Source organism: Pinus tabuliformis, chromosome 2_1, assembly GCF_031772625.1.
Source record: "Pinus tabuliformis cultivar Carrire ecotype Pingquan chromosome 2_1, CPIR1, whole genome shotgun sequence".
Taxonomy (NCBI): Eukaryota; Viridiplantae; Streptophyta; class Pinopsida; order Pinales; family Pinaceae; genus Pinus; species Pinus tabuliformis.
In genome coordinates this window covers 836,361,575-836,433,663 of record NC_142299.1, presented here as the reverse complement: position 1 = coordinate 836,433,663, position 72,089 = coordinate 836,361,575, and the positions used below count along the sequence as shown (strand labels likewise).

Sequence of the window (72,089 nt, the reverse complement as noted above, 5' to 3'; positions counted from 1 at the left end):
CAGTGCTGTGGTTTGCTGACCTTGTTCCTCTAGGGGTAGGAACAACATGTTTAGGGACTTTGGATCCCTTAGATTATTGACATTTCATGCTTCATGCTGTGAGGCACAAAAATGTCTATAACAACTTCTTGGTTGGTTTATGCTCTTGATCTCCATTCTTGGTTTGAAAGTGTCACGGGTACTTTCTCACACATGTTGAGTCTGCAACAAGTCGATGATCCCATTCTTTTACGCAAGCTTGAAAAAGCATAGCACGGTCCATCAAGACTGTGACTATGTGATTTTCAATCCATGTCGATAGTCAATACACACTGACATCGACAATTTCTCACTTCTAGTTGCGTTTGTACTTCTATTTCGGCAAGTTTTGCAAACTTTCGCTTTCACGCACCTTTGTTTTTGCGAGTGTCATTTTTATGTTTTCGATTGTCACTTTTTATTTCTTCCACTCTAATTAGTGTCATTTTCATGTTATCTTCACTTTGGCATGTGTTTCTTTCACTGTTGTTAGCATATCGCAAGTGTCATTCTCACTTTAGCACTTGTCATCTTCTGGCATGTTAATTGTTGCACAATGTACATAAGCTTGTTTTGGTGGTTTCAAGAGGTTCTCCTTGTGTAAATTATTTTATCTTACCATGTAAACCTCCATCGCACTCATTTACAAAGTTTTAAGCATTTTTTCACAAGTTTCATCACGGTCATCGTAAAGCATATCCTTAGTGTTGCATTTTTCACAAGTTAGCGTAAAGGTTGTCGCAATGAGGGAAGTATGTTGTTAATGTGTTTCAGATGATCTATGTTGTGTCTTTAAGCACTCTAAGTGTGTGATCACAATAAATTCCTATCACTATTCACATCAGTTTCATTGATCCCACACTTAGCCAAATTTCAGAAAATTCCCAGCAACTTAGCCTCATTTGCACTTCCTTAACCGCACATTATCCAATCCTGGCCCTTTACCTCTTGACACTACGCAATGTGTATTTCATGCCTTCCAGGACTGAACACTACATAATTTCAGTGCCCAAGCTCAAGCCTTGGCCTCCAAAATTGCGCAATTCAACCCTCCAACCTAGCCCCAGTTGCACACTGTGTAGTCTCCAAGCTCAAGCCCAAACCCTGAACTCTTGAACTGTATAACTGAACAATCACCAGGTCTTCTCTTTCTCCCAGAATTGCATATTGGACATAAACAGTAAAATCCTGTACCCTGACTCACTGAGCCTCAAAAATGCACATTGCGTAGTCTCAAGGATCAAGCCTCAACCCTGAGCTCTTAAATTGTGCAATCACTTAGGATCCTATATCTTCCTGAACTACACATTGGGAAAAATTAGTGTTCAAACCCTTACCCTGGCTCCTTGAGCTCCCCAACTGCACAATATTTTTTCTTAGTCCAAGCCTGACTTGCACATATGCAGACTCAAGGCTCAAGCCCGACCCTTGAATTCTTGAGCGACACAATTACGCAGTCACTGAACCTCTCCCTCAGCATGCCACTTGGTTCTGTCTCAGTCAGTGAATCATCATGCAACATACTAGACTAGGGTTTTATCAGACTGATCTCATCTTTCCATCAGTGGATTGTAGATGCAGGAACTCTATCATGTTATGGAAATATTATGAAGAAGGAGATGGAGAAGGAGGACATGCTAAAAGACACATACGTATTTGAAGAGATAAAATTATCATTAGGTGAGAAGCCAAAGGAACACTATATTACAATAGAAGATTAAATATTAGGACCACATGAAGACTCCATTTGATTCACAACCCTTTGAAGGGTGGATATGACGAAAAAATCACATCTCTCATGAAAATGAATAATTGCACATATTTTGTTGAAGAGAAAGGAGAAAAAAGAATGCCCCAACATTGCCATGTCATCAAGAAGTCCTTGTTTGAAGTGTCATGCCATGTCATGTGACAAGTCGTCATATGCCACATCATTCTTGTGGTATGTAATTTTTTATTCAAAAATGTATTGTAAAATGGAAGTCCAAAAGACATTTACAGAAGATGAAGGGTCATGTAAAGTTGAAAAGTCATAAAAAGTCAAACAATCATGAGGGTATTCAAAGAGTCACAAGGGAGGTGAAGCATCACCCCATTTATTATATATACATCCTCATTGTATGAGGAAAGGAATTTTCACCTTGGCTCCTCCGACAAGGCATTTGAGAGACAAGATAGTTCTTTTTGGGAGAAAGGAGTGGCTCCAATGCTCCACTATTGGGGCTAGTGGTGTTCGTTGCATACACGTGTCTTATGAATTTTACTTAATACTTGAAGCCTCATGGATGACATGTTTTCATGCATGGATTGTGAATACCTGTAAGATTGTTCTGTGAAAATTTATAATTCATGTTTTCTTTCACCTGTACTAAAGTAGTTGAACTATTTCGATTATTTTAATGCTTATCTAATTGATAATGTGTTGTAACAGTTGCTAAAATTGTCGCATCCTTGTGGACTATTCCGCTGGATGTTAGACAAATATTTCTTGTTTATAATGGTTGTAAGAATCATCGCATCAATGTGGACTATTGCAGTCGATGTTAGACGAATATTTTTTGTGTGTGTGTCTCTAATAGGGTGGTACTATTACCTCTCTCTTGGATTCCCACTTTCCTTTCCCTCCACCATAGAGAATCTTGATGCACATACAACTGAACACTCACCAAGAATATTCACTTGTTGATCTGAGATCACCGGTGCATAACCCTCTTGTGCTAAACTTTGTAGCCAAGGAAAACCTATAAGAATATATCGCAGTCGAGCTGATATCCTAGATGGGGTTACTATCCAAAATGATGTGAGGTCTAATTGGGACTTCACATTGGGAAGACCCCCTTGGTTGATGGATTTCCAACACTGTCAAATAGTATATAGGTGCACAACTACTTCGAGAATCAAGCCAAGAATTTAGACCACAACTAGCGTAAAGAAATGAGGAAACAAAATCCATGATATTCCAAGTGTGAAGATAGGTCACAGAGCCCACAATATTAGTTTTCATGTTAGAAAACTAAAGATATATATCATTGATTAAACCATTCAAATAAAAGTTACAAAAAATAATCTGTATGTTGCAGAGTGAATTCAATTTGATTATGGACATATTTCTCCTGTGTGGAGACTATTGGACTATGATTTTAAACCTAAATGGTTAGTGGGAGGCCCAATGGATTAAAAATCATAGTGGTGCTTGATGAATAGATGATAAACCACTTGGAAAGGGAAATCTAAGCCATTGTGGTGCTTGTTAAATAGTTTTTAAATCACCCAGAGATTGGATTGCAGACCCTCATAGTGCTTGCTATGAAAAGAAAACTGCTAAACCACCAGAAAAATGGATCCAATATATGAGAACTGATCATTATTCCCATCCAGGCCTTAGGTGAAGCTCTGTGATTAAATTTAGAGAGTAAGTGGGTCACTATGGTGTTTGTTGTATAGCTGATAAACCACTTGGACAAGGCAATATGAACCACTGTGGTGCTGGTTGGAGAGTTGTTAAATGACCTGGACAATGGATTATAGACCCATGTAGTGCTTGCTATGAAAACACAATTGTTAAACCACTTGGATAGTGAAATTCATCTACTAGTGTTTGATGAAGCCTTGGAGTGAAATTCGCCTATGCAAGAATCCCATCAGAACTTGGATACAGATCAGGGATGGTCGACTATTGGAAAGAGGGTAGTGTAGATTTCCTATGGTTGGGTGGAGAGTTGAAGTCCCTCTTTCAGTTGCAAACCATTTCCATCTATTCAAATGCGTAATGGATTATGCATATTTGTATTATGGATTATGAAATTCTTTTCCATGTGAATGGAATAGGTGTGGTTTTGTATTACTCATGATAGAATGCATAAAATCACTATCATGTTCGTGGTTGACAAGTTATATTATGTATTTTTGGTGATAATGAATGCTTGAACTATGCGATTACTTCCATCTTCATAAATTTTAGGATATCTTATATGTTTAACACTGATTGTTTGAAGCTTACTCACGACTAACCAACTATTTGTTGAATTTCCATGACCTTGGATCTAGGTTAGAGTCTTCAAATCACTGATTCTACCAAACCAAGAATCTCAACCATAAACTAATTTTCACAACAGAAATATAAAGAAGTAAATCACATATACACAAATATACACAGGTTTTAACAAAATTGTACAATACGTACAATCCCAATCTTTGTTATATTAAACCAAATATGAATATTACAACAATATATCGTATACAAGATACAATGACAAGATTCTTTGCAACTTTGATGTCGTATCTTGTCCAGCCGGTCCTTTACTCTCGTACTTCTCACTTGTAGTTCCTTAGTCCGTCAAGGCCACTACACATCGAGACTCCAAGAGGGTTGCCACCTAAAAATGCTCCAAGTCACTTCTACCGCATGTACACAGGCTCATCAAATTCTCTCTAGGCTAGCCAATACTTGAGCTCCAATTTGCCTTCTAGTATCCTCTTTCATCCATGAAAGAGTTACTCATAAGGCTGCAATACTTCACCCAATCACGCACCAAAAACATCCGTTTTTATTGCTCTAGGGCTACTTTGGGTAGCCAATGCACTGCCCTCCAATCAGGTCTATGGCACTGAATCCAACCACTCTGGAATCTGCACTGATGAAGGCACACGATCACCCAATCTCATCTTTTAATTTGCTCCCACAAGATGCAAGGTCAACTGATCCAAATATGGTCAATACTTGACCCAATACACCTCTCCAAAATGTTGTTGTCCTCTTTTTTCACTTGCTATCATTGTGCCATTGGTTAGGGCACACAACATTTCCCTCCACCCACACATAGTAAAAAACACAAGCCTATTAGGGCTGTGGTCTTCCAAGGAGAGACTCATCCACACCTACGCTACCCCAATCCAAGCTTAACACTTCAACACTACCCTTGGAAACAACACAGTTGTTGGCTATGGCCTACGGCCTAGAACAATAGTTTATGTAGGCCTTCGGCCTCCTCCAAACTCTATCCAAATAGCCCTTAACCATCAACTGATTTTTCCTTACCTCCTCAACCCACACAACCCTATAATCCAGCCCTAAAACGCACTTGAAAAAAGCCTTGTTTTAACCCTAAAACACATCCATTTCATCTACAACAACTCGACCTTCTCCCACATTGTTTCTGTAGCAAATTTACGATGTTGTCCCAAGTCTCCTTGGCCTCCTTAATATCATTGTGACTTCCCTTAGAATTTCAGAGATCCTTTGGAGATGTATTTCCCACATAATGGATGCTCAAGTAATCATATTTCACCCTCTATTTATAACCTCAATGAGAGGCTCCAACGAATCTTGAAGAGACACATCTATTGGGATTTTTTACACCAAGCATACATGACTTGAAAACCAATAATTACCTTGTCAAATTCAAAAATTCATTTCTCTCTAACGACAACTCAGAAACAGATGATTCTCGATGCGCTAGAATCATCTCGTTGAGAACTATCATCCTCATCCATCACATGTCGTTTTTTCATCAATATTTTGACCCAAATCATGATGGGCGCAAAACCCCACATTTGGGTTCCAAGCCCACAAGATGACCTTGTGGTGCTTTGCCCTCAAAACCCTCGACCCTAGGGCTTGGAGTACCTCCCAAGCTACATACATCAACACACTCTTATAAGTTCTCAGTTATATTAATTATCAAAACTAGGAAAATTACTGCCTTACTCATGATTGTGTTAGCAGGTTCTTACCTTGTGAAAGTCCTTACAAACTTTAAATCTCTACAAGTTTCCTTTTTGGTATCATTTGGATCATGACTCTAGTTATTTAGTTATAATTCATTATAATAATGATTGCGTGTTAAATTTCTTAAGAGTGAGTTGCAAACATGTATGAGTGGTTTGTATGTTGGTGTTATCTACTAGAGGTCAAGGATTAGCCTCATTTATCACTTCTTAGGAATTTGGTGTTTGGACTATTTCCCTTGCCTTAAGAAATTCTTCTATTTTCTCTTAATTTCCTTTCCCCTTAGTGTGCCTACAAAATTTGGTGATCTAAGGTCAGGGTCTGGTAAGGAAATGTTCCTTTGTGTGCAAGTTGGACCTCATCTGGGTCAGATATTTCAATCAGATGTCACCCATATTCAGTGATCTGTGGTTCAGAGCTAGAAAGTAGTGGTTATTTCATGAGTGGGCCAGACCTCATTCAAGCCACATATCTACTTTCAAGCACCTTTCACATTGGGGATGTAGGGATCTAGAGTTTGGTAAGGACAACCCCATACACACATGACCATATGAGCCTAAAGGCTAGATTACCTTTTCACAAAGTTTTGGATCTGTAAATCGAGGGTTCCAAGGTGGTAAGGACTGCTTCATGATTGAGACGGCGAGATTCTCATGGGATGGATATAACAAGAAAGATGGTGAATCATTGGACCCCACTTTAAGTCTACATGGTGGTGCCAAGGGCCACCACATGGACACTATGTGGTATATGGTGGGCCTTGCACTGGATTTCCCTCAAGTACATATGGATCTAGAGATCCATCCATCCATGAGTGTAGAGTAGCAGCACAAGGTTGAAGGGATGGATGAAATGCGGGTCATATATAATGATGAAGTGTCACATAACACCATGGCTGAGGATTTGGTGGGCCCCACATCTACATTGTCATGGTAGTGCCACATGGTCCATGTAGGGGCCATGGATGATATGTGGAAGGTAAATGTTGAAATGGCATAATATGATTGGATAGAATTCTAAGGGGCATACTTTTCAATCCAGGAGTTAGATTGAGGTAAAATTTATATCACTGTTAATATCACAACAAACTAAACACAATGTAGGAATTTTCTCTGAGACTTGAAGACTTTACAAAAAAAATATTTTCTAACCCCATCCCTATAACATACCTTGGGATTTAGGTTAAAGCAAACAAGTAACACCTCTCACAGTCCGAGATGGGATAAGGAGGTTGGAGGGAGTGTTAAAAAGTAATATCAAAACTTAGATTCAACACTAGACCTGAAGTGGCTCACAAACTAAATTAATACAACAATTTAACTACTGCACATGCTAATTCTTTTGTATTTGCAACTAATGTGGTTGCTAACCTTGATAGGATGCTTACATGACTTTTTATTTTATGTGACTAACATGGGTGTTTTTATTGTGAAAAACTTCAAATTAACATACTTAACACTGATATACTGAGGAAATAAATTACTATATTCACGCTAGATTTAATTAGAAAATATGTGTGTGTGATAGAACATAAGAATACATAAATTTATAGCATGGAAATAAATGAATGAGAAACAAAATGGGGAAGAACATAATTAGCAGCTATGTGTGTGTGATAGAACATAATTGGGAAGAGGACTGAAGAAAATTCCCCTCACTAGATGGACACCCTCGGGAGCTTAATCGACGAATTGAGAAGTTTTAAGGTAGAAAATGAAAGGATTGTCAAAGATGAAGAAAAAAAGCATAAGTAAATGTGGTGATTTTATAGTCCTGTCAGATCCGCAATGGAAAAGGAAAGATGATTTGGTTCCAACTACCTATGTAGGCACAAGTCAAATTATACTTCATATGAAGTATGGAAACATGGATTGGAGACTAATAGGGAAAAAGGAAGCATGTTAAAGAAAAGAAATCAATAGGAAAGTGAAGAAATAGTGAGAAGAGGAGCTCCACTCATCACTATGGAAATAAGAGTAGATAACCATGAGTAGTTGTCTAGTTTTGCAATTAGGAGACACCAATAGCAATGGAAGAGTGAGAAAAATCAATGTTGGATGATTTTAAGAAAGAAAAGCCCCCTACCTTTGATGGAGAAGTTAGGAAGGTTGAAGAAGAAAAATTTTGTTAGGAATGAAGAAACATTTCAGAGTCCATGACCACTATATAAACATGAATGTCAGAATAGCCGTTTTCAGCTTGAAGAGAAAAGCAGATATATGGTGTGAGGGTTTCAGATATGTCAAGGGAATTAGAGAGAGAGAAATGTCATGGGGAAAGTTTGAGAAATATTTCTAAGAGAAGTACCTATATTAGATGAACAATGACAAAAAATTTATAGAGCTCCACACACATAAGCTAAGGAAACTTACCACATATGATTACACCAACAAATTCTTAGAACTATTGAGATATGTGTTGTACATTACAGTTGAGAAGGTTAATATTCAAAGGTAACTCAGTGGGTTACCAAAAGCTTATTGAGATAGAATTAAGTTTGATGAGTTGAGAACCTTGGAGGACACTATACGAAAGGATAAGTATTGCTATGAGAAGTCCAAGCATAGGGTTGAGTTTTGAACGTATTGGAAGAAAAGAGATAAGACCAACTTCAAGGGAAAGTGGCTAAATTCCCCAGGATATAAGAAAGAAGAGAGAAATTTGAAGTTCACAAAGCATTACTTAATGTGAGATGCATTTTATTTCCATTTTTTTTACTTTCTCAAGTGTGATTTATTTTCTTATGAAGTGTGTTGCATTTGCTTCTCATAATTTCATTTCAATTTGTATACTAATGATACAAATTTTGTTTCTTAGACAAACTAATTCAGGTTAATAATTTGTGTCTTGCACATATAGTGCAAAACATATTACAAGCATTTGGACACTAGGTTGAAAAATGTATGAAATATTTTAACAACTAGGGTAATTAATTAGCCCAACACATGTATATGATTCCAAAAATTTCTTTCTACTTGCATTATTGTATTTGTTCATTCACTTGTATGTCTCTTTGATTGTTGCTATTATCTTGTGGCTTTGTTGGTTGGGTCAAAATCCTTTAGGTCCATAGGATTTTTTCTCTTTCTTCCCATCACTTATTCCCCAAGTACTATTGGGGGACACTCATAGGGGTTAAGGTGACCAAGAGATAATTATTCAAAATGAAGGTGTCACATACCTCATGGTGCTTTGTTCCAATAGTGAGGACCACAACAAAAGATAAAATCCTTTAAAATCCATCACAATTAATGTAATAGAGAAGGCCCTTGATGTCTTAATATTACCTTAGGGACCACCTCCCAGTACCAAGGCCATGGCACTATACCATTTATTCCTAGAATATCCTCCTATGGGACCACCCTTAAAATAAAAAAACTAAATCATATTTTTAGCAATCTCCTCAAGTTCCCCATTCCATTAATGGGGATAACCATTGAAAATCAAGTTAAGGAAAATTACCTTATGGATGCTCTAATAAACTAGTTGGGACCATCCCTTGAGATTGAAGAGATAATACTTGTTTAGTCTCTTTTTTGTAGTATTTTTTTTTGTATAATTTAATGGTTAAATGCCATTATAATCCCTATTTATTGTGGGGTAATCCTTCAAATCCATGGCCTCTTTTTTCTATCTTTCCATTTCAAGTTCCAAGGGTTCCATTCAGGAACACTCATAGGGGTTGTGGTAATTAAGAGAGAAGGAATCAAAAACGAGTTGTTACATACCTTACCTTTAGTGGGGACAATTCCTAGATATTAGAGTCTCTGAAATAAATAATAATGAATAAGACAATGAAGACCCTTGATGCCTTGATCTTACATTGGACACCACCACTAAGTACTATGATTGCGACACTATACCATCTCTGCCTATAGTTTCCTCCAATGAAACCACCATTGAAATAAAGAGACATGTCATATACTCTTGTGATATCCTCTAGTTCCTACGTGCTTCAAAGGGATCCACCCGTATGTTGATTTTTGTAGAATCGAGAGGTATTCCTGCATGCTAAGGAACCTTCAAAATTTTTATGTAGGCTCTAAGAAGCCTAAGTTGGCCCCACTAAGAGAGTTAAACCTTGGTCAAAATGACACCCACTTGACCAATTGAAATACTCAATTTGACTTCCCCAAATGGATCAATTCGAATCTAACAAGACAAGATACCTTCTTCTCATTTAAGTGAAGGAGATAAAACACAAAACTCTAAGTTTATGAAGAAGATGCATCTCTGGGTAGAAATTCGAGTTTTTGAAGTAGGCATAGAAAGTTGAGTTTCTGAAGCAGATGCAAAAAGCCAAGTTTCTGAAGCAGATGTAGAAAGCCGAATTTTCGAAGAAGGCCAAGATTTTGCGCAGATCTTTCTAGGCGTACTAAAATGCAGCTTGTTAACTTGATTTGATTAAGATAAATAGAAGTCAAATACTATCTCTCCTTTGACCACATTTGATTAGTATTTGTGCTTGGAATTTGGCACATATTTATAGACAATAATTTATATTATAAACTTTGTTGAAAATTGAATTCTCCTTAGAAGAAAAGTTGGATGGTTTTTTCCCAAGGTTGGGTTTTCACAAAGGAATCTTGTGTCTCTTATTGTGTTTCTATATCTCTTTGTGATCCTATGGTTATTATTGTATTATAGTTGATATTTTCTATGTATAATTACTTAATGATATAAGTAACATAAAGACAACCTGAGATTACAAATCATTGGAAGTAATTTTCAGATTAGGAAATTCATTTCTATTATAAGAAAAATCAACATGGTATCAAAGCCTAGGTGAAAGAGTAAACATTGAAAGAGATGAACTTTACTTTTGGAAAGAGTTGAAGATCAAAAACCAAATCCAAGGAGAACTTTGTTTTGGAAACTAGACCAAATTTTATAAAGCAAACAAAGGCTTGATCTAAGGCCGCATTTGAAGAATTTCGAATGTTAAGAAGATTGGATTTTTAAAGTCAATACCTAACAATATTGAGGTAGGTTAGAAGTTGAGTTGCAGGACTGAGTTTTGGGCCAAGTTCATTTTAGAAGAAAATTAAGGTTTTAAGTATTTCAAGTATTTCCAAGAGATAATTATCCCCATCATGAAATCTTGACACTACAAGATTTTTTTTTACAAGAAAACCTCGTTGGATATTTGAAAATATGACTCAACATGTAATTATTGTGTCTTTGTTGGAAGGGATGTCCTTCATTTACTGATGGAATAAGGATGGACATAATTCTAAGATGCGAAACATCAATATTAAAATATAATTCAAGTAAGAGGGAGCTAGGCTCCTAAACTCTAAAGAGTGGAATTTTTCTTGAGGTCATTATGGTTGTATGAAACAAGAGATTAGAAGTCTTAAGGTTTGAAAACCCTATAAAACTTGGAAACTACAACTTGTATTAAAATCTTGAATCCTAGGGTTTTGCAGATGAAACCATAATGCAATACATATAATGCTAATATATGATGCATTTCTTTGATAAGCATATAGATGACTTGGAATTGATGATTCAAAAGCAACAAATGATGGTCAAGGATGTGGATAACCAACCACCTCAAAGGAAGTCAAAGGATTCTTTCAATCAAGATATATGTATCTTTTTCTCTATTCAAGTTTCTTGTTCTTTTAAGTATTTTTTATGCATAGGTTTGGTACTTTATTTATAATTATATGGTAAATCCTTCCTCCAAAAGGAAGACCTTTATAAATAATAATGTTATAATGACTTATGACAACATTAGAAAGTACTAAGCTATATAGCAGGAAGAGGTATTTTTCTTACAAAAGGCGAAGGGAAACTTATTGTAAATCCTAGGGTTTGAAGGATAAACCATAATGCAAAATTGGAATACTTAATGCAAGTAGAAGATATAGGGGATGAAGAAACCATAGCTCTTATAAATATTACAAGAAATAAAGTTGTATAATCGATGTTAAGAATAAATATTGCAGGTGGAGTTTTGTAAGAGAGCTAGCATCATGAGGGAGCCAATAATTACAAACTAAAAGATAAGTAATTTTTTTCTTTATATTTTGACTAAATTTGTTTCCATCGTTTGTACTTATATTTGTTTCTTACTTGATATCGTGAATAAGGTTTGCAAGAACGTTATTGATACTAAGAATCAAAATGGATAAACAAAATTATGAATAAAAGTATCTCTCAAGCCAGAGGGAGGAGTAGTAGTACAAAATACTTACCTATGTGACAAAGGGAGCACCAAAACTTGCTTATGGAAGAGTTAATGAAATTATCGTTATTGCAAGAAAAGGAAAAACCAATATAACCACATGAAAGACTTATCTCAAAAGGAAGTAAAAAATGAAGGATGGTACATTGGTACCTATGATGGATATTGGATATATATTAGGAAATAAAGTTATTCTTTGCATACAACAATGATTATATCATTTCATTTGAGACATGATGACGAAAGGAGAAATTGAGCTCCATTGCATATTCATAAATGAATAGATGTGAACAAATTTAATCTTAGTATGATGTGAAGATGTCTCCCTCATTAAAAGGAATGATGAAGTAGCCAAAAGGATTTGGCTAGGTCATAAAGGATCTTGACCAAGTAGAGATTAATACATTCATTTTTGAAGCCAAAAGGACTTGGTGAGGTCAACCAAAAGTGAATGTTCAAGGGAAACTATAAGATTGGATGGATCTTCTCCTCAAAAGCCAGAATGACTTGGTTATGTTGACCAAAGGAGATAGATAAGATCCACCTTTAAAATAACGAAAGGAACACGTTTAAAATACCACCTTATTAAAGTTGAATCTTATGTCGACCAAAGGAGATACATAAGATTCACCTTTAAAATACCAGAAGGACCACCTTTAAAATACCTTTGATGATTTGATTAACTAGTGGGAACCATCGCTCGATACTGAGGCCTTGAAAGTATTATAAAGATGATATGGAAAGTGATGGAACCCATCCACTCTTATAGCATGGTATATCACAAGAGACCAAAGCAAAATTATCCTCAACATATGAATCAAAGGGAGAAGACATGTTTAATTCTCTAGTTCTCTCATAGGGATCACTCTAGTGACCAAAACCTCAAACGATTCATCATGTTATGAAAAGGTGAAGATTAGATCCTTGTCAGCAATCATTTATGTCACCTATGGAATTGTAAAACAATGTATATCACTATGCCATATATAAATTTTTGAGATTATTTGGGCATCTTTTATAAACAAATCACAAAATAAAAAGAAGTTTGAAGTATAGTCTTCTCTCTTTAATTTATTAATAATATGCATATGGCGTTTTGATATTTTAGGGCATAAGGCTTTAGGTTCAAATGCAATTAATCATAAGAATGTTAAAGTAGACTCTTAAGGCCTATTTCACAAGTTTAAGTTTTCATTGAACTACTCCTTAGGTTCAACTCTACCCTCCCATAGACAAATTAAGATGATCCTTTGAGTTTAGAGAAGACATTAACATAATTTTCCATGTTAAAAATAATAAACTACATTGATTCTCTTTAGAAAAATATATGATATCCCATATTCAATTATAGATTTAGAATATAATAAACAAGGAAAATAGATGAGTTCATAAAATACCATATGAATGTGAAGTTATGCTATTGCATTATCCTATTGCCAATATTTTATATCTAATCATAATGCATGAGGGCTTCACTCAATGAACCTCTGACATATCACATGCGTTCATGACATATTAAACAATGCCCTTAAATTGACTACATCTTGGAAAGCACCTCTAAAAATCACATTATTTAACCCCCTACCAATATGAACCCAATACACCTTTCCAATTTAAAAAATCCCTAGTTTCACTAGATATCGTGCATATCCATTTTTTCATTAATATTTTTTATACCCCTTTATATTCTTTTCATTAACTTTGAGCTCCATTTTTAATACCTTCCAATATAAAAGCTCTTTACCCCCCATATATCCCCCAATATATTATGTCATTTTTTCCTCAATATATATCCTTCAATATGAATGCATGTGGTATGGTAATGGTCCCCCAGTAAAGCCCCCTTGTCATAATGGTAGAATGGATTTTCATGCAACCAACTCTTAGGGTTCTCTCCTCTCAAAATCCATCATGTTATGTCAAACAAACTAAAATGGTGCGAGGATTGTTGTTAGACTAATATCATACAATCAATACTTTGCACTACTCTTTTATCACTTGATAGTAAGATAGGGAATGTATTACACTCAGTGAAAACATGCAAATAGAGGATAATTTTAGCACACTTAAAACAATTGATAATACATACACATGACTAGTTCCACACTTCTTATTCTATCAAATTTACACTTTGTAAATTTGGTTTTATATGTTTTAAACTATTGGCAAGCCTTTTGGCATAACCTTAGTTTTAACCTTCATAAAATTTACGAAATAAAAATAGTATAAATTATTCTATTGCAAATAAACATTCTAAGTGCACCACTTTCATGGATGCTTTATTTTCTCACTCATAACTTCCTTTCTTCATCCAAAATTCAATAAATAACAACCCATTGGTAAGGAAATATATAGGAAAGATAAAGAGTGCAAGACCTAAAAAAACAAGTTTAAAAATTGCAATTCAACACATGAATATAATCTTACTTGCATTCTTCTCCCTCTTATTATATAAGAACCCTTCTTACCATGAGAATAAGATACTCATAACCTTCTTAGGCTACATGGCTCTTTATCCCAAAGGTGGGTGGTCAACATCATTCTTAAGAATGGTGCTCTAGTTGGCAAAGTGTTGATTGCAATACCCTCGGTCGAATTGCCAATCAAGATGGGTTGAGGGAGGTCTTGGCCCAAAGTTCTCACTAGAAAGGGTGAGTGAGTGCTAGCTAGTTTAGGTCTCAACGTTTTGGCCTAGGAAGAAGCCATGGGGACCGCTCACTCTGAAGGAGTGAGTATTTATATGATGATGACATTGCCATGGGTTTTGGTACCACCCCGAATATGGCCACTAGTAGATGTTGATAATAGATGATGATGTTGATGATGTTGATTTGATATAACCTTTTCTTTAGAGGAAATTTTCAACTTGAGAACACCTATGACAGTGACTATGAATACCTCCCTAGTTAAGAGGGAGTGTTGAATTTGCAACTATAGCCGGTCTTCATAATGTATATTTGGTCACTTGATGTACTTTTATTTATTATTGTAAAGCATATTTGAAATGCTAGAGTCAAAGAAGATTTTATTTTTAGTCAAAGTCCCATTGCAACTTTTAAAATAAGAAAAATTGAATTTTTGAATTGTAGTTTTTGGCTTCAAAAGTTGTCAATTCGTCTTCCCTCCAAGTCAAATTGGCTCTGGTAGAATACACACCCATTTGGCCAAGACAAATCACTATGTAAAGGCAGTTCGACCTCCTCTACTTGGGAAATTCACATCTCTTTCAAAAGACAATTTATGGACAAGCAAGCAAAGGACAAGAAGGATGAATAAGATGAAGAAGAATATGAATTGGATCTCTTTATCTCTCTCTCATCAACTTTAATGTGTGGACATAACAAATCTCTCTTGAATTTTTAGGAAATCTGTTGCAAGGGGCCAAAATCCTGGGCCATTGCAGGGGCCAAAATTATGGGGTAAGTAGCCACTGTAAGGAGCTTGAAATTTCTAGGTCACATAAGGCAGAGCGAATTTCTAGATTGGGTGAATTGACTTGGAGGGGGAAGACCATGTGTATCATGTTGAACAAAAAAAATTCACTATTGAAAAGGTTGTTAGGTTTTTCCAAGGTAAATCTTGTCTCTACTTTGTGCATTGTGATCTCTATTGTTCTATTGTTCTTTAAGGTTGAATTTTTGAAGTATAATTATTGAATGATATATTGAAATAAAAGTAAAAGAAGATCTCCATCAAAAGTAATTATCAGTTTTTTAGAAATATTGTGCTAGTTGTAAACATTATTGTGCTAGTTTGTAAACATTTTTACATGTTGGCTTAATATGTTGAATTTATACGTAAATTGGTAAACATTTACATGGCAGTTAAAATTAATATAGAGCCCAAGGGAGATGTTGTAGTGTCAGTAAAATGTTAAAAGTAATCAAAATAATAAAATTCAAATTCGTTGCATTATAATTTTGTTTTTATTAATAAAATTACCAATAACTTTTTAGATTAAAAAAAATCATAAGATACACAGCACATTAAAATATATAAGTAGCAACAATAAGTTAAGTTCCATTTTATAATGATTATGTAACCATATTTAAATTTAATTAATAAACACATAAACTTAGAATATAACAATATGTTTAACCATATTCACATCCACTTTTCCATATATATTATTAACTTATAAATAGGATTTATTACAATACCATGGGCCAATACCATGGCTCATCATTTCAACATGCCCAAAATCCATCTCTCATTTCACACCCAAAATATTTTATAAATATTTTATTTGAATCTAATTTTATAACATTTTTTATTAAATTTAAAAGAAAATGTATAATAATTACTTTTGACATATATGTACACCTCTATCACATGAAAATATATAAGATATAAATAGTAGCTAAAAATTAAGATCTATTTCATCATGTAAATTAAAATGACAATTGTGTAACTATATTTAAATTTCATTAATAAACACAAGAAAACTTAATACTTAGAATATAACAAAATTTTTAACCATGGATATTCACCACCATTTTAACATGTATATTATAAACCATACTAGACCACAAGTCAATATGACTCATCAATACAACATGCCCAAAAACTATCCCTCATTTCACCATCAAAATAATACTTACAATTAACAAGACTTTTAACCATGGATACTCAACCGACTTTACTGTGGATATTATTAATCATATCATATCATGGCTCATCAATACCACATGGCCAAAATCCATTCTCATTTCATAATCAAATTTTTTTGATATTTTTTTAATTTTATTTTAGTACATTTTTGGGCAAAGAGACACTCTCGAGTTGTAGTAATGTCGAGTTATATTATGTTATCTAAACATTTTGACCCGGTCATATGAAAAAACAAATTATTAATTAAAACATTTTAACTCAATGAAATTATATAAAAATAAAAATTAAACTAAAAAAAATAATAATATTTAAACGAGCCTAGATCCATTTTAACTCTGGATCTATCAAACTTCTAGAGGAATCAAATTTCTCGAGCTGCAAACCTTTATTCAATTTTTGCACTAAAAAAGGAGGTTTGCACCTCTTAACTCCGGATCTATCAAGCTTCTAGAGGAATCAAATTTCTCAAGGCACAAACCTTTCTTCAAGTTTTGCACTTTTCTCGAGGTGCAAACCTACCTTCAATTTTTGCACTCAGAAATGAGGTTTTCACCTTGAGATATTTGATCCCTCTCGGTGCTTTATAGATCCGGAGTTAAGATGGGTCTAGGTTGGTTTCTATTTTACTTGGAAAATCAACAAGAGGAATAGAGAGAGAGGGAGGGGGGGAGGGGGAAGAGAGGGAGGGGAGAGTGATGGGAGTGAGGAGAGAGGGACGGGGGTAGGAGAGAGATAATGATGGACACAAAGATGAAGTGGAGAGAGAAGGAAGAAGAAATAAATATATAGAGACAACTACATATATTATATAGTATTATATAATATGGAACATTATTAACCATAAAGAAGAAGAAGTAAAAGTTTTTCAAAAGGTAAAAGAAATTGGATTTAGAAAGCCATAAATATTTGGTTTTTCACTAAAATAGATGCATTGATTTTAGTGTAGATGTTGATTCTTGATCCTATTTTTGATTGATTGCACTGGATGCATTGATTTCAATGTAGTTGTCGATTTCTAATGTTATTTGGTTGTTTGCACTAGATGCATTGATTTCAATGTATATGTTGATTTCTAATCCCATTAGATTGCATGCACTAGATGCATTGATTTCAATGTCGATGTTGATTTCTAATTTGATGTATGATGTACATTAATTTTAGAGTAATTAGTTTAATAGTGTGCATTGATTTCAGTGTAAGTAGAAAAAATATATTCATAATGTGCATTGATTTCTGTCTTACAGTAATTCAACCATAAATAAAATACTTGAATTTTCATTCACTTACCTGGAATGTTTGCTTCTTGAAAGTATAAACTATTTGTTATTGACTGCATTCTTATTATTCACATTTTCCATCATTCAAAGTTGTTAGTCACTTTGCATTCAAATGAGGTAAAAGAAAACAACTACCATTGAAACTTAGTTGGGGTTTAACACTCCTTACGTCACAATGATTTACACTAGAGAAAACTATTATTAATATTTGAGAGCATGAGAGACAAGGTATGGTGTTTACTACAATAGCACAAGTTAAGGATTTGAATGGTTTATGATTTCAACGTCCCTATTCATATGATTGATATGAAAAGATGAAAAAACTAACAAGTGTGACAATGACAACAATAGAATAAAATATTTTGAGAATGATCACAATGGAGACTATTTGTAATTGATTACATTCTTATCATTCACATTTTCTATCATTCAACACCATTACATTGTCACTTTGAATTAAAAAATGTATTTTGATCATTTTTCATCATCTAAAAAAATTGAGGTAACTGAGTAAATTTAAAATTAAAATGACCATATTAATCTTAGACATATCTAGCATATTTAAAATTATCAAAATAATTAGATTTTCAACAAATTTTATGTGACTGCGCATGACTGAAATCAACCTAGATCTATCAAGCATTGAGAGGGATAAAATGTCTCGAGGTACAAACATTTCCTCAAGTTTTGCACTCAAAAAATAGGTTTGCACCTAGATATTTTTTATCCATCTTGACACTTCACAGATCTACGGTTAATATGGATTTATGTTGGTGATACGAATCAAAGCAATAAGACAATTACTATTATGTCTATGTCAAAATATAATGTTCACGTTGAAGTTTGGAGAACATAATTGTAGTATTCCCAACATGGCATATGGTGACAAAATTTGATTGTAGCAACTTAGGTATGGACATTTAAATTTCGATAGTTTGAAACTTCCAACATCAAAAATAGTGGTTTATGGTTTGCCTAAGGTTTAAGAACACAAGGATTTGTTGGGCAAATGAAAGTAAACATTCACTGTGTGTTTCACGACATGTACCTAACAACCTCTGAAGGATATGTTAACTTTGATGATGCGTCCATTTACTAACACCTATGAGTTTTGGTGTAATGACAATCATGATTCCAACAAGTGGTATTAGAGACAAAGGTAGCAAGTTTGAAATACACTTGAGTCATGTTGGGAGGTGGGGAGATTTTTGGATGAATGAAAATCAGTGTTCCTTGTGTGTTTCATGACATGTGCCTAACAACCTCCCAAGGATCCATTAAATTTGACGATGCATCTGTTTACTAGCACTTGCGTGTTTTGGTGTAACGACAATCGTGATTCCAAGAGGAGGTTTTTGAAGGATGTGCTAAAGGAGCACATGCGAGAAAGAAATTTTCAAAAGGCAATGCATAGAGGGATCATTATCCACTTCAATTAGTTCACTCATATATTTTTGGTCCTCTACAGACAAAGAGTTTGGGTAATTCACCATATTTCATTACTTTTATTGATGATTACTAAGAAAAGTATTGGGTTTGTTCTTTTAAGACCAAGGATGAAGTCCTTGATATATTTAAAAGGTTTAAAGCCCGTGTGGAAAATGAAAGAAGTTGCAAAATCAAATTCTTAAGGAGGGATTATGGAGGAGAATTTTGTTAAAGAGATTTTCAAAATTAATGTGATATAAATAACATCAAAAGAAAACTCACCATTATTTGTATACCTTAGCAAAGTAGAGTCACTCAAAAGAAATATGAAAAGAAATATGGTACAATAGTGAAAATAACCAAGCAAGGAATATGTTACAAACTAAATGATCATGAATTTTTTTGGAGGTGATGCAGTTGCAGGAACACATTCACAATCAAAGTCCTATGAGTACACTTGATATGATGACTCGTTTAAATTCTTGGTATAAAAAGATCATACTATTAAACATTTCAAAAGCTTCAATGGAATCATTTAAATTCAGAGTATAAAAAAAACCATACTATTAATCATTTCAAAGTTCTCAATTGTTTAATCTATTATATAACTGATTAAAACAAATTAAATCCAAAAAGTAAGAAGTAAGTGATACATTTTGTTGAATATATCTTCACAAGAATTATTATACATCCCTAACAACTACTCCATCGATCAAATATTATACAAAGAATAGAATCTTATATTCCATGTGTTAGATACCTATACCAATAGGTTTCATATTTCATGATTGGCAAAGAAAGGTCCAAATATGCTCTGCTTTGATGATGCAAAGATCCCATATTTCCAAGAGAAGACAAGCTGTGCATATAGCTTGATATAGACTCAATTTTGATGGATGGTCCAACAGCCTAATCTGGATCATGCCATGTTTTAAATTTTCAGTTGTAGAATAGAGAAAGAAGTCTGTCCAAACTGTTTAATCTTGGAAGACAAGTAGCTTAGGTAGAGAAGTAAGGCTCCCAACTGCTTAATCTGGGACCTTGGAAGCAATAAGGGTAGCATTAGATAGAAAATCAAAAGGAAAAAAGCCAGAGAAAAGAAAAGGCAAATAAGGGTCTGCAAGACTAAGTGCACCCTCCAAGAAGAAACAAAAAATGCTAGGAAAATAGATGGGTAGGCAGATGGGGTTGCAGAAGTGTCATTCCTTATAATTGAAGGTGTGCTAACCTATTTCACAAAGCAGAATCAATGGATTGAGAATTCCTTCTTCTCTATCATGGGTGCAGCAAGAAAGAAGCATGTCTAACTTCCCGATTTTCCCCTTTTCCATTCATTACTAACATCCCCTCATCAGTTGAGATTCATGGAAGAATTGGTGGTTTTATGGTGGTTCTTAGTCCTTTAAAAGCCACATTTCTTGTCTAAAACTCTTTTCATTTTGATCTACTCCCTAAGCTAAGTTATTTTCAAATAAACTTAGTAATATCACCCCTCATCCACTCTTTCACCCACATTAATTTCTAACTTCTATTATATAATTCCCCTATGTTACCCCTTCCCCTACTATTATAACACCATGGTGTATAAACCCCCAAGCATTGTATAAATATCCCTCCCCTTGGCATTATAGCCAATAAGTCCTCTGTCAGGGATCAAATGGACAGCTGGTCAGTTTGAGAAACCTAAGCCTAACCCCCTTCCCCCTTCTGAATCCATTTTGACCCATTACACCTCCATTTGCTAAGAAAAACATATGAAAAACCTTTTTTTTACCCATAACCCGCTTCATTTGCAAAAAGCGCCCAAAAACCCACTTTGCCATTTTATCCAAAGTATCGGCGCAGTAATATTTTTTGCTATTTTACATTGAAAAACCATATAAACCCGCTAAAACCCAAAGTCCCGCTGGGCACGCTGTTCAAAAGAAAATACTATTTTATTACCTCCCCGCTGTCGTATCGTTCGCACTGCTCGGCGACCCGTCAACCGTCTGATCGGGCGCCTTTGATCGGACGGCCATTATGCATATCGGGTTGGGCCCGACGTCCGAAGATTAGCGCCCGAGAAACTGTTAGAGGGTGACGTCAGGCCTTCGCCACGCGTCGCCCTCACAATTTCTCGGGTCGCCCTCTGACAAAACCCTGACCGTATCTAAGGCGGTCCGAGAAAAACCATTACCGCTTATCGTTTACCGTCGGTTCTGTTATGCCTGCGTCATCACCACGTCGAACCCACGTCAGTACCACCCCGCCGTCGCGTCAGCACTCTGGTCCACCCCTGCGCTGATATGTCTGCCACCTCATTATCCCGTGGACCAATCACAGCTTGCCACCTCACCCGGTGACGTCACGCTGACGTCATCCGACATTGACCCCACCTGATGACGTCATCCCAAAAATGCGCCAATATGCCAAAAATCCATATTTTAGCCAAAAATACATGTTTTTTCTCACTTTTACCAAAACAACTATTGATTTTCCTGCATGCATTTTACGACCAATTTAGCGCCAACCTGCACAATTCGACTCTGAAACCATGGGCGCCTCCATCGTACCTGCATTCGCAACTGTTATCGACAATTCGCAAGGTATTTCTCAAAATTGTTCCCTGCACCTGGTTTTATCCATGTTTCTATAAGCAAACTGTTTAAGAGAGTATAGAACACCAAAATCACAATCAAGCATCCAGTGACCTGCGCTCATTTCCAACTAGCGAGGCAATAAACCTTCTGCCAAGCCTGCATTTGACCAAATTAACCTGAATTCATTGGTAGTTCGCGCAATCGTGAACTAGAAACCTCCATTACATAAATTCACCATAGAAATACTCTAGTCAGTCCTGCTACTGTTTTAATCAATCCTATAAACGGTATTTCAATTGCTGTTTGCTCAATTCGCCCTCTGCTCCATACAATTCATATTTACATTGTAAAGAAACTCCTCTGCGTTCTTCTGCTACCTCAAAACAGTTTACATTCAATTCAGAAGCCTTGCTAGCCATGGAAACACCAATAGCCTTGAATATCCAGCCTCTGAATGCCCCTCAAAGGGATTTAGAATGGAAAGCCCTGGGAGATGTAGATTATCAGATGATAGACTAGTTCCCAATGGGTTCTAAGTTTAATATCCACATGCTAAATGAATTGAAAGCCCAACACCTTGGTGGAGCTGATATTTTAGGGATTTGGGACTCAAACTTGCCCATTTACAACCTCCCTCAAGTCAATGCCCTTCAAGACTTGATCCACAGATGCCAGGAATGTTATGATCCATGCCAAAGAGCTGTTCTCAGTCCTACAGGCTCAATCCTATTCCATATCACCCCAGAAACCATAAACGAGATGCTGCATTTCCACTCTGCAAGGCCATTGACCCCTCTCTCCATGCTGGACTTAGTAAAAAAGGGGAGTAATTTGTCAAGTGCCCAAATCATCAAAATTAATCAGTTATTCATACAGCCAAGCTCTGAAACTATGAGAACTCCTCCTATTGGATATCACTACCTGAATGACTTGGGCAGAATGCTGGTAGATTTGATCAGCTACGTTCTGGGGTACAGGGGAATTGAGGATGTTGATGACACTATAATGGTAATGCTGTCCATATTTTCTCCTGGAAAGCCTCCAGCTGTGCACTTTGACTATGCCACATATATTGCAGAAAAGATCCATGAACAGCTAATGAAACTACAAAGGGAAAGGGTGTTCAGATACACCTCATACATCTACCACCTATTCTTGTTTTATCAACCAGACAGTTTCTCCATTCCCCTCAAGAAACTTAATGCCCAGGGAAATCCAAGGTCAATTGTGTTTTGGACTTCAGTTTTCCATAATATTTCTCAATCACCATACACATACTATGAATTTATAGACCTGTTCATTCACCTAGCTATGACATTGCTATATGGTGTCCCTCCTCCAAGGTTAACCGATGACATGCAGAGAGTTCTCCATCTCTCCAAATCCTACAGCATTGGTGATTGGTATTTTTACCAACATCACACAGTAATCAGAGTATATGGCTGTGAGTTGGACCCTTATAGGCTGCCAAGGTATGTCCCTATGAGACTTTTTGCCCTAGAATACTTCAGGCAGTTTGGAAATGCAGACTGCTTCCATTTCCAAAGTAGGAATAAGAAGGTGCAGCTGAAGGTAAGGAACCAGCTAGGCCCTTTTTTATATAACAAAAGAGAGGAGGGATGGAAGGAGGCAGATATGATCCTAGAGGGCTTCAAATTGCAAACCAGTTTCAAATGGACACCTTATGACCCTAATCATTTTATCTCCCTCAGAAGGATAAAATACAAATTGGGTAACTATTCACATGTAAGGCTGCCTCATGTTGAAAAGTATGCAAATTCTTTGAGCTGGAAAGAGGGCACTCTAGAAGAGCCAATTACTAGAGAGCAGATGCTAGAAAGAGAGGCTAGGAATATGCAAAAAGAGGCTGACTTGGAAACTTGTGGACAGGTTTCCTTATCATATCAAAGGCAACTTGGAGCAGCTGCCTCTTCTTCAACAACACATCAACAAGTTGCCATGGACACTCAACAGACATCCAGCAACGGCAAAGAAAAGCAGGTGGAACAAGAGCAACCACCTCCCATGACTGAAGACCAAACAGAAAAAGTACAGCAGCAGGTAGAACAACAACAACAACAACAGGAATTACAGCAAGAAGAAGGGCAGCATGACAAAGAGCAGCCCCCACAGCAAGAAGGGGCAGTTGAGGCCCCAATTTTCACTGAACAGCAGGCCCAAAACACGGTGCCTCCTAGGCAAGAAACATCAGCTGAAGCATCAATCCTCCAAACTCCACAAAAGGAGGATATAAGCAGGAAAAGGGACAGAGAGACTCCCTTAACCACATCAATAAGTCATGGTGAGAAAAGACAGAGACTGAATCCTTTCTCTGAGGAGGAAATGCCAATAGGGCAGTCTCTGGGCATGGGCCCACCCAGTAGAGAAGCATCTGCTAGCTCCTTCCAGCAGGGACAAGACAGAACAATAGGAGGAGAAGTCAGCTCCTCAAGCCACCAAAGAGAAGCTGAAGGAGGAATCAAACAGCAGTTCATAGACATAAAGAGGAGGAATGAGCCAATAAAGATACAACTATACAATCATTTGTTGAAAATGGCTCCCACTAACCAGCAAAGACTGATGTCTGCATATGATGTTAGTGAAGGAAAAATGATCATGAGTCATTTTTTGCCAACTGTAGCACAGCCCCAGTCTCCTGCAGATTATATAAGGACCAATCTTGAGGTCCTTGCCAAGGACATCCACCCTATGGACAAAATTGAATTACACAAACAAACGGGTGAGATGGTGTATGCCTCCTTGGCAGACAAAACATTGGATAATTATAGGCTAGAGAATAGCCTTCATAATACAGCTGCCCCACTTGAGTTGGAAAGGGCATCCTCTCAAGCTAAGGACAACAGAATTAGGTCCTTAGAAGATATAATCATAGAAATTGGGCATGATCCCAAGGATATCAAGGTTATATAAGAGATATTGAAGTTGAGGGATGCAGACATGGCAGCTTTGAGGAGAAAGATCAAAATTCCAGCCACAATTCACCCTCAAACAGATGAAATTGTCCAGCAGAGGCATGATCAAGATGCCACAGCTTTGCTGGTGTCTCTATATAAGCAGCTAATCCAGACTCAAGAAAAGCTGGGAGAATCAGAGGCTGCACAGGCAGCATTACAGGCAGCCTTGAAGCAAAAGGAAGAAGGTCAGACCTCCCAGCCTCCTCCTGAAATAATTAACCTCGAGGAAGCTGCTCCAAATACTGTTCCTCCTCCTCAACAAACAGGACAGGCAGCACCATCCACCTCAGCACCACCACCACCAACAACAGAGCAGGCCCCAAGCCTGGACATGCAAAAGCTGAGAAATGAGATCCAGGCCTTGGAAGCACAAATGACAGAACTAAATGAGGCCAGGGAGAAACTAGCCAAGGTCAATGAAAGATATGACAAGTCCAAGCAGACTGTGGCAGAAAAGGGCAGGGAAATAAAAGCCCTCAAAGACAGGATAAAGGAGCTAGAAAAGGAGCTCCAACTGGATAAAGTGGTGGCCGAGATCAAGACAGTGCTATGGGCTAATATTGGCCAGTCTATTACTGACCAATGGCAGTATATTGACACAATCCATGAGCAGTTGGAGCTCATTGCAAAAGCACAGAAGGAGATTCAGAGATCAAGGGCAGCTCTAGGCAATATGCCTGAAGTTGCCACCAGGATGATCAATGTGCTCAATAATAGAACAAGTTCTCAGTTAGCAACTATGGGAATTCCTAACAGGACTGAGACTATTATGTTGATAAAAAGGGTCCTTACACTAAGAAGCTTAGTGCAGACATTAGAGAGAAGGACCCAAGACATGCAGACCGAGGTGAACAGATTTATGGACAAATTTGTGGTATTACAGAACAGAGGTCTCCCTGGCTTACTGAACAGCGCAGGAAAACTGCTTACCCATGAGCAGTATGCCAAGAGAGTCAATACATTTGCCACAAGTCAGATCACTGAAAGGCCCAGCACCTCAGAGGAAACAGGGCCAGCTACAGGACAAAGTCTCTACAACAGAGTAGAGAATTTATTCTTTATAATGAATGAAATAAATCACCTATTTGAAGTGCCTCCTAACTTCTATAAATACACAGAGGCAGATGAGACTATGGATGCAATTCTTAGGCATCAACTACCCACACAGGAATGGTGGACAAAGGCAATACAGATGATCCTATAGACCAGGAAGCCATTCTTCAAGTTTTTTATCAAAAAATACAAATTGGCATGCACAGGAAAACTTAGTAAAATCAGCATGCATGAAAAGATAAAAGCTGAGCCAACTCAGCAGAACTTTCGGCCAGCAAATCAAGATGGACAGCTACAGATGACAGGACCGAAAAGTCACAGCAGAGCAGCCACATCAGCGCATTTTCCAGCATTTAAAGCAGATCATTCCAACCGACTCAGTGGCCTCCAAAGGCCAAAATATCTTCTGACTGATATAAATGAACATTTATGATGTATTAAAGACAGCAATAACTTTTTATCTGCTGTTATGTACAAAGTTGGTGAAATATTTATTTCTCAGATGACTCAACGCCATAGATATTTTGTATTACCATTTGTATATATTTGCCCCTCGCATAAGCTTGCAGGGGTTGTTGTTGATTTCTTTTGGAGAAGTTCCTATGCTGTAATCTTTGCAGAGTTTAATAACAGAAGTAATGGAATTTCTGAAGTTCTGAGTTGTTGAATGCGTTCATGGTGTTTTGTTGAAGTTTGCAGGATCCCTGTGCATCTCATATACAATAAGTTTTCTGTAACTCTCTTCGTTCTGTGTTTCAATCTTTTACAACCCATAAATGTTTCTAAGTTCTTAGTATTTAGCAGCAAAGAAAAAGAATAGCCTTCAGGATTTATTCATGGAATACCCTGGGCTCAATCTATGTTGTTAATGAATGTTTTCCTCAGTTATAATCTTGATAAGTGTAATTCTTAAATGCTACACTTTCAGAATATATCTTTCACAGTGACCTTTGTTTCAGGAATTCAAGTTTGCTCCTGAGCAATATATTTCACTTTCACAGCATTAGATTAATGGAGAATTCTTAATTGCTTTCCATTGGCTAAACATGCATCATCATACATCATCACTTAAGCCTTAAATTTTGTTTGTTGAGATACCCAATAGGCCCTACAGTCTGAACATTCCCACTGAAGCATTTCAAACATTTCACAGCTCTAGACTCCATTGCCCAATGAAATACAACTGTCTAAACATTACATCTTAGGCATTGAAAGACATCCTTCAACCAAAACATAAACAAAAACCTGAGCATAATAGCTAGCCTAAAACACTATCATAACAGAGACAAATCATAAAGAGAGAGCCCTCTCTGATCACAGTTTGGCTAGAAACTGTAATCCAAAGATTGGTTAGTGGTTACCCCGGCCGTATTCCCTTGGGAGTCATAGGGAACAACCTGGGTGTTAACATAATTGGCGACTCCACTGGGGACCAAGCATACTTTTCAAACCGTTGTCTGTCCATAGACAGTGGTTCTAAAAAGGCTTAATCAGTCCCTTAAACAATCCTAAAATATCTTAGAAAATACTCAAAAAGAAGTTCAGAAGCTGGCTCCTAAAAGGGAAAACAGGTACACTAGGTCAAACCCTGACCCAAATCCACCAGCTGTGTTTGAGAATCCTAATATAATCCCTAGAATAATTAGGAAGCAGCAAAGGCAGGAAAATCCTAGTGATTTGACTCCTGAGACAGCCCACCCTGAGCTGGTTCCAACCCCAATCAAAGTTCTATTTAGGTCTACCCCTGTCTCCCCCAGTTCACCATCTACATCTCAAAGCCCTCCTTGCACATCTTCACCCACTGCACATATCCCCTTGAACAATACCCTAGGTGCTGCTACACCTGTTACCCCTGTGGCACACATCGTTCCTTTTATCCCAGTTGCTCCTGTGAATTCCCCAAACCTTGTGAATATGGCTAACAGATATGCACCCTTGCAGATACCAGCTAATGCTGCAGCTCTACCCCAAGACTACCAAACCAAAATCTCATATTTCGACTCCACTGTCCCTTTGACAACTATTCAGTATGCCAAAAGGATGCAAGACCATTTTGAAACTTATGAAATAGATGATGACAGTGTGAGAATGAGGATGTTTGTTCAAAGTCTGACTGGGGATGTAAGAACTTGGTTTAGATCCCTGAATGCAAATTCCATCACAACTCCTGATGAGCTGTATCAAGCCTTTACTAACAGATGGGAGAAAAAGAAAGATCCTCTACACATACTTGGGGAATATGACACTATCAAAAGAGGTCCCCAAGAGACCGTTTTGGAGTATTGTGCAAGATTTAACAATGTATATAACGCAATCCTGCAGAATTTAAGACCTCCCCCTGATTTGGCCTTGTACAAATTTCCTGATGGTTTTGACCCTGATATGGCCTATCAGTTGAAGGAGAGAGACCCTCAAACCCTTGCAGAGGCCCAAAAGGTTGTTGTCACAGTGGAAGCTAACCTGATTGCCAAAAGAAACAGAGCAAGGTTGGAAAAGAGAACCACTTTCAAAGAGGAACCCTCAGCCTTTGATCAAAAACTGGATGCAATACTCACTGGTATGAAGAGATTGGGGGATAGAGTGGAATCGGTTGAGAGAAAATCATCATGGGAAGCACCACAAAACAACCCTCCTAGGAACCCAAATTTTAGGAGAAATCAAAATCCAAACGTTGGCAAGACCAATTCTGACCAAGACATAAGACCCCCTTTCCAAGAAAACTATGCTGAAACTTCCACATCAAGTGAACCCAATGAAGATTCTTAGATTAATTTAATGGGTCTAGATGGTGAAAGTCAAGTCTTTTTGACGCGAGAAGACCATGAGGATGAGGTAATCAAGCTGTTCCCAATCAAATCAGGTGAGTCATTTGACTTCAAACAAGGCTATGACACAGCTGTTTATGAAGTCCATAAGCAATACAAGCTAAGGAGCAGAACTGTAAATGTGACACAGCCTGAAAGGATAAAAGATAATCAGCAGCCCAAAAGAGCCACAGTTACAGAGCCAAATGACCCAACAGATTCACTTGCAAAAGAAGTAGTCATTGAAGAAGTCACTGAACCAGCTTCTTCAAAACAGCAGCCCATGGACACATCATCCTTGCACCCTAACCCAAGTGTCACCCCTCAAGAGATGAGCAAGAAGGGCAAGCCTCAAAATCAGGATAAGAATCAAGAAGAAGAGTTAGAGAACAAGGAAAGAAATGTCATCCACAGCCCAAAGACCCAATCCGAAAAACCCTTTGACCTAGAAACTGAGATCAGTAAAGTGAAGATAGCAATTTCTCTCTCAGAATTGGCCAAACACAGCATCTACAAACAACAAATCAGGAAATCCCTCCAACTTACTAGCAACAAAGATGATGTTAATGTGTTGGATGATACCCCAGAGCTACTTTTTGGCCCTGAGGTGGATGGAAAGACAGCAGGTGTAGGCATTTTACCTTTCTATGTCAGCCTGCATGTTCATGACAAGATATTACACAATGCAATGTTTGACTCGAGTGCCTCTCACAACCTGATGCCCAAATCAGTCATGGAAAGACTGAACCTGGATATTACCAGACCATACAAGGACCTGTTCTCCTTTGATTCCAGCCAAGTCAAGTGCTTAGGCCTAATAAAAGATCTATGTGTATCTCTTGTTCAGTACCCAAACAAAACAATTCTAATGGATGTTGTAGTTGCTGACATCCCACCCAAGTATGGGATGCTGTTATCAAGGTCATGGGGGGCTAAACTTCAAGGTTCCCTGCAGTTAGATATGTCATATGCCACCATCACTGCTTTTGGGCAACCAAAGAGATTATACAGAGAAACATTAATGAAATACATGGTCAGCAGTGAAGAAAAGCCTCAAAACTTTCCCATATATGCTGTCCATTCAGACATAGACTCATACATTCTCTTCAATGATAATACAACTCTCTCAGATAATGAGGTTGAACCCAAGACACTCATACAAGAGGAAGACACCAATGAGAAAACTGCTACCCAGGAAACAATGATTAAGCAAACATTAAACACAGCTGCTGTTCAGGAAAGCGAACAACGGCCATCAAGTGAGCAAACTGCCCTAGAAGACAAACCAGATGGCAAACCACAGCTTCAACTTACAATTCCAGCACACAAGGAGGTCATTAAGTTCTCCCTGGAACCAGAGATCCTATGGTTCCTTGAATTTGATGGGTCAGTCAACAAATTAGGGGCAGGAGCTGGAGTTTGGATACATAATAAACAAGACAGTCATGCAGAAGGCCGAGCCTATAGACTGAATTTCAAGTGTACTAATAATATGGCAGAATATGAAGCTCTTTTACTAGGCCTCAAGCTATTAAAGTTCTTACAATCCACAAAAGTCTCAATTATGGGGGATTCAGATTTAGTCATCCAACAAGTGAAGGGAAATTTTGTCACCAATGACAAGAGACTGAGGTCTTATAGGTCTGCTGTGGCTGAGATACTAAGCTTCTTCTCTGAATTCCAAATCACTAAAATTTCTAGGACCCATAATCTTCATGCTCATAGTTTAGCCACATTTGCAAGTACCTGCAAGCTGCCTTTTGAGCCCCATCATTGCTTTACAGCTGAGGTAAAGCATAGGCCTTCTGTCCCAAACAATGTCAAAGACTGGCAGGTATTTGAAGATGATGCACAAATAAACAACTTCTTGACCTTGCAACAAGAATTTGCAGGTCTAAATATTGACACAGAAAGAGCAAGTCAATCACAAATACCTGAAAGAGCAAGTCAATCACAAATACAGTTTGAACAGACTAACCACCCAATATCACCCAAAATAGCAAAACAAATTCTAAATCCAACTATTTTCAACAAAGAGAACATACAACAAATTCGACAAACCAATCATGAGGAAGTAGCTGTTGTAGAGGCTGAAATCATAGAGCTGAAAGACAACTTTCTCCCAACAGGCCTAACTCCATTAGAAGACATCTTTGACTCAAATGACATCCCTAGAAAACCAAAAATGCAGCCCCTAAATACAGCCATTGAAGAATGCAACATTGGCACTGTTGATAAGCCCAAGATAATAAAGCTATCTGCATCTCTGCCTCCTGATCAAAAACCCAAATACATTGACCTTTTCAAAGAGTTCCAGGATGTCTTTGCATGGGGTTATGAGGATTTAAAATCCTATGACACCTCTGTTATCCAGCATACTATCCCTCTCAAGCCTAATCAAAAGCCATTCAAACAGAAATTGAGAAGGATCAACCCCATGCTTCTCCCTTCAATTGAAAAGGAATTGCAAAAAATGTTTAAAGCAGGCATCATAGCACCAATCAGGTTTTCTGATTGGATTTCAAATTTGGTCCCTACAAGAAAGAAAACTGGTGAAATAAGGCTTTGTGTAGATCTAAGAAATCTGAATCAAGTATCCCTCAAAGATAATTATCCCTTACCCAAGATGGATCACATCCTCCAAAGAGTGGTAGGTGCCTCAAGGATATCACTACTTGATGGATTCTCAGGTTTTAATCAAATCCTGGTACACCCTGATGATCAAGACAAAACTGCATTTACAGCCCCATGGGGAACTTTCAAATATGTAAAAATGCCTTTTGGATTGAAAAATGCAGGGGCAACATTTCAAAGAGCAATGGATATTGCTTTTGCAAAGGAGATTCATGACTTTCTTGTCATTTACTTAGATGACCTTACACCTTTCTCAAAATCAGACCAAGAACATTTGAAACATTTGAGACAGATCTTCCTAACATGTAGGAAATATGGAATCTCCTTGAATCCCAAGAAATCCCTATTTGGTTTAGAGGAAGGTAAGCTATTGGGACATATCATTTCAAAATATGGCATTAGAATTGACCCAGATAGGATACAAGCTATCCTACAAATGCCCCACCCAAGAAATATAAAGGAATTACAAGCCTTTTTGGGTAAAATCAATTTCTTGAGAAGGTTTATCCCAAACCTAGCAGAACTGATCAGATTACTAAATAATATGCTAAAAAAGGATTCAAAAGTGAAATGGACAGTCGAAGCAAACCAAGCCTTTGAAGGTATAAAATTGGCCCTTACCCAAACCCCAGTCCTAACCAATCCTCAATTTGACAGGGAATTTATCATATTTTCTTTTGCTTCCCAACACACAATTGCTGCTGTCTTGTTACAGAAAGATGACCAAGGAAATGAGAAGCCCATTGCTTTCTTTAGTAGAGCTCTTAGAGATGCTCCTCTAAAATACCAAATCATGGAGAAACAAGCTTATGCTTTGGTCAAGGCCATCAAAGACTTTAGGATCTACATCCTCTATTCACATGTTATAGCTTATGTACCAAGTCCTATTGTCAAAGACATTCTCACCCAAGAAAATTTAGAGGGCAGAAGAGGAAAGTGGATTGCCAACATTTTGGAATTTGATATTGAGATAAAACCTACAAAACTAATAAAAGGGCAAGGTTTGGCCAAACTAATGACAGAAGAAAACTTCCAAGCCTTAGACATCAATCAGCTGGACAGTGAACCGGAGCTGGCGACTCCAAAGATCAATGTAGCCTTTGAACAATCCCCTTGGTACTCTGATATATGTTATGTATTGCAAAACTTGTGTGCTCCCCCAGGATTGTCCAGAACTAAGTGTAGGTTCCTAAAAATGAAAGCTTCAAGATTTTGTGTCATGGAAGGAAATTTATTTTGGAAAAACCATGAAGGGATATTGCTAAACTGCTTAATTGAGGATGAGACTAACAATATCATAAAAGAATTTCATGCAGGTGACTGTGGTGGACACTTGTACTGGAAGTCCACTGTGGATAAAATACTGAGGGTTGGTTACTACTGGCCCACCATGTTCTCTGATGTCAAGAAATTCACCACCTCATGCCATAAATGTCAAGTGTTTGAGGGAAAGAGACAGTTACTGCCACTTCCCTTAAGGCCTATTGCAACAGAGAGACCTTTCCAACAATGGGGCTTGGATTTCATTGGGGAAATTCATCTCTCATCTTCAGGCCAACATAGATGGATCATAACAGCCACAGACTACTTCACTAAGTGGATTGAAGCTGTTCCATGCAGACAAGCAAATGATTCGACAATCATTCAGTTTTTGGAGAATAACATATTGGCTAGATTTGATTGTCCTGACAAAATAATAACAGACAATGCTGTTGCTTTTAGATCCAAGAAGATGGTGAATTTCTGCCACAAATTTCACATTACCTTGGGCCATTCTACTGCATACTATCCCCAAGGAAATGGCCTTGCTGAATCATCAAATAAAAGCCTGGTGAACATCATAAAAAACGTGCTGGAAGAGAACAAAAAGAATTGGCATAAGAAGCTTGTGAATGCCCTATGGGCAGATAGAATAACAACCAAGAGATCGATTGGGACCAGCCCATATGAGTTAGTTTATGGATTAGAAGCCAAATTCCCTTCATCACTAGGAGTTCCTGTTATGAAACTTCTTCAAGAAAGCCAAGCTGAACCAAATGATATGTAGAGAAGGATCAATCAAATAATATGCTTGCAGCAAACTAGAGATCAAGTCTACAGCAGAGTTCAAGTTTTACAAGAAAAATTAAAGAAGGCCTTTGACAGAAGGACTAAGGCAGAAGATTTCAACATTGGTGACAAAGTCCTCAAGTGGGATTCAAGAAGGGAAGATAAAGGAAAACATGGAAAATTTGATTCCCTTTGGAGAGGACCATTTGCTGTCCAAGCAGTACAAGGAAACAATACTTATTTCCTTAAAAATTTTAATGAAACTGATTTGGATGAAGGTCCTGTGAATGGCAGGATGCTGAAGCACTATTTTGACTACTACCCATAAGTGCAGTCTGAGTCTCCATTGTACATATTCAAGTGTATATATTACTCTCTGAAGGATGTAAAATTGCAGTGTTTCAAGTTTTATTAACTATCAGTAAAAGCCAAATAGGATCAGAGATCTACACAGATGGGAAGTGCACAATTTTGGCATTTAAAGTAGCATATTTCAAGTATTGGTGAAAGCGGTCAAAGGCCAAGGCATTCTGACCTGCTCTTCTTGGTCTTTTTAATGAAAAACCATCCCCATGTGGAGCCACTGTTAGATACCTATACCAATAGGTTTCATATTTCATGATTGGCAAAGAAAGGTCCAAATATGCTCTGCTTTGATGATGCAAAGATCCCATATTTCCAAGAGAAGACAAGCTGTGCATATAGCTTGATATAGACTCAATTTTGATGGATGGTCCAACAGCCTAATCTGGATCATGCCATGTTTTAAATTTTCAGTTGTAGAATAGAGAAAGAAGTCTGTCCAAACTGTTTAATCTTGGCAGACAAGTAGCTTAGGTAGAGAAGTAAGGCTCCCAACTGCTTAATCTGGGACCTTGGAAGCAATAAGGGTAGCATTAGATAGAAAATCAAAAGGAAAAAAGCCAGAGAAAAGAAAAGGCAAATAAGGGTCTGCAAGACTAAGTGCACCCTCCAAGAAGAAACAAAAAATGCTAGGCAAATAGATGGGTAGGCAGATGGGGTTGCAGAAGTGTCATTCCTTATAATTGAAGGTGTGCTAACCTATTTCACAAAGCAGAATCAATGGATTGAGAAGTCCTTCTTCTCTATCATGGGTGCAGCAAGAAAGAAGCATGTCTAACTTCCCGATTTTCCCCTTTTCCATTCATTACTAACATCCCCTCATCAGTTGAGATTCATGGAAGAATTGGTGGTTTTATGGTGGTTCTTAGTCCTTTAAAAGCCACATTTCTTGCCTAAAACTCTTTTCATTTTGATCTACTCCCTAAGCTAAGTTATTTTCAAATAAACTTAGTAATATCACCCCTCATCCACTCTTTCACCCACATTAATTTCTAACTTCTATTATATAATTCCCCTATGTTACCCCTTCCCCTACTATTATAACACCATGGTGTATAAACCCCCAAGCATTGTATAAATATCCCTCCCCTTGGCATTATAGCCAATAAGTCCTCTGTCAGGGATCAAATGGACATCTGGTCAGTTTGAGAAACCTAAGCCTAACCCCCTTCCCCCTTCTGAATCCATTTTGACCCATTACACCTCCATTTGCTAAGAAAAACATATGAAAAACCTTTTTTTTACCCATAACCCGCTTCATTTGCAAAAAGCGCCCAAAAACCCACTTTGCCATTTTATCCAAAGTATCGGCGCGGTAATATTTTTTGCTATTTTACATTGAAAAACCATATAAACCCGCTGAAACCCAAAGTCCCGCTGGGCACGCTGTTCAAAAGAAAATACTATTTTATTACCTCCCCGCTGCCGTATCGTCCGCACTGTTCGGCGACCCGTCAACCGTCCGATCGGGCGCCTTTGATCGGACGGCCATTATGCATATCGGGTTGGGCCCGACGTCCGAAGATTAGCGCCCGAGAAACTGTCAGAGGGTGACGTCAGGCCTTCGCCACGCATCGCCCTCACAATTTCTCGGGTCTCCCTCTGACAAAACCCTGACCGTATCTAAGGCGGTCCGAGAAAAACCATTACCGCTTATCGTTTACCGCCGGTTCTGTTATGCCTGCGTCATCACCACGTCGGACCCACGTCAGTACCACCCCGCCGTCGCGTCAGCACTCTGGTCCACCCCTGCACTGATATGTCTGCCACCTCATTATCCTGTGGACCAATCACAGCTTGCCACCTCACCCGGTGACGTCACGCTGACGTCATCCGACATTGACCCCACCTGATGACGTCATGCTGACGTCATCCCAAAAACGCGCCAATATGCCAAAAATCCATATTTTAGCCAAAAATGCGTGTTTTTTCTCACTTTTGCCAAAACAACTATTGATTTTCCTGCATGCATTTTACGACCAATTTAGCGCCAACCTGCACAATTCGACTCTGAAACCGTGGGCGCCTCCGTCGTACCTGCATTCGCAACTGTTATCGACAATTCGCAAGGTATTTCTCAAAATTGTTCCCTGCACCTGGTTTTATCCATGTTTCTGTAAGCAAACTGTTTAAGAGAGTATAAAACACCAAAATCACCATCAAGCATCCAGTGACCTGCACTCATTTCCGACTAGCGAGGCAATAAACCTTCTGCCAAGCCTGCATTTGACCAAATTAACCTGAATTCACTGGTAGTTCGCGCAGTCGTGAACTAGAAACCTCCATTACATAAATTCACCATAGAAATACTCTAGTCAGTCCTGCTACTGTTTTAATCAATCCTATAAACGGTATTTCAATTGTTGTTTGCTCAATTCGCCCTCTGTTCCATACAATTCATATTTACATTGTAAAGAAACTCCTCTGCATTCTTCTGCTCCCTCAAAACAGTTTACATTCAATTCAGAAGCCTTGCTAGCCATGGAAACACCAATAGCCTTGAATATCCAGCCTCTGAATGCCTCTCAAAGGGAGTTAGAATGGAAAGCCCTGGGAGATGTAGATTATCAGATGATAGACTGGTTCCCAATGGGTTCTAAGTTTAATATCCACATGCTAAATGAATTGAAAGCCCAACACCTTGGTGGAGCTGATATTTTAGGGATTTGGGACTCAAACTTGCCCATTTACAACCTCCCTCAAGTCAATGCCCTTCCAGACTTGATCCACAGATGCCAGGAATGTTATGATCCATGCCAAAGAGCTGTTCTCAGTCCTACAGGCTCAATCCTATTCCATATCACCCCAGAAACCATAAACGAGATGCTGCATTTCCACTCTGCAAGGCCATTGACCCCTCTCTCCATGCTGGACTTAGTAAAGAAGGGGAGTAATTTGTCAAGTGCCCAAATCATCAAAATTAATCAGTTATTCATACAGCCAAGCTCTGAAACTATGAGAACTCCTCCTATTGGATATCACTACCTGAATGACTTGGGCAGAATGCTGGTAGATTTGATCAGCTACGTTCTGGGGTACAGGGGAATTGAGGATGTTGATGACACTATAATGGCAATGCTGTCCATATTTTCTCCTGGAAAGCCTCCAGCTGTGCACTATGACTATGCCACATATATTGCAGAAAAGATCCATGAACAGCTAATGAAACTACAAAGGGAAAGGGTGTTCAGATACACCTCATACATCTACCACCTGTTCTTGTTTTATAAACCAGACAGTTTCTCCATTCCCCTCAAGAAACTTAATGCCCAGGGAAATCCAAGATCAGTTGTGTTTTGGACTTCAATTTTCCATAATATTTCTCAATCACCATACACATACTGTGAATTTATAGACCTGTTCATTCACCCAGCTATGACATTGTTGTATGGTGTCCCTCCTCCAAGGTTAACCGATGACATGCAGAGAGTTCTCCATCTCTCCAAATCCTACAACATTGGTGATTGGTATTTTTACCAACATCACACAGTAATCAGAGTATATGGCTGTGAGTTGGACCCTTATAGGCTGCCAAGGTATGTCCCTATGAGACTTTTTGCCCTAGAATACTTCAGGCAGTTTGGAAATGCAGACTACTTCCATTTCCAAAGTAGGAATAAGGAGGTGCAGCTGAAGGTAAGGAACCAGCTAGGGCCTTTTTTATATAACAAAAGAGAGGAGGGATGGAAGGAGGCAGATATGATCCTAGAGGGCTTCAAATTGCAAACCCGTTTCAAATGGACACCTTATGACCCTAATCATTTTATCTCCCTCAGAAGGATAAAATACAAATTGGGTAACTATTCACATGTAAGGCTGCCTCATGTTGAAAAGTATGCAAATTCTTTGAGCTGGAAAGAGGGCACTCTAGAAGAGACAATTACTAGAGAGCAGATGCTAGAAAGAGAGGCTAGGAATATGCAAAAAGAGGCTGACTTGGAAACTTGTGGACAGGTTTCCTTATCATATCAAAGGCAACTTGGAGCAGCTGCCTCTTCTTCAACAACACATCAGCAAGCTGCCATGGACACTCAACAGACATCCAACAACGGCAAAGAAAAGCAGGTGGAACAAGAGCAACCACCTCCCATGACTGAAGACCAAACAGAAAAAGTACAGCAGCAGGTAGAACAACAACAATAACAGGAATTACAGCAAGAAGAAGGGCAGCATGACAAAGAGCAGCCCCCACAGCAAGAAGGGGCAGTTGAGGCCCCAATTTTCACTGAACAGCAGGCCCAAAACACGGTGCCGCCTAGGCAAGAAACATCAGCTGAAGCATCAATCCTCCAAACTCCACAAAAGTAGGATATAAGCAGGAAAAGGGACAGAGAGACTCCCTTAACCACATCAATAAGTCATGGTGAGAAAAGACAGAGACTGAATACTTTCTCTGAGGAGGAAATGCCAATAGGGCAGTCTCTGGGCATGGGCCCACCCAGTAGAGAAGCATCTGCTAGCTCCTTCCAGCAGGGACAAGACAGAACAATAGGAGGAGAAGTCAGCTCCTCAAGCCACCAAAGAGAAGCTGAAGGAGGAATCAAACAGCAGTTCATAGACATAAAGAGGAGGAATGAGCCAATAAAGATACAACTATACAATCATTTGTTGAAAATGGCTCCCACTAACCAGCAAAGACTGATGTCTGCGTATGATGTTAGTGAAGGCAAAATGATCATGAGTCATTTTTTGCCAGCTGTAGCACAGCCCCAGTCTCCTGCAGATTATATAAGGACCAATCTTGAGGTCCTTGCCAAGGACATCCACCCTATGGACAAAATTGAATTACACAAACAAACGGGTGAGATGGTGTATGCCTCCTTGGCAGACAAAACATTGGATAATTATAGGCTAGAGAATAGCCTTCATAATACAGCTGCCCAACTTGAGTTGGAAAGGGCATCCTCTCAAGCTAACGACAACAGAATTAGGTCCTTAGAAGATATAATCATAGAAATTGGGCATGATCCCAAGGATATCAAGGGTATACAAGAGATATTGAAGTTGAGGGACGCGGAATGAGCCACCTGTTCACGACCTTCATGTGGTTGGAAATGGATTTTAATATTTTCTTCCCTGAAAGATGAAACCGATGACATCAGAAATGCATGAGAACCAAGTGCATAATTAGGGAACTAAATGCAGGTGGTCTGCACAATAGGAAATGGACTATTAAAAATTAAATAGGGATCAGTGAAAGACAAAATCCACTTGTGACTACATGTTATTAACAGGGGATCTGCAATTTCATTCATGTGCAAATTCGAAAGGGTAAAAGGATTAGGGAAGATACGTATTGAGAATTTTTTAAGAGCAAACTCAGGAAATTTGCTCTGATTGTCTTGAAATAAATAAGATGGTTCCTTACTCTGCACTTTAAAAATATTTTTTCAAAAGTTTCCTCCGTTTTTTATATTGCTCAATTGATTTAGGTTCAGTATGTGTACTGGGTGAAGTTTTTTTAACATTTTTGCACATAAAATCACTTGAATGGTTAGAGTGTTGTTAATCCCACCAGTTTCATACAAGAGCGGATGGGATGATAGCACTTCAAATCAAAAGTGTTGTCGGGTGAAATTTGCCAGCACATTACTGTGATCTGCACCTTATCCGTTCATATTCATATAAATAATATAAAAAAGTAAACAATAAGCTGAATTTAAAGCTGCCCCAAGAAATGAAACAAATAAAAGAACCACGAAAATCAAGGTTTAAAATCCCACTATGGAATAGAAAATGCAGAAAATTCGGAAGAGTGAAACGTTTCTGTCCCACAATTTAGAGATTAAAGCCAACCTTAGGGTCATGGATACTTTGTGCAATATGGCCAAATTGATGCGCAGGAAGCTAGGGGCCATGAAAACTGTCAATTCAGAAAAGAATTGAATTGAAAAAATTGAATGACATTTATGTGATCAAAACGGTTTAAGTAACCCAGATATCTAACCATTATACAATCAAGTTTTTCCCTATAATAGCCTGCCTAGCATGAATTAAGGAACTCAGATATCTAATCAATAAAACATCATACAATCAAGTTTCATCTTGAAGCTTTCTTTCCACAAATAGTTCACAAACACTGTCCACTTTCAGGGGTTTCTCACTGACTACCGATGTCCTTATAGGCATAACACTCCATAATGAAGTGTCCTTCAATTTCAACCACTCTCTCACAAGAGACACAAGTTCTTTCTTCCCACTCTTCCTTGGGATCTCCCATCAACCTTTTCACATCTAACTTGATAAGATAATAGTTGTCCTATTAAAATCTTAGCCTTTCCCTTGATTGCGACACTCAAATAGGTTTTTTTCATTATGCTACTATGTTCGGTTTAAATTATTGACATATATCATTTTTTTTTAAGGTCAACCTGTTTTTCCCACATGGAAGTTGAATTTTTCAAGTACCCAAATTTTTAATTCCACTTTAGAATTATGATAGTCCTGCCAATTGATTCCCCATTTTCTCATCCACTTGTCATTCTATTTCCTCCAAATTTTCTTCATAAACTTTAACTCTTATGCCAAAATCAACTCGGGCAACCAGTGTTCATCCATGACGTCCACCTTTTTAAATACGTTAACAAATGACCAATGATTCTTAAAGCTTCGATCTGAAATAAACAACCAGCGAGATCTCATATGAGACAATTGATTTGGCTTTAATAAATAACAAAGTAATAAATAAATACTCATATAATTTGATGTGAATTATGAAAAAAAAATATTAAAGAAAAAGCATGCAGTTTGATGTATTAATTTTAACATTTTTTTTTGTGTAAATTTATTTTAATCTCTGATTTATTATATTTTTAGAAAATTAAATATTTGTCGAATGCTTTTTTTAATTAAAAACATGTGTTTAATTAAAAAGTTTAATCGATCTCCATAGAAAAGTTTACTAAGTATATGTTCAATTCTATATTAAATACCAATGCTATATTATGTTTGAATCAAGTTTCATCTTAATTGTGATTTTATTTTGGGTAGAGAGATATTAAATCTCCTTTTTCATCTTAAATTTATTTTTGTACGTTGAGATATTTCGGGTATGATAAACCTAGAATTATAATGAATGTATGTATATATGTATATATATAATGAATAAGAACTAATTTTTATTAATTGATTTTTTTCAATTATTTTATTTCTCCATATAAAATTGATGTAAAATTATTGTTGGTTAGAAATGTGTTGGCCAAAAAAATTACTTTATGTGATTTATACATAAAGACTTTTCTTAATAAAATTATTTTACTTAAGTTTATATATTGGAATATTTTATTTATAACTAGCCTTTAAATATTTTTTATAGAACTCAATATAAAAATTATATAAAAAGAAAATATATAATTTCTTCCCTATTTAACATGAAATTGACACATATCATGTAAAAAAATATATTAATAATAATAAAATATATTATTGTTGATTATATATATATATATATTGAAAGTAAAAAAAATTATGTGTAATTCTTTAGTGATTAATATGGAGTTGAAACATGGCATTAAATTGTATGTTAGATGATTTTCATATGTTTATCATCATCGTTGCAACAAGAGAGAAAGCACCTTGGTTTTATGATTTTACAAGTATCCTATTACATTAAGAGGAATAGAGGAAGAATATAGGTTTTAGAGTTCAAATTTAGAGTTTCTGGCCAAAGCCAAAAAGCTATGCGTGGTAAAGTCAAAAAGAATGTTGGAGACAATTCTAATGTAAAATTATATCAAGTTGGGGCATCATCAAGGATATATACAAGTGTGAAGAAGAATGACTCATGTTAGTAAATTTGAGCATTATGTTAAGGATAGTAGGCAAAAGAAGTTTCATGAATCTAAAGATAGAAGACATGTAGGCAATTTTGTTGATAGAGAAACAACATTAAGTGATAATCTCAAAAATCTAAAGTTGCTTATTTCATATGCAACTTTATCAATATAAATAAATGACTGTAATATGCAAGTGTCATACATTCAAGTGTTTTTATTCATATGTCATGTCATAGATACTCGTTTGAAATTTAGACACTTGTTAGATGTAAAGATTATGCTTTGATGACTCAAGTTATGATTGTAGAAGAGCTTTGTCATTTTGAGCAAGAAAAGGATCATATGGAATGTACGAATGTTATGAAAGAGCAATATGATTCCATAAAGAAAAATGAAAGTTGGGAACTTAATAAATTGTTTGAAAAATAAATTTCATATAGGTTCAAAATGGTTGTTCAAATCAAATTTCAATGCCAACGATATTATAGACAAGTTTAAGGAAAGATTGGTTGAAAAAGGATAATCACAAAAATAATGAATACAGGACATGTTTGCACCTATAACTAAAATGAACGCCATTAGATTAATGATTGCATTAACTCCTACGTACAATTGAAAATTATGTTATTTAAATGTTATGTTAATATTTTTAAATGGTGAATCAAAAGAATAAATGTATCATGTTCAACCATAAGGTTTTGTAGAGAAGGATAAGAAAATATTATATGCAGGTTAAACAAAACACTATATGGTCTCAAACAAGCTCTCTCGAGTCATGGTGTGTGAAAATTAACACTTTCTTCATTCAACATTGTTTCATCAAAATTAAGATTGATTCAAATCTTTACATAAAGAAAGATAGAAATGGGAATGTTGCTTTGATCTCATTGCATATTAATGATTTTATGATAACATAAAGTGATATAAAATTGATTATTGAGATCAAAAGGAAATTACCTTAGGAATTTGAAATGAATGATCTTGGTGAGATACATTGTTATTTACGAATTGAGGATTAGAGGGAATATGGTAAGAATTTGATCACTCAAACTAAGCATACAAAGGAATTAAATAGAAGGTTCGATATTAGTGAATGTAATCTAATATGCACTCCATTAGAATAGAAAGTTAATATTTTCATTGAATATGGTACAAATGAAGTAAATGGTACTTTGTATTCATTTTTGGTAAGAATTATAAACCATCTAGCCACAACAAGATCTAATACCGCAATTTATTTAGCATGCTTAGTTCATGGCTAGATCACATGACAACCACTATAAAGAAGCTAAGGGAGTTATTCAATATTTGAAAAGGATTGTAGATTTTAATATCGAATATAATAATCATTTGAATATTGAGTTGATAGGTTATTCAAATTCTGATTGGGTAGGAGATCTGGATGATAAAAAATCCACCATTAGATATATATTTAGTATTGAATCTACAATTGAGTTTTATAGTAGCAAGAAGTAACTAATTGTTTCCTTTTCCTAAACTAAATTTGAGTATAGGTCATTGTGTAATGCTACCTGTGAAGCAATTTGGCTAAGGTGTATTCTTGAAGACAAGCAAAATGCAAGGATTGCCTATATCTATGAAATTTGATAATCAATGCTCAATAAAATTGGCAATGAGTCCAATTTATCATGTAGGATCAAAGAACATTAAAACTTAGGGTCACTTTGTAAGAGAAACAATTCACCCAAATGACATTTGATTTGATGTACTGTAATACAAATGATAATGTCGAAAATAGGTATAAATTCATAACATGTAGAGACAAGCTAGGAATGATATAGAATGAATTTATCCATTAAGGGGGAGGACATAAATAATTGTATAAATGAATTATTACATGTTGGAAAGTTGGTAGTCACAAAATCAAGCCTATTAAAATCTTTTCAATAGTAGTTCGTAATATCCAAATTTATAGGAATCCAAATAACCTATTTTCATGTATGTATGCATGTATGCATTTTCATGATATATCATGATGTTGGTGAGATGGTTCATCTCATCTTGTATGTGGGTTACTATTGTGCATTATTATCTGATTCAACCTTGGCTTAGCCAAAGCTACAAATAGTCAAGTATAAAACTTTATGCATCCAATAATAGTCTTTGAAAGGAATGAAAGTAGGTGTTGCTTGATTGGCAAGCCAGGATTAGAGGCATCGTTAAAGTTTTACAAGTTCTAAGTAAAATTTTATAAAATATTAATCACACTATTATTGACAAATCAATCTTTTTTTCCCTTGTTAATAAAATTATAACACATTTTTTTAACCTTGGTAGAGACTAGCTACCCTGCAGCTTTCCCTTGTTATTTATCATATTTAGGCCAATATTATAGCCACACACATTTATTCTTCTTTTTTGAAATTGATGTTGCCAATGGTTAATCTAATCTCTCTTTGAAAAATAGAAATTTGATGAAATTTGATATATAATATTCAAAAGTATAATATTTTTCCTTTCAAATTTTAAGAAATCTTATGTTTCATTTACATCAATCTACAATTAATTATATATAACAAAACAATAGTAATATCTCTCTATGTTAGGTACTACCAATAGCCTCGTAATGAATCCCTAACTTTATTTGTGAATTATTATTAGTCTACAAATACATTTATGTTGAAGGAACTACTAATTACAAGCATTGGCACAATGTACAAATTGATTTGATTATCTATAGCAAAGGGATTTATGCAATCTAAGATATCCATTTAATTTTGTTTACAATATAATCTACTATAAAAATAAAACCTAATGATAAAATGCATTATGCCCACAAACGTAAAATAGACGATGTTGGAGTACTGTTAAGTCACTCTATGATGTGAAGGTCACTGGTTCGAAACTCCGTGGCCAAAAATCGAGCCATGTTAAGGGCTAGTGTGGCCCAAGCTGAGTGCAATCATGCGTGATTTTGATGGCTTAGATGCCTATAGGTTGTAGTTTCTCAAGCCACTGGTCAAGCCTAATGAAATCTCTGGAGAACTCAAACAACTTGACCAAGTAAAAGTAAAATAAATTTCATTATAAAGAGACAATGACACTATGTCCATCATTAATGAGCAAAATGCACATGATTAGTAATTAGATGCCATGGAAACAAAGTAGGAATTGCATCACATTTAATAATTTGAGTTCTATTTAGAAGTAATAAGTCAAAATGGCCACACTTACTTGGAATGCAAACAATATTAACATGAAAGGATTAAGGAATGGGACCTTATTATTATTCACATATGGGATGATTGTAACATGAAATGATTAGTGAATGGGACCTTGTTATTATTCACATATGGGATGATTGTAACATTAAATGATTAGGGAATGGGACCTTGTTATTATTCACATATGGGACCTTATTATTATTCATCTATAGAGGGAAATAATTAGATACAACATTGATATTGAAGTCTAAGTAGAATATCAAATTATGGCTCATTGTGATAGAGCTAAGGCAGGGCCACTTTTGTGTTCTTGGAAGGCCACATGGACCTAATATAGACAATAGTGAATGGTGCATTGGACTCAAGGAGCTGCATTGGTGAGCAAATGGGAGTTTCTAGCCCCCACTTTTAAGAGGATGTGATTATAGATTCCATATGGAGGCCTTGTCCTCTGGATCACATGGTATTCATTACATGGATATTTGTTATCTTCAAATAATAAAGGAAACAAAAGTAGGATAAGTAGTGAGCATTTTTAAACTCTCAATCATTTATTATTTTAGTATTCCATTATACAGTTTCCATGGATAGCACTAAAAATACATTGGCATAGAAAATTAACAATCACGAGTGTATTCTTGTTGTTCCTATATTAGAACAAGATTGAGATGTTAACCACTTCCATTATCCAATGGGGGTTTGGATGGAACCTCTAAACCTCCTCAATGTAGAGTCTAGTTTTTCTCATTTAGATGTTATAGATTTTGAAAAATGTTGCATAATACATAGACCTTCACATTGCAACTTTTCTTATTTGTATTCCTTCATGTCAAATAATGTTTATCTAATGGCATTCAGATAATAGGCCTTAGATGGTGAAGTCCATATAAAGGTGAAGGGTAGAAGTTGCAAGATAATATTAATAGAGGGAAGGACTTCAACTAGATGGGATAATAACAATATTCATCATTCTAAGTCAAAATTCTTTGCTAGTGTTCCAAAATTGAGTTCAATGTAGAGTTTTGTAGAATATGCATGCCTCATATTCTCAAAGATTGTGATATAGATGGAGCAGCGAGAACTATCTAAAATTTGGATGGGTTTGTCAAGTAAATCCCTCATCATATCATGCTCAACCATAAAGTCAAATGTCCAAAATAATTTCCACCAAGCCAATGTAAAATCATTTCTCCAAATTGAGTTCATACAACTTCGAGATCGACCACTATAACTCATTTTTCCTCCTCCTCCATCCCCACAAACCTAGTGAACAATTAAAAGTGGGGAGATCCAAAATACAAAACCACCAATTTTAATGGAATTTACATGGTATTCAAAGATTGGTTTGGGGAAACCTCCTCAATTATTTTAGAACCACTCAAGGACCACCCCAAAAACCACCAGTGTGATGAGTATTATTGTACCTGTGACAAACAACCTCCAACATTTTACCTGCACACGAATTTTGGAGCCTATTGCGAATCTTGTGATCAGTCATTCTGTAGTCACTTCTTAGTTAGTTGATTCTCTTGAGCTCCCTTCATGGATTGGAAGTGTCGAGGGTACTTTCTCACACATGCTCATCCCACAACAAGTCCATGTGCACATTCTTTTACGCAAGCTTGAACAAACATAGCATGGTCCATCAATACTATGCTTGTGTGTTGCCCAATCCATGTCGACAGTCAGTGCATAATGACATTGACAATTTCTCACTTCTAGCTACATTTTTACTTCTATTTCGATGAGTTTTACAAGTTATCACTTTCGCGTACCTTTTTTTTCGTGAGTGTCGTTTTCATGTTTTTGGTTGACACTTTTGCTTGCTTCCACTCTAATTAGTGTCATTTTCATGTTATATTCACTCTGGCATGTGTTTCTTTCACCATCATTCGCATATAGCGAGTGTCATTCACACTTTAGAACTTGTCGTCTTCTTGCATGTTAAGTGTTGCACAATGTACATAATCTTGTTTTGGCGGTTTCAAGATGTATCCTTGTGTAAATGAGTCAATCTTACCATGTAAACCTTCATCTCAATCATTTTCAAAGATTTAAACACTGTTGCACAAGTCGTCACAATTGTTGCAAAGTGTATCCTTAATTTTGCACTTGTTGTAAGTTGTCGGAAAGGTTGTGACACTTAGGGAAGTATGTTTTTAATGTGTTCCAGATGATCTATGTTGTGTCGTCAAGAAATATAAGTGCGTGATAATAGTAAATTCCTATCAGTATTGACATTAGTTTCACTAATCCTACGCTTAGCCAAATTTCAGAAAACTCCCAACAACTTAACCTCATCCAGCCTTCCTGAACTGTGAATTATGCAGTCCTATCCCTCTAGATTTTAACATTGCACAATGCATAGTTCTTGCCTTCAAGGACTATGCTTTGTGCAGCTTCAGTGCTTAAGCTCGAGCCTTGGCCTCCAAAATTGTACAATTCAACCCTCCAGCCTATCTCCAACCATGCACTACACAGTCTCTGACCTCAAGCCCAAACCCTGAGCTCTTGAACTATGCAACTACATAATCACCAAGTTTGCTCTGCCTCCCAAAACTACGTAATTGACAAAAATTGTGCAAAACCCTACAACCTGACTCACTGAGCTTTAAAATTTCACAATTTGCCTATATAGTCTAGCCTGAACTATGAATTTTGGGAGTCTCGACCTCAAGCCTCAACCCTAAGCCATTGAACTATGTAATTGCACAATCACCTGGGATCCTCTATCTTCCATACTGCACAATGGGAAAAATAAGTGTTCAAGCCCTTAGTTTGGAACCCTGAGCTCCCCAACTATGCAATCGTTTTTATCAATCCAACCCTCAGTTGTGCATTGTGCAGTATCAAGGCTCAATCATGGACCTTAACTGCCTGAGCTGCACAATTTCACAGTCACTGAGCCTCTCCCTCATCCTCCCACCCAGTTCTAGCTCAATTAATGGATCATCATGCAACATCTTAGACTATGGGTTTATCATATTGATGTCATCTTATCATGAGTGGATTGCAGATGCAGGAACTCTATCATGCTATGGAAATATTATGAAGAAGCAGATGGAGAAGGAGGACATGCTAAAAGACACATATGGAGCTAAAGATATAAAATGATCATCGAGCGAGAAGAAAAAGGAACACTAGATTACAACAGAAGATGAAATATCAGGATCACATGAAGAATCCCTATGGTTCATAACCCTTTGGAGGGTGGATTTGAAGAACAGAGCATATCTCTCATAAAAATGAATCATTTCACATATTTTGATGAAGGATTTCACATATTTTGTTGCAATGTCCAATCCATTTCGATAGTCAGTGCACACTGACATCGACAATTTCTCACTTTTAGTTTCCTTTGTACCTCTATTTCGTCAAGTTTTGCAAACTATCACTTTCGCGCACCTTTCTTTTTGTGAGTGTCATTTTCATCTTTTTAACTATCACTTTTGCTTGCTTCCACTCTAATTAGTGTCATTTTCATGTTATCTTTGCTTTGGCATGTGTTTCTTTCACTATCATTCGCATATCGCAAGTGTCGTTCACACTTTAGTACTTGTCATCTTCTCACATGTTAAGTGTCGCACAATGTACATAAGCTTGTTTTGGTGGTTTCAAGAGGTTCTCCTTGGTTAAATGAGTTGATCTTACCATGTAAACCTTCATCGCACTCATTTCCAAAGTTTTAAGCATTGTTGCACAAGTGTCGACACTATCGTCGCAAAGCATATCCTTAGTGTCACACTTGTCGCAAGTTGTTGTAAAGGTTGTTGCATTGAGGGAAGTATGTTGTTAATGAGTTCTAGATTACCTATGTTGTGTCTTCAATCACTCTAAGTGTGTGATTATAGTAAATTCCTATCATTATTCACATCAATTTCATTGATCCCACACTTAGCCAAACTTTAGAAAATTCCCAGGAACTTAGCCTCATCTTACCTTCCTGAACTGTGCATTTCACAATCCTAGCCATTTGACTCTTGAAACTGTACAATGCGTAGTTCCTTCCTTCCAGGACTGCACACTGTACAATTTTAGTGCTCAAGCCCAAGCCTTGGCCTCTAAAATTAAGCAATTCAGCCTTCTAGCCTCGCCCCAATTCCACATTGTGTAGTATCTGAGCTCAAGCCCAAACCCTAAGCTCTTGAAATGTGTAACTGCACAAATACTAGGTTTTCTCTACCTCCCAGAACTGCGTAGTTGACATAAACAGTGCGAAAAACTATAGTCTGACTCACTGAGCCTCAAAATTACCCATTCCGTAGTCTCAAGGCTCAAGCCTCAACCCTAAGCTCTTAAATTGGTAAATTTCACAATCACCTACGATCCTCTAACTTCTAGAACTGCACAATGGGAAAAACCAGTGTTCAATCCCTCAGCCTGGATCCCGAAGCTCCCCAACTGCTTAATCTCTTTTCTTAGTCCATGCCTAAGTTGCACATTGCGTAGTCTCAAGGCTCAAGCATAACCCTTGACTTCCTAAGTTGTGCAATTATGTAGTCAATTAGCCTATCCCTCAGCATGACACTCAATTTTGGCTTAGTCAGTGGATTGTCATTCAACATCTTAGACTAAGAGTTTATTGTACTAATGTGGTCTTTTCATGAGTGGATTTTAGATGCAGGAACTCTATCATGCTATGTAAATATTATGAAGAAGGAGATGGAGAAGGAGGACATGCTAAAAGACACATATGGAGCTGAAGGGATAAAATGATCATCAGGCAAGAAGACAAAGAACAATAGATTACAACAGAAGATCAAAGATCTAGATCGCATGAAGACCCATCTGATTCACAACCCTTTGAAGGGTCAATATGAATAAAAAACATATCTCTCATGAAAATGAATAATTTCACATCTTTTGTTAAAGACAAAGGAGAAAAAATAATGGCTCAACATTGCCATGTCATCAAGAAGTCCTTGTTAGCAGCGTCATGCCATGTCATGCCATGAGTCGTCATATGCCACATCATTCTTGTGGATTATGTAATTTTATATTCAAAAATGTATTGTAAAGTGGAAGTCCAAAGGGAAAATATAGAAGATGAAGGGTCATGTAAAGTTGAAAAGTCTTAAGAAGTCAAACAATCATGAGGGTAGTCAAAGAGTCACAAGGGAGGTGAAGCATCACCCCATTGCTTATATATACACGCTCATTGTATGAGGAAAGGACTTTTCACCTTGGCTCCTCCGAAAAGGCATTTGAGAGACCAGCTAGTTATTTTTGGGGAGAAAGGAGTGGCTCCAACACTCCACTATTGGGGTTAGTGGTGTCCATCGTATACATGTGTCTTAGGAATTTTAATTAATACTTGAAGCCTAATGGCCGACACATTTTCATGCATGGATTATGAATATTTGTAAGATTGTTCTGTGAATATTTATGAATCATATTTTATTTCACCTGTATTAAAGTAGTTGAACTATTTTTGTTATTTTAGTGCTTATCTAATTGATAATGTGTTGTAACAGTTGCTATAACTATCGCATCCTTGTGGACTATTCTGCTAGATTTTAGACAAATACTTCTTGTTTATAATGGTTGCAATGACTGTCGCATCATTGTGGACTATTCCATTGGATGTTAGATGAATATTTTATGTGTTTGTGTGTCTCTACTAGGGTGGTACTATTACCTCTCTCCTAGATTCCTACTTTCCTTTCCCTCCACAGTAGAAGAATCTTGACTTACATAAAACTAAACACTCACCAAGATTATTCACGTGTTGATCTGAGATTACCTGTGCATAACACTCTTGTGTTGAACTTTGTAGCCAAGGAAAACCTATAAGAATATATGGCAGTCGAGCCAATATCCCGGATGGGGCTGCTTTCCCAAACGATGTGATGTCTAATAGGGACTTCACATTCGGGAGACCCCCTTGGTTGATGGATTTCCAACATTGTCAACAAGTATATAGGTGCATAGTTACTTCTAGAATCAAGCCAAGCATTTAGACCACAACCAGCATAAAGAAATGAGGCAACATAATCCATGTTATCCTGAGTGTGAAGAGAGGTCACACAAGAGCCCACAATATTAGTTCTCATGGAAAAAAACTAATGATATATAGTGTTGATTAAACCATTCAAAGACAAGTTACAAAAAATAATATGTATGTTGTAGAGTGAGTCAAATTTGATTGTGGACATATTTCTCCTAAAACAACCTATTTTGGTAAACCTTGTATATGTAAATATCACTATGTTAATTTTTGGGAATATTTTTACTTTAGGTGAAAAAGAATTGATGGTTGGACAATGGGAGAGACACATATCCAATTTTTTTGGGGAGGATGGGGGGATGGGGTTGCATGGGTTGTTTGAATTACTTGTGGTGTGTTGTGATTATGTTGTACCTACCTCAATTATTCCCATTAACTATCATGTTGACCATGGGCTGCCTGCGTTGACATACTATGAAGTCTTGGAGTGGGAAACAAGGTTGGAGGACAACACCCATCCTTGTCCTCTCCTCGTGAATTGAGGCAGGGAGTGACTATATTGAGAGGAAAAAGGTGAGTGATCCATGGGAGAGGGAAGGGAGAATATAAGAAAACAGACACAGAAAAAAGATGCAAAGAAGATCACACATATTAGAAAGTAGATAAAGAAAAATTCCTTGTAGAGAAGAAAAGATCTAGGAGTTATTAGAAAAACATAACTAGAATAGAATGTCCCTTTGGTTATGCTCTAAGTTTTGGAATTTCAACCGCTATATATTGTGTGGAGGCTATTGGACGATGAGTTTAAACCTAAATGGTTAGTGGGAGGCCCAATGGATTACAAATCACAGTGATGCTTGATGTATAAATGATAAATCACTTGGAAAGGAAAATCTGAGCCATTGTGGTTCTTGATAAGGAGTTTTTAAATCAACTGGAGAGTGGATTACAGAACCTCATAGCTCTTGCTATGAAAAGGCAACTGCTAAACCACCAAAACAGTGGATCCAATCTCCTAGAACTAAGCATTATTCCCGTCTGGGCCTTATGTGAAGCCATGTGATTAAACTAAGAGAGTAAGTGGGTCACTGTGGTGCTTTTTGTATAGTCGATAAACCAATTAGAAAAGGCAATTTGAAGCACTATGGTGCTACTTGGAGAGTTATTAAACCACCTGGACAATGGGTTATAGACCCATGCATTGTTTATGATGAAAATACAATTTTTAAACCACTTGGATAGTGAAATGTATCTACTAAGTGTTTGATCAAGCCTTGGAGTGAAATTCCCCTATGCAGGAATCCCATTAGACCTTGGATACAGGTTAGGGATGGTCGATTGCAGGAAATATGGTAGTGTAGCTAGCCTATGGTTGGGTGGAGAGTTGAAGTCCCTCCTTCAGTTTCCAACCATTTCCATTTATTCCAATGCATAATAGCTTATGCATATTTGGATTATGGATTATGAATTTTTTTTTCTATGTGAATGGAATATGTGTGGTTTTGTATTACTCATGATAGAATTCATAAAATTGCTATCATATTCATGGTTGATGAGCTATCTTATGTATTACTGGTGATTATTAATGCTTGAACTATGTGGTTACTTTCATCTTCATAAATTTCAGGATATCTTATATGTTTAAGATTGCTTATTTGAAGTTTACTCATTACTAAACAACTATATTATAATTTCTTAGTTACATTAATTATTGAAATTGGGAAAATTGTTGCCTTACTCATGATTGTGTTGGTGGGTCCTTACCTTGTGAAAGTTATTGCAAACTTGGAATCTCTACAAGTTTCCTTGTTGGTATTGTTTGATCATGACTCCACTTATTAAATTAGAATTCACCATATTAATGAATGTGTGTTAAACTTCTTAACAGTGAGTTGAAAACATTTATGAGTGGTTTGTATATTGATGTTATCTACTAGAGGTCAAGGATTAGCCTCATTCATCACATCTTAGGAATTTGGTGTTTGGACTATTTCCCTTGTTTTAAGAAATTATCCTATTTTCTCTTAATTTCCTTTCCCCTTAGCGCACCTACAAAATCTAGTGATCCAAGGTAAGGTTCTGGTAAGGAATTGTTCCTTTGTGTGCAGGTTGCACCTCATTTGGGTCAAAGCCTTCTATCAGATGTCACCCTTATTTAGTGAACTGCGGTTCAAAGCTAGAAAGGAGTGGTTACTTCATGAGTGGATCAGACTTCATTCAATCCATATATCTCCTTTCAATCACCTTCTACATTGGGGATCTAGGGATCTAGAGGTCAGCAAGGACAACCCCATACACACATGACCATATGAGCTTGGATGTTAGATTACCTTTGCATAAAGCTTTGGATCTGTAAATTAAGGGGTCTGGGGTGGTAAGGATTGCTTCATTATTGAGATGGCTAGATGCTCATGGGATGGATATAATGAGAAAGAAATGAAAAAAATCCAAGGCATGGGGAATCATTAGACCCCAATTTTAGGCTAGGTGATAGTGCTAAAGGCCACCACATGGACACTACATGGTGTATGGTGGGCCCTGCACTAGATTTCCCTTAAGTACATATAGATCCAAAGATCCATCCATCCATGGGTGTAGTGTAGTAGCACAAGGTTAAAGGGATGGATGAGCTGTGGGTCAGATATATTAATGATGAAGTGTCACATAACACCATGAGTGAGTATTTCGTGGGCCCCACACCTACATTGTCATGGTAGTGCCACATGGGCCATGTAGGGACCATGGATGCTATGTGGAAGGTCAATGTTTACATGGTGTAATATGATTGGAAAAAATTCTAAAGGGAATACATTTCAATACAAGAATTAGATTGAGGTAAATTTATATCATTGTTAATATCACAACGAACTAAATGAAGTGAGGGATTTTTCTCTGAGATTTGAAGACTTTACAAAAAGTAAAATTGTAACCCCATCCCTACAACATACATTTGTATTTAGGTTAAATCAAACAAGTAACACCTCTAACAACCTGAGATGGGACAAGGGGCTGGGAGGGAGTGTTAAAAAGTAATATGAAAGCTTAGGTTCAACATTGGCCCTGAAGTGGCTCACAAATTAAATTAATACAACAATTTAACTATTGCACATGCTAATTTTTTTGGATTTAAAATTAATGTGGTTGCTAACCTTGATAGATGCTTACATGTATTTTTATTTTATGTGACTAACATGGGTTTTTGTATTGTGAACAACTTCAAATTAACATACTTAATGTTGATATAACAAGGAAATAAATTACTATATTCATTCTAGATTTAATTAGCAGCTATGCCTATGTGATAGAACATAAGAAGACACAAATTTATAACATGGAAATAAATGAATGGGCAACAAAATAGTAAAATACAACATAGATAAATCCCAACATAATCGGGAAGAGGACTAAAGAAAATTCCCCTCACTAGATGGACACCCTCGGGAGCTTAAGGGATGAGTTGACAAGTTGTAAGGTAAACAATGAAAGGATTGTCAAAGATGAAGAAAAACAAGCATAAGTAAATGTGGTGATTTTACAAAGCTTGTTAGATCTGCAATGGAAAAAGAAAGATGGGTTTGGTTCCAACTACCTAGGTAGGCACAAGTCAAAATAAAGTTGATCTGAAGTATGGAAGCATGGATTGGAGACTAAAAGGGTAGAAGGAATCAGGTCAAAGAAAAAAATCAATAGGAAAGAGAAGAAAGAGTGAGAGGAGGAGCTCCACAAAGAAGTGTAGATAACCATGAGTAGTTGTCTAGTGTTGCAATTAGAAGACATCAATAACAAAAGAGGAGTGAGAAAAAATTAATGTTGGAGGAGTTTAAGAAAGCAAAACCCCCTAACTTTTATGGAGAAGGTATGAAGGCTAAAGAATCAGAAGTTTGTTGGGAATGAAGAAATATTTCAGTCCATGACTAGTTTAGAATCATGAAGGTCAGAGTAGCCATTTTCAGCATGAAGAGCAAAGCTGATATATGGTGTGAGGGTTTGAGATACGTCAAGGGAATTAGAGAGAGAGAATTGTCATGGATAAAGTTTGAGAAATATTTCTGAGAGGTACTATGAAAAAAAAATTAAAGAGTTCCACACGCATAAGCTAATGAAACTTACCACATTTGATTACACCAACATATTCTTAGAACTATTGAGGTATGTGTTGTACATTAGAGCTTAGAAGGTTAATATTCAAATGTACCTCAATGGGTCACCACAAGATTATTGAGATAGAATTAAGTTTGATGAGTCGAGAACCTTGGAGGACACTATCCGTAAGGATAAGTATTTCTATGAGCAATCTAAGCATAGGGTTGAGTTTTGAACATATTGGAATAAGAGAGATAAGGGAAACTTCAATGGAAAGTGGATGAATTCCTCAAGATATAAGCATGAAGAGAGAAATGTGAAGTTCGCAGAGCATTACTTAATTTGCAATGCATTATATTTCCATTTGTTTACTTTCTCAATTGTGATTTATTTTCTTCTGAAGTGTGGTGCATTTTCTTCTCATAATTTCATTTCTATTCGTAGACTAATGGTACACATTTTGTTTCTTAGACAAACTAATGCAAGTTAAGAATTTTTATCTTGCACATATAGTGCACAACATATTACAAGAATTTGGACCTTAGGTTGAAAAATGTATGAAATATTTTAATAACTAAGGTAATTAATTAGCCCAACACATGTATATGATTCCAAAAATATATTTCTACTTGCATTCTTACCTTTGTGTGTTCACTTGTATGTCTCTTTGATTGTTGCTATTATCTTTTGGCTTTGTTGATTGGGACAAAATACTTTAGCTCCATAGGCTTTTTTCTCTCTCTTCTCATCTCTTGTTCCGCAAGTACTATTGGGGGACACTCATAGAGGTCAAGGTGACCAAGAGATAATTATTGAAAATGGAGGTGTCACATACCTCATGATGCTTTGTTCCATTAGTGAGGATCACATCCAAAGATAAAATCCTTTAAAATCCATCACAATTAATGTAGTAGAGAAGGCCCTTGATGTCTTGATATTACCTTAGGGACCACCTCCCAATATGAAGACAGTGACACTATACCATTTATACCTACAATATCCTCCTATGGACCACCCTTTAAATCAAGAAACTAAATCATATTTTTAGCAGTCTCCTCAAGTTCCTCATTCCCTTAATGGGGACCACCATTGAAAATAAAGTTAAGGAAAAATACCTTTTGGATGCTCTAATCAACTAGTTGGGACCATCCCTTGAGATTGAAGACATAAGACTTATTTAATATATTTTTTGCAGTAATTGTTTTGTATCATTTGATTGTTCAATGTCATTATAATTCCTGTTGATTTGGGTGAAATCCTTCAAATCCATGGCCTCTTTTTTCTTTCCCATTTCAAATTCCTAGGGTTCCATTGGGAAACACTCATAGGGGTTGGGGTAATTAAGAGGGAAGGAATCAAAAGGGAGACATTACATACCTTACCTTGAGTGGGGACCACCCCTAGATATTAGAGTCTCTAAATTACATAATAATGAATAAGGCAAAGAAGACTGTTGATGCCTTTATCTTACATTGGGCACCACCCGTAAGTACTATAACTAGGACACTATACCATCTCTGCCTATATTTTCCTCCAATTAACCCACTCTTGAAATCAAGAGACATGTCATATCTTCTTGTGATATCCTCTAGTTCCTAAGCCCTTCAAATGTGACCACCACAATGTTGATTTTTGTAGCATCGAGAGGTATTCACGCATACCAAGGAACCTGCAAAATCAACAAAAGAAAATTATAAATATTAAAAGGAAACTTTATTTTTTATGTAGGCTCTAAGAAGCCTAAGTTGGCCCCATCAAGAGAGGTGAACCTTGGTCAAAAGGGAAACCACTTGACCAATATAAATACTCAATTTGACTTCCCCAAATGGATAAATTCGTATCTAACAAGACAAGATACCTTTTGCTCATTTAACTGAAGAAGATACGACACAAAAATCTGAGTTTATGAAGAAGATGCATCTCTGGGTTGAAAGCCGAGTTTTTGAAGTAGACAGAGAAAAACGAGTTTCTGAAGCAGATGTAAAAAGTCAAGTTTCTAAAGCAGATGTAAAAAGTTGAGTTTCTGAAGCAGATGAAGAAAGTTGAGTTTCTGAAGAAGGCCAAGATTTTGTGCAGATCTTTCTAGGCATACCGAAATGAAACTTGTTAACTTGATTTGATTAAGATAAATAGAAGTCAAATATTCTCTCTCCTTTGACCACATTTGATTGGTATTTGTGCTTCGAATTTGGCACATATTTATAGACAATCTATATTATAAACTTTGTTGAATATTGAATTCTCCTTAGAAGAAAAGTTGGTTGGTTTTTTCCCAAGGTTGGTTTTTCACAAAGTAATCTTGTGTCCCTTATTGTGTTTGTATATATCTTTATGATCCTATGGTTAATATTTCATTATAGTTGAGATTTTCTATGTATAATTACTTAATGATATAATCAACATAAAGACAACATGAGGTTACACATCATTGGAAGTAATTTTTAGATTAGAAAAATCGTTTCTATTATAACAAAAATCAGCATGGTATCAAATCCTAGGTGAAAGAGCAACCATTGAAAGAGATGAACTTTAATTTTGGAAAGAGTTGAAGATAAAAAACCAAATCCAAGGAGAAGATTGTTTGGAAACTAGACCAAATTTTCTGAAGCAAATAAAGGCTTGATCTAAGGCCACATTTGAAACATTTCCAAAGTTAATAAGACTGGATTTTTAAAGTCACGACCTACCCAAATTGAGCTAGGTTAAAAGCTGAGTTGCGGGACTGAGTTTCAAGCCAAGTTCATTTTAGAAGACAATTAAGGTTCTAAGGATTTCAAGTATTTCCAAGAGAGAATTGTCCAAGTATTTCCAAGAGAGAATTGTCCCCATAATGAAATCTTGACACTACAAGAGATTTTTTATAAGAACACTGCACTTTCATTGGATATTTGAAAAAATGACTTGAAATGTAATGATTGTGTCTTTGTTCGAAGGAAAATCCTTCATTGATTGATGGAATAACGCTGAACATAATTCTAAGATGAAAAAAACAATATTAAAAGATAATTCAAGTCAAAGGGAGATAGGCTCCCAAAATCTAAAGAGTGGATTTTTTCTTGAGATCATTATGGTTGTATGACACAAAATATTGGAAGTCTTAAGGTTTGAAAACCTTATGAAACTTGGAAACTACAACTTGTATTAAAAGCTTGAATCCTAGGGGTTTTGAGATGAAACCATAATGCAATAGATAGAATGTTGATATATGATGCAGTTCCTTGGTAATAATAAAGATGACCTGGCATTGATAATTAAAAATAAAAAAATGATGGTCAAGGATGTGGATAACCAACCACCTCAAAGGAATCCAAAGGATTCTTTCAATTAAGATATAAGTATCTTTGCTCTATTCAAATTTCTTGTTCTTTTAAATATATTTTTTTATGCATAGCTTTGGTACTTTCTTTATAATTATATGGTAAATCTTTCCTCTAAAAGGAAGACCTTTATAAATATTAATGTTACAATTACTTAATACAACATTAGAAAGTACTAAGCTATATAGCAGGAAGAAGGATTTTTCTTACGAAAGGTGAAGGGAAACCTATTGTAAATCCTATGGTTTGAAGGCTAAAACCTAATGCAAACATGGAATACTTAATGCAAGTATAATATATAAGGGATTAACAAACCCTATTTCTTATAATTCTTACAAGAAATAAAGTTGTATAATCGATGTTAAGACTAAAGATTGCAGGTGGATTTTCGTAAGGGAGCTAGGATCACGAGGAAGTTGACAAATACAAAATAAAAGATAAGTAATTATTATATTTATATTTTGACTAAATTTGTTTCCATCATTTGTCCTTATATTTGTTTCTTACTTTATATCTTGCGTAAGGTTTTTAGGAACATTATTTATACTAAGAATCAATAGGGATAAACAAAATTATGACTGAAAGTATCTCTCAAGCCAAAGGGAGTAGTAATAATACAAAAGACTTGCTTACGTGACAAAGGGAGCACCAAAACTTGCTTATGGAAGAGTTGATGAAATGATTATTATTGTAACAAAAGGAAACCAATATCACCACATGAAAGACTTACTTCAAAAGGAAGTAAAAGACGAAGGATGGTATATTTGTACCTATGATGAATATTAGATATATCTTAGGAAATGAAGTAAGTCTTTGCATACAGCAATGACTAGATCACTTCATTTGAGACATGATGAAGAAAGGAGAATTTGAGCTCCAGTGCATATTCATAAATGAATAGATGTGAATAAATTTGAGCTTAGTATGATGTGAAGATGGCTCCCTCATTAAAAGGAATGATGAGGTAGCCAAAAGGATTTGGCTAGGTCATAAAGGATCTTGACCAGGTAGATATGAATACATTCATTTTTGAAGCCAAAAGGACTTGGTGAGGTCAACTAAAAGTGAATGTTCCAGGGAAACTATAAGATTGGATAGATCTTCTCCTCAGAAGCCAAAATGACTTGGATATGTTGACCAAAAGAGATAGATGAGATTCACCTTTAAAATACCAAAAGGACCACCTTTAAAATACAACCTTATAGAAGGTGAATCTTATGTCGACCAAAGGAGATACATAGGGTTCACCTTTAATTGACTAGTGGGGACCACCGCTCGATACTGAAGCCTTGAAAGTATTATAAATATGATATGGAAGGTGATGGAACCCATCCATTCTTATAGCATGTTCTATCACAAGAGACCAAAGAAAAATTCTCCTCAACATATGAATCAAATGGATAGACATGTTTAATTCTCTAGTTATATCATAGGGACCACTTTAGTGACCAAAAGTTCTAACTCTTCATCATGTTATGGAAAGGTTAAGATTAGATCTTCGTGAGAAATCGATTTTTTCACCTATGGAATTGTACAACAATGTATACCACTATGCCACATATATAGTTTTGAGAATATTTAGGCATATTTTATAAAAGAATCACAAAATAAAAAGAAGTTTGAAGTATAGTCTTCTCTATTCAATTTATCAATAATATGCATATGGTGTTTTGATATTTTAGGGCATAAGTCTTTAGGTTCAAATGTAATTAATTATAAGAATGTAAAAGTAGACTCTTAAGGCCTACTGCACATGTTTACATTTTCATTGAACTACTCTTTAGGTTAAACTCTACCATCCCCCATAGACAAAATAAGATGGACCTTATGTGTAATTCTTTAGTGATTAATATGGAGTTGACACATGGCATTAAATTGTATGTTAGATTATTTTCATATGTTTATCATCATCGTTGCAACAAGAGAGAAAGCACCTTGGTTTTATGATTTTACAAGTATCCTATTACATTAAGAGGAATAGAGGAAGAATATAGGTTTTAGAGTTCAAATTTAGAGTTTCTGGCCAAAGCCAAAAAGCTATGCATGGTAAAGTCAAAAAGAATGTTGGAGACAATTCTAATGTAAAATTGTATCAAGTTAGGGCATCATCAAGGATATATACAAGTGTGAAGAAGAATGACTCATGTTAGTAAATTTGAGCATTATGTTAAGGATAGTAGGCAAAAGAAGTTTCATGAATCTAAAGATAGAAGACATGTAGGCAATTTTGTTGATAGAGAAACAACATTAAGTGATAATCTCAAAAAACTCAAGTTGCTTATTTCATATGCAACTTTATCAATATAAATAAATGACTGTAATATGAAAATGTCATACATTCAAGTGTTTTTATTCATATGTCATGTCATAGATACTTGTTTGAAATTTAGACACTTGTTAGATGTAAAGATTATGCTTTGATGACTCAAGTTATGATTGTAGAAGAGCTTTGTCATTTTGAGCAAGAAAAGGATCATAGGGAATGTAAGAATGCTATGAAAGAGCAATATGATTCCATAAAGAAAAATGAAACTTGGGAACTTAATAAATTGTTTGAAAAATAAATTTCATATAGGTTCAAAATGGTTGTTCAAATCAAATTTCAATGCCAACGATATTATAGACAAGTTTAAAGAAAGATTGGTTGCAAAAGGATAATCACAAAAATAATGAATACAGGACATGTTTGCACCTATAACTAAAATGAACGCCATTAGATTAATGATTGCATTAACTCGAACATACAATTGAAAATTATGTTATTTAAATGTTATGTCAATATTTTTAAATGGTGAATCAAAAGAATAAATGTATCATGTTCAACCATAAGGTTTTGTAGAGAAGGATAAGAAAATATTATATGCAGGTTAAACAAAACACTATATGGTCTCAAACAAGCTCTCTCGAGTCATGATGCGTGAAAATTAACACTTTCTTCATTCAACATTGTTTCATCAAAATTAAGATTGATTCAAATCTTTACATAAAGAAAGATAGAAATGGGAATGTTGCTTTGATTTCATTGTATATTAATGATTTTATGATAACATAAAGTGATATAAAATTGATTATTGAGATCGAAAGGAAATTATCTTAAGAATTTGAAATGAAGGATCTTGGTGAGATACATTGTTATTTAGGAATTGAGGATTAGAGGGAATATGGTAAGAATTTGATCACTCAAACTAAGCATACAAAGTAATTAAATAGAAGGTTCGATATTAGTGAATGTAATCTAATATGCGCTCCATTAGAATAGAAAGTTAATATTTTCATTGAATATGGTACAAATGAAGTAAATGGTACTTTGTATTCATTTTTGGTAAGAACTATAAACCATCTAGCCACAGCAAGATCTAATACCGCAATTTAGTTAGCATGCTTAGTTCATGGCTAGATCACATGACAACTACTATAAAGAAGCTAAGGGAGTTATTCAATATTTGAAAAGGATTGTAGATTTTAATATCGAATATACCAATCATTTGAATGTTGAGTTGATAGGTTATTCAAATTCTGATTGGGTAGGAGATCTGGATGCTAAAAAATCCACCATTAGATATATATTTAGTATTGAATCTACAATTGTGTTTTATAGTAGCAAGAAGTAACTAATTGTTTCCTTTTCCTAAACTAAATTTGAGTATAGGTCATTGTGCAACGCTACCTGTGAAGCAATTTGGCTAAGGTGTATTCTTGAAGACATGTCAAAAGGCAAGGATTGCCTATATCTATGAAATTTGATAATCAATGCTCAATAAAATTGGCAATGAGTCCAATTTATCATGTAGGATCAATGAACATTGAAACTTAGGGTCACTTTGTAAGAGAAACAATTCACTCAAATGAAATTTTATTTGATGTACTGTAATACAAATGATAATGTGGAAAATAGGTATAAATTCATAACATGTAGAGACAAGCTAGGAATGATATAGAATGAATTTATCCATTAAGGGGGAGGACATAAATAATTGTATAAATGAATTATTACATGTTGGAAAGTTGGTAGTCACAAAATCAAGCATGTTAAAATCTTGTCAATAGTAGTTCGTAATATCCAAATTTATAGGAATCCAAAGAACCTATTTTCATGTATGTATGCAAGTATGCATTTTCATGATAAATCATGGTGTTGGTGAGATGGTTCATCTCATCTTGTATGTGGGTTACTATTGTGCATTATTTATCTGATTCAACCTTGGCTTAGCCAAGGCTACAAATAGTCAAGTATAAAAATTTATGCATCCAATAATAGTCTTTGAAAGGAATGAAAGTAGGTGTTGTTCGATTGGCAAGCCAGGATCAGAGGCACCGTTAAAGTTTTACAAATTTTAAGTAAAATTTTATAAAATATTGATCACACTATTGTTGACAAATCAATCTTTTTTTTTTCCTTGTTAATAAAATTATAACATATTTTTTTAACCTTGGTAGAGACTAGCTACCCTGCAGCTTTCCCTTGTTATTTATCATATTTAGGTCAATATTATAGCCACACACATTTATTCCTTTTTTTTGAAATTGATATTGCCAATGGTTAATCTAATCTCTCTTTGGAAAATAGAAATTTGATGAAATTTGATATATAATATTCAAAAGTATAAACCATAGTAATATCTCTCTATGTCAGGTACTAACAATAGCCTCGTAATGAATCCCTAACTTTTGTTTGTGAATTATTATTAGTCTACAAATACATTTATGTTGAAGGAACTACTAATTACAAGCATTGGCACAATGTACAAACTGATTTGATTATCTATAGCTAAGGGATTTATGCAATTCCTGGGACCGCTTATGCAAATCCGTCACTTGGTCACCGAAGCCTTTTTCTCATGGCTGGAAATGGATTTTAATGTTTTCCACTTTCAGAAAGTGAAAGTGAAACAAATGGCAAAGAATCACTTAAGTGCAATATTAAATGACCTCCAAAATTATTAAAGAAATTAGTATGTATTAGGAATTAGCATGTACTTGCCCCTTGCAGGCAGCGCTGTGGTGAGGGAAACCTTGTGCGATCTGCCCATACTGGCCATAGAAATCTTGTGCAGCAGCAGCAGTTAGTATGTACTTACTTGCCCCTTGCAGGCAGCGCTGTGGTGAGGGAAACTTTGTGCGATCTGCCCATACTGGCGATAGAAACTCTTGTGGTGCTGCAGTATGGGTCATAGAAACTCCTGTGCTGCTGCGCTGCAGTATGGGCCATAGAAACTCCTGTGCTGCTGCAGCACAAGAGTTTCTATGGCCAGTATGGGCAGATCGCACAATGTTTCCCTCACCACAGCGCTGCCCGAAAGGGGCAACTAAGTACATACTAACTGGTACTGCTGCTGCAGCACAAGATTTCTATGGCCAGTATGGGCAGATCGCACAAGCAGCAGCAGCAGGAGGCAACGGCAGCAGGCAGAGGCGGCGGCGGCGGCGGCGGCAGCAGGAGCAGGAGCAGCAGCTGCTTTGGTGAGGGAATAACTAAACAGATGTTTGACTTTTCTATAATAATATTAAACTCACAAAACCTCTGAAACTGCTTAATTAATGATGATTATATAAATAAAATTTCAATATAGATGTAAATATAAATAAATATATATATATATATATAAATAAATCCCACAACAATCTATTATATTAGATATAGATTTAGAAAAAATGGGTATCACTTTTTTTTTTTTCTCGTTACTAAACATATTGAAATATAATATGTAAGATTTTTTCTTACAAAGTCTTTGGGACAACTCAATTGGTAATAACTATTTAAATGAAATATCATTTAATATTAAATCCATATTATTATAATTATATATATAAACCCCACAACACGGTATTGTATAATTTAAAAATTATTAAATACAGCGCGAAAACAATGTATTCTTTTTCTTTTTGTTGGTTGGCCGACATACAACGATCAACAAGTCACTGTTGTGTAGGCATGTGTGTCCAAATGCCGTAAAGGTTATTGTTGTCGTGAAGGGAAAGTCGGTTGGCCCATTTCTCCCACCATCAAATCTCACTGGACAAACGACGTTGATATCTAACCATTTATTTTGCAGTGCTATACATATATATTAGGGAATGAAATTTAGTAACTTCATTTATATGCGAAAGGAAATCTATTTGGTATATATACACATAATATCATCTATCATCTAATTGTGCGGTGAAAGAAAATTGTTAAAAATAAGAAATTATAATAGTTATTGGAAATAAGAAATCAGCAAAATAATCTAATTGTAAATTTAAGTCATCTTATCTGATGCAACTGAACCTTCCATAATTATTATGACATTTTTTTTATATTATTTTTTCTATTTTTCAATATTAAAATATTATTAAAATTATTTTTTTTCAATTTTCAATGTCAACTTTGAATACATTAAAATTTAACTACTCAATTACTATTATAATCCATCACTATTATTTTGAATAGATTTCATTTGGTCATCACTACTATAATCAATTACTACTATCTTGAATAGACTTCATTTGGTCATCCTCAACCCACATGTAGATTTGGCCATTGGTACATGTGGTCATCTAGGTACCAGATGTAGTTGAGCTTTCCATGATGAGATGATAATTTTTGCATTTCCTAATATTAAATTTGCTGACAACGGAGATGTCAGCTCCTCCATTCATTTCTCGTTGTATAGCATTGTTAGGCGCATGATCAACGATAATAAAAAAAAAATATTTCTCAATGCATAATCAAAATTTCAAAATGACCCCTAGCCTCTTAGCAGAGGCTATTGGCTTCCATCAAAAGCACATCTACTTTCTCCATTCTCTATCTTGTTCTTTGCTTGGTTTCCATAGGAAATTTCCCCATTGGTTGCTTTATCTTTGTTATTTTTAGAAACTATAGTCTTTTTCTTATTGATTATAAGGTCCTTTAATGGCATATTGTCTACATTAATTACCTGCTCGACCAATTCTGGATTGCTTCTCAACTTTATTTTAAACCTTAATTTGTTTTTTGGCCTTGTATGGGGTATTTTGTCTCCTTTAAAAGTTTCAAACAATGGAGTTTCTTCAATTTGACACTCAAACTTCAATTTATTTTCCTTTAATATTTTATGGTACATTCTTTTTTTCATGGGATGCTTCAATGAGCACATTTACAACCTGAGGAGAACCGATAGCATAGGGTAAATTTTCAAGGGATGCAGGGTCTAGTTTCTTGAGTCTGATACTTTTCCTTTGATAAAATTTAAGGATCTTAGGGTGATGAAGGGTTGTCTGTGGCTTTGTGGCTAGGGGTTGACTTAGTGGGAGCTCCTACATGAGTTTTCCTCCCCTGATTAATACCTTTCTTCCTTCCTATTCAAAATTTAGGGGGTTGAGGTTGAAAACCTCCCCACAAAAAGAAATGACTCCAAGTTATCCCTACTTTAGCCAGTTGGTTTTCAATCAACAATTTGATTAGAGCTTTATTGTAGACAAAATGAGAAGAAGGTTCAGTTTTGTCTCTAAAACAAGCAACCATGTGTTTTAAACTCTCCATTACATAGAAACAAGTGTTCATCCTAACCTAACCAGCTAAATGTGCTCGGAAATGAAAGTGGTAAAGGTTTACCCGGTTGAAACGCCCCTCACATGTGAATTATTATTGAGTAATGTGAAGCAAATCGTGCTATTTGTCCTCTAGCCATGATCCTTCCTCCCGTGTCTTCCAATTTTTGTCTTTGAACTCTGTATTCAAGAAAAATGGGACATCAATCCCATCTAATACATGGCTTTTGAAAACTCGTTGTCCATATGCAGGTAGGGTCGTAGCCTTTGCTATTAGCTCCTTCGTAAATGGAAATAAGAGTCTTCCAATTTCCACCTGGATGCCATCGAAACCCTGAGCAAATGCACAAGCTATGGCATCGTGATAATCTGTGCATCAGCGGAATAATTTTGTTGACCCCGATTGCTGAAATTGTTGTTGGATGTCGAGATAAATAATCAAAAGGTCATACATCTTAAGCTATGTTATTTTAGCCTTACAACCTTTTCCCATTTTTTTGTATGATTAAACTGAGGAAACTTACCTAGATTTGAAAATAGATTTCTGGGGGAAAATCAGATGCAAATCTCGTGAGGCATAACCAATTTCAAAGCTAATAATAAAAATTACTAACAGTGAAATGACTTGACAATGGGGTGAAATAGTTACAATGCAAGGTAAATCATTACAAGGATGGGTTAATAATTGCAGTCGGGAACCATTGCCTTAAAATTGGGATGATTATTTAATTAGCCATATCTTATGGTAGCAGAAAAAATTGATTTAACAAGTACTTTCCCCATTGAGCTAGACACGATACGCTTCCAAGAACCATCATTTATGTTGTTGACGTGGCCAGTGCAATTTGAAAAATCAAATTTTGAAACTTATTTTAGCACTGATAGTCGGCTTCTCAACCAAACCCAAATGCTAATTACCTCATTGTCAACTCATTATTCTGAAGAAAAACTGTGAAACCATCAATAAGTTGATAATCTCACTCACAACAATTTCCCTATTTATTACAAATTAGAAATGTTGACACAAAAACTGTTAGCATTTTTTTAAAAACATTTCATAAATCAAAATGTGATAGCAACTGGCACCACGGGGATGTTGTCGATAACTGATGGAAGCAAGAATATCATGCACCAGTAGCCTACTTATTACAAAAAGGTTGGTTCCAAACAAAACTTTACTGACTCAGAAATAAAGAACACATCTTTCAAAAGATGCTCTTTTTATAGAATTTGAATTTTAAAAACATAATTGCTACATTATCAGAACCTCAAGGCCTTCTTTTTAGGCTTCAAGTTCCTCAAAAGGCTCATCCACACCTGCAAGTTTTTTCAAAATATATGGATATGTACAATGAACTCTGAAAATCATTCTTTGTTTAGGAGATGTAATGTTTTTGGAAATGCCCATTGACTAGAGCTCTAGGCAGTAATACTCCTTGCAAATATTCTAGGATGAAACTGTTGTTACCACAGAAAGCTGCAATTTTATATGGGCCTTTCCAAATGTTGTCAAACTTCCCATTCTCACCCTTGTCCTCAATTTGAGCATCCCATTTCAAAACTAAATCTTGCCATTTAAATTCATCTTCTTTTGTCAGAAAAAATTTTGATCTAATCTTGAACTTCCTAAGATTTTTCATAGACTTTTTCTCTATTTTCTTGTAACTCTATTAATTGATTTATCTCCATATGCAGATGATTTGATTATTCTCCTAATTCCTGTAAATATTTCATAACAAGTATTCCAATTGAAACAAGAAATTTGCATCGACACCATATACTAACTGGAAAGGAGTAGTGTTGATTGATCTCTTAGTACTAACTCTATCTTCCAATAAGGAAAACTTGAGTTTTGTATCCCAAGCCTTCTTGTTGTCTTCAAACAGATTTTTAATAATTTTGATTAAACTTTTATTTGAGGAATTTGGCAGCCCATTACTTTTAGGGTAATAGGCTGTGGAATGGCTAATCTTCATATGGATTTGAAACATTGTGCATTATTAATAATAATTCTCTTTGGACAACAAAACCTAGAAAGAATGTTTTCTAAGAATTGAATAACCACGAGATCAATAGCTTGCCTACTTGGGAGTGCTTCAATCCATTTTGTGAGGTAATTTGTCCCTATTAAGATCCATCTGCATTGTGCTGATGACGCCAAAAGAATTTCACCTATGAAGTCAACACCCCATTAGTGAAAATGTGCCTCTATGGAGATAGGCTTCCAGGACATAGATGTTAATTTTGACTTACCCTCAAAAAAGTGACATTTATGATAGTCTCCTACTATTTTCTAACATTAGAAAATAAAAAAGGCCAGTAAAACCCATCTCTCAATATTTTATATGTTGTGGCCTTATAGTAATGATATCCCCCACATGCTCCTTCATGAAAGTCTTTACTCATTTTCTTGGCTTCATCTTCTAATAGGCAGTTCATTAAGATACCCTGAGGGTCTTTCCAATACAAATAACCATTTAAAAGACAATACTTAACAGATTTCAGTCTCAAAAATCTATCCTGAGTCTTATCTATTACTAGTGGAACTTGTAGATTCTGCAAAATGTAGACAACATCAGCATACCACGAATATTTTTTGAAACAATCTTCTTCTCTAACCACTAATTCTTCACCTCACAGATCTGATAATTCAAAAATTGAATTTATACCAAATGTCTCAAGATTTATTTTAGCCATTAGTCTAGCCAAATCTCGTCCTTTAATTAACTTGGTAGGCTTGATTTCCAAGTCAAACTCTAACATCTTAGAATCCATGCCCCTCTCCCACCATCACTATCTAGCTGAGCTAAAATACTCTTTATTGCAGCATCTAGCACATATGCAATTACGTGAAAATCCAGTATAAAGACTCTAAAATATTTAAGTGCCTTGATTAATGCATATGCTTGTTTGTCTAGTATGTTGTATTTTAGTTCAACATCTCTCAATGCCCTGCTAAAAATGGAAATGGGTTGTTCTTGACCTACCTCATTCTTCTAAAGTAAAACACTAGAGATGGTGTGCTCGGAGGCAAAAGAAAAAATCATAAAGTCTCTTGAGAAATCTGGACTAATGAGTAAAGGTGCTTGACCTACATTTTTTTGATGTCATTAAAAGAACTCTTTTCTTGTTTAGTCCACTTAATCTGAGTTCCTTTCTTAAGCATTTTGACATTAACTTCAAATTTTCTGCAAAATTTGGGATAAAATGTCGCACAAATTTACCTTACCTAGAAATGACTGCACTTATTTCTTGTCTCATGGTTGTTCAATATTTTGTATTTCCATCACTCTGCTGGGATCTATTTGAATGCCCTTATTTGATACTATGTGTCCCAACAACTTTCCTTCTTTCATAGCGAAATGGGATTTTTTTGGATTCAAAGAAACTCTGAATTTCCTACACTTAGTGAAGACTATCCTCAAATGCTTTAAGTGAGAAGATTTAGTTTTTAACAATACAGTTATATCATCTAGATAAATTACAACAAACTTATCTCTTTCATCATCAAAATTGATATCCATCACTCTCTAGAAGGTGGCACTGACATTCATGATTCCGAAAGGAATTTTTGAATACATAAATGTGCCCCAAGGTGTGATGAAAGTAGTCTCGTCCTGACCTTTTGGATTAAACAGGATCTGATTATACCTAAAAAACCCATCAAGCATGGAAATCCTTTTTGAGCCTACCTCCTTTTTTAGAATGTGATCCATTTTCAGTAAAGGATAATTATCTTGCAATGAGGCTTTATTTAAATTTTTGGAATCCACGCATAAGTGCATTTCCTTGCTCTTTTTTCTAACTGGTACCAAGTTTTCTACGCAATTTGAAAGTCTAAGTGGGATGATGATTTTTGTATCCAACAACCATTTCACCTCTTTTTCAATCAGTGGAAATATCTTTGGGTTAATTCTCCTCAACTCTTGTTTAAAGGGATTCTCATTCTCTTTGAGTGGTATATTATGTTGGATGAAATTTTTGTCATAGATCTTCAAGTCGTCATATCTCCAGGTCTATACATCTGCAAATTCCTTTAACAATTCTGCATACTTCAGCTTCTGCTTTGTTTTCAAAGTGTTAGAAACTTTGACCATTTTTGGATTATCTTTAGTTCCCAAATTAGAATCTTCCATCTCCCCACCAGCTGGAAGGATTCTGGGTTTTATTGCCACATCATTTGAATCAAACAAACACTCTAAAGGAACTAAGCCTCTAGGGATTATGTTATTACTTAACTGAATTATATTCTGCCCAACAGCAATGTTCAAAAAGCTTGTTGTTTCAACATATTTTTTTGTGTTCTCACATTCATCTTTGTCAATTGAAGTGCTAAGAAATTCATCTGTTCTTTCAAGAAACCTTTTAATTTTCTAGTCGTCTTCAAACACATGTGAGTGCCTAGTGTTATCTAGAATAGATGGCCTATGTTTAACATTGATTTCATCATTTTCATTAGGTTAAGTAGGAATTATGAATTCACTAGTTGTTGTTGTTACAGAGCCTGCAATTCCAATGTCTTCTCTTGGAACGAGAGAAATTTCATACTCAAAGAAAAAATTTGAAAATAAATCCCGTACCTCACTCTGGTAGGCCTTCATTCTCAGATGCCTAGTTTGATAAGTACCTTTGACTTGGTTTACAATTAGCTTTGAATCTTCAAAGATAAAAATTTTGTTCTCTTTCTGATCTCTCAATAGGTTCAACCCAATAATCAAAGCTTCATACTCTACGATGTTGTTTGTACAGTCAAGATATAGTTTGTATGAATGCAACTGACTAGTACAGTTTGGTGGAATAATCTAAATTCTTGCCCCAGAATCCTTCTCACAAGTGGAGCCATCAAAATATAAATTCCAAACTACATCTGACAATTCTTTATCCTATTTTTGTTGAACACCAACCTCAACCTGTTATGATGATTCTTTATTAATACAGATATCATTAAGGAAAATATGTCATCCTACCTCTATGTCTACTGCATAAATGGGATGATTATCTAGCCGAGTTTTACTTCTTACCATGTAGGCCATTTGGACTTCTCGATGCAATCTTTTCAACTCACCAAGCAAGGGTGTTGACACATAAGTCATGTCCATCTACAATGTTCCTCCTAATATTGTTGCCTAAGACCGAGACAATAACATGTCGAACCTAGTTGGAATGTCTTCTACCACTATGTCCATTATTACACTCTTAGCAAGCATCTTTTCCAAGGTTACAACTAGGTCCTTTATGAGGCCTAAACATTTTACTTTTCTGGAAACAAATGACAATAGGTCTTTGTAAGATCTTGTAATTTGGAGTCCTAAATGGTCCATGACTGATTTTAGCATCAGGTTGTGGGAAGCTCCAGAGTCTACCATAGCATTATGAAGAATCATATCATGTATGTTTAGACTTACATAAAAGGTGGGAACATCATCCTTTATGCTAGTGACATGTGGGTCATAAACAAATTCAGGAGCATCATCATCTAGATTTAGGGAATCCTGTGAATTTATATTAATCTAATCACTCTCCAAACTCTTAACAATTGTGAAGAATATTTTTTTGTAGTGTTCATTTCTTAAAAGTTCAGTAAAAGGAATGGAAACTTTTAACTTACTGATTTAATTTTCCATATTGAAAACTGATTGTGTTTTTTCCAATTCTTTAATCTCCTTTTTGGCTTTTTTCGCCTTTTTCGAGCTGTCATTCTTAGGCTCCTATGGTTTTTTCAATATTTCTTTCCTTGAATCAGCTTGTTCCTCAGCTGTTGTCTTTTTTGGTGGAGACTTGATGGGAACATTCTGGCTCATGAGATTTTACTGCCTTTGAAAATCTACTACTACATTATTATAGCCTTGTTGATAAACTATTGAATCACAAATTTTAATGTTGTCCTTCTCTCCTGAGAATCTAGAATAAAGGTCATTCTCCTCCTTGGTAGAAAACACTTGTGTATCTTTATCATCATAACATCCAATTTGATGCTTTTCTTCTTCACTGACCTCCTCATCAACAAATCCTTCCAGAAAGAGAGGCCAAGCAACACCTTGTTGATCATCAGCATCCTTCTACTCTCTTGGATGGTTTTGAGCCCCTTGAGGCATCCTGAAGTTCATAATTTTCACCTAAGGTTGATTCTCAGACTTGGAAGGAGTTAGCTTATCAAGCATATTTTCCATCGTTTTCAACATCACATCAAATTTGATATTAGGTGAAGAATAAGTTTGATATTAGGTGAAGAATAGGAGTCTTCTTTAAACACCACTCTTTTCTCAGTTTTCATTTTCACCTTCTTAGCCAACAAATTGGCTTTTACTCTAATTGCATTAGTCTACATTACTTCCAAAGTAACAAGATTTCTTTCCCAGAATTGATAGGCTATTTCAGCATCAAAACCATCGGGATAATGTAACAAGGCTAATCCCAAGGGAGGTTTTATTTCAACTGGAATTGAATTGTAAATCTTGTTAAATCTAGCTGTGAATTCTTGGATAGATTACCCAGGATTCCTTTTAAGAGTGTCATATTCAACTAAAATCTGTAGGGGATTTTTCTTCACCTCCC

General features: G+C 36.0%; 1 protein-coding gene across 1 annotated transcript; it reads right to left on the bottom strand.

Moving 5' to 3' along the window:
• Nucleotides 1–38,730: 38,730 nt before the first annotated feature.
• LOC149203252 (uncharacterized) lies at nt 38,731–63,467 on the bottom strand. Its single transcript, XM_089400162.1, has 2 exons — nt 63,000–63,467; nt 38,731–38,791 (listed from the first exon to the last, which is right to left on the bottom strand). The coding sequence occupies exons 1-2, from the start codon at nt 63,336–63,338 to the stop codon at nt 38,777–38,779; spliced, it is 354 nt and encodes a 117-aa protein (XP_089256288.1). The 5' UTR covers nt 63,339–63,467; the 3' UTR covers nt 38,731–38,776.
• Between the last annotated feature and the right edge of the window lie 8,622 nt (nt 63,468–72,089).

What these genes read in the sequence shown, in the direction of transcription:
- LOC149203252 (XM_089400162.1), bottom strand. Translation starts at nt 63,338, where the DNA reads ATGTACTTAGTTGCCCCTTTCGGGCAGCGCTGTGGTGAGGGAAACATT.